Source organism: Somniosus microcephalus, chromosome 1 (assembly GCF_052327205.1).
Source record: "Somniosus microcephalus isolate GS21.2 chromosome 1, FLI_Smic_1.0, whole genome shotgun sequence".
NCBI classification, from domain to species: domain Eukaryota; kingdom Metazoa; phylum Chordata; class Chondrichthyes; order Squaliformes; family Somniosidae; genus Somniosus; species Somniosus microcephalus.
In genome coordinates, this window is record NC_140987.1 from 205230387 (window position 1) to 205302475 (window position 72089).

Consider the following 72089-nt stretch of genomic DNA (forward strand, 5'->3'; position numbering starts at 1 on the left):
TGTCTTATGGCCAAGTGTTTTAAACAGTAATTCTTTTGGATATAAAGAATAGGAATTTCAAAGTCCCTACTACTATTCCCATCCTAGCTGAGAAATGTTGGGTGTCTCTTTTTTAATCGCCATTGACGATCCATCACAGTAAATAGCTTGATGGTATTCTGTAAGCAGTCTCATAAGTATTTGTCTGATTTTCTCCTCCGTATTATCATCCTCCATGATGGAGAGATATTCTATCTTTCCACATTAATTTGAATGGCTTGTAGTTAAGCATAGTTTTATTAATGAGTTGCTCAAGGAGGTCTTTACCTCCCCTTCTGGACAAGTTTAATCAAGCTGTGTTCGGTTGTGGGCAAGGTTGCTAAGGCATAGGGGAATTCAAAAGGTCCTGGCTGGGTGCCAGGCCTCTAATGCTGGGATTTATCATCCTCAAGATGGTGAGGTTCATTTAATGTTTTATTTTTAATTTTTTTAACTGATTGTTATTCCTCCCTCTTGGGGATTTCATGTTTTCCAGATTCCTGATAGGGTTTATTGGACCGTTTACTTTCTTGACGATCCTCCTGTTGAGGTGGACGTTGGTCATGCCGGGAATCTTTTTGATCCCAATTTCAGTTTTCTCAGTACCCTCCCATGGCTCTTTGATAACTTTGATCAGTGTAAAAGCTGTCCCCATAGGGAGTCCACTGTCCTTCACTTTCCTTATGAGGTCTAGCCCCTCGTCTATCCCATCTTTCTGGGGAGAAATCTGTCTCATATTGTGGGTGGGTTGGGGGTGTAAACCTTTTAGAATACCCTCTTGGGGGTCCCGAGCCATGTGTTTGTGTCTGGGCAGGGTGGACTTGAGACTTGGGTCTATATAGTCCTTCTTTCTGAGTACCTTCTACATTTTTTTATCCCTAGTTTCTGATCTCATTAGTTTGGGGTAGACCTAAGAGGTCATAATTTAATTGGATAATGCGATTGACATTATCCCATCTTTGTTGGTTATCTCGATAATCATTTAGAGCACCCTCGCAGGCAAGTTTGAGGGCTTTATTTTGAGATTGATTGGCCAGGCAACCATGAACAATGTCCCAATTATCCTGTGTAAGTACTTTGCCTAATCTGTAGGCAGCTGCCAGCCCTTTAATTGTGGCTGTATTAGTGAGTATTTCCTTGATTGAACCCATTACATGCCCGCCCTGAGTTGCCGTGAGAACATAAGCATATATTTGAACCCAGTTGTTGCACTGGTTTAATGGGGGAATTAAGTCTGAACTTAGTATCATGTGCAGTAGTTGCCTCAGGTTTTGAGCATTCCAATTTTGGCAACAGGTTTCCAACTTATCAAGATTAGTTAGAATCCAGCAGGTTTTTTCCTGGCTGGTGTTTCCTGGTTTAACACACATTGTGTAGATAGAGCTCAGGTTTACTTGACCTAGGGGTGCAATTTGTGGTTGCTGGGGTTGGTTTACTGGACCATTAATCATTGCACCTCCAGCATTTAGATAAGAGTGAGCTAGCGCCTGTCGGCATTGATTATAATGGATTCTAAGCTGTCTATAGTTTTCTCGAAGATTGTTGTCATTTATTTCATCATGAGTTTGCCACCTTAAATGGAATCCATGGCCCCCAGGAGCCTAGGCTGCTCTGGGTCCTGCTATTCAGCCTTGGTTGCCACCACCTTGTTGGGCACCATTCATTAGGCCTCCCAATTGTGCTGGTGTGCACCTTATCATTAAGGAATTTATTGAATTTGGAGTATTCATTTGATTATCGCACAGGCTATTCTGTATCTTCTGGTTCTGGGGATCAACATTAATCATGCCATGAGTTCTAACAGCTCCTTCGGCATCAAAGCCTTCTATTTTAAAAATTATCACTTGGTTTTGTGGAGGTACAGGGATAGGATTTTTCCCCTAATAAAGCAATCGTTTAAATTTTCTAATAAAAGAAATTGGCCAATTCCGAGAGGATTTGCCATTTCTTCAAGACCTAACCTCGGTTACGGTTTAATATTTTATCTCTACCTAACTTCAGTTAGGGTTTAATATTTCATCAGGACCTAACCTCGGTTAGGATTTAATATGAACTTTATAAGAAGCTTCTAGAACTCAATGGTATTTTGAGGAAGTTCGGATTTAAGCTCTACAAGGACTGATCAGATTCTTGTCATCTCTAGAGACTTAGAACCACTGTCAGTAAACACTCTTTCTACACTTAACAATCTACAACATGGATATAGATGTTAATATAAGTATAGGTTCTGTAGCAACTCATTAACACACTCGTTGGGCACCATCTGAAGGGATAATTACAGTCCTAGCCCTTTTGGACTATCCCAGACAAGGCATATTCCCCAGACGTTCACCCTCAACTTAAGTTAGAGATAGCCGAATTCCATAAGATGCTTAAATGGGTCTAAAGGTTCAGGCTATCTCTCCCTAAAGGAACGGAACGACTGAAGATATTACCATCCTCCAGATAGTACTTTTAATAAGTTGAACTAGACTGTAACCTTCCGGATATTACAAGGGTCCGGAATACCCCTCAGAATTCTGCAACTCCTTACAAAAGAGTGTACAGAATTTATGGTTCCGCGAGTTTATGCAGAATTACTCTTTGAGACAATTCTAAAAATATATAGTTTTATTTAAGAGCCGACTTTCAGTTAACATCTGTTGAATCAGTCACAACATTAACAATTCAAAATACAATTAGCTTACATTTCTTATTTCTCAGAGATCCTTATTCTCAAATCTTTACTTCATTACATTTCTTATTTCTTACTTATTTCTAAATCCAGAACATCAACCAAAATCAATCACTTTGACTACCCGAGACTCATAGTTAAAGACTTACAGAGATTCCTCTGAAGAGTTGAGAAACGCTTTGCCCGTTCAGCGTGTTCTGACTTTCTATTAAAAAGGTTTTATCTTTATACCCTTTTGGCAGTGGTTTCTCCTTTGATGTTCTCTGCTGATGTCAGCTAATTGTTTTTATTGATACCTCTTTCGAAGGCTTTTTATCTTACTATCAATTCAACTGCATGCATAATTATTTCTCTACCTTTAAGTGTTTCAAAAACCATCATAAAAACAAGGACAGCAATAGTTTCTGTTTGATGTCTGAAGGTTCTTCATTCAATTCTTAATATTTGCTTTACTGGTTTTTACAGACATTGGCCTAGAAATTCAGTATAGCCACTTTTGGGGCGGTAAAGTCGGGCGGCCGCTAAAGTTTGCGCCTGGCCCAAAGTCGAGCCCCCTTCGCCGATATTCAGTTGCATCGCCCTAAGAGGTTGCTGCTGCGCTAAAACAGGCGATGCACGACTATCATTAGGCGCTAAGCCGGCAGCCCGGGGCGCTAACACCGGAAGTTGGGCGCAGGGCAGGTGCGGCGAGCTGCTGATTGCCGGCAGACACTCTGGCTCCGGTGAGCTCTTAAAGGGGCAGGGTGGATTTGTTTTTATGCAAGGCCGAGACTAGTGTATTTGTGCTTTTGGGGAGGGCTTCTCCCCATCAGTGTGTTACGTGATCTCCTCCTCCTCCTCCTCCTCCTCCTCCTCCTCCTCCTCCTCCTCCAGGAGTGTTGCAAAACGACTGCCTTTTCTATTGCAGGAGTGCCCTTTAATTTGCGCTCCCCGCGGCCCGCCTCAGCTGTGTACCGTTCCACTTCACAGTCGTTCGGGCCGCCAGGCGCACAATGGGGCGGCGCGAGTGAAGTTCCGGTTCCAGGTGCACAAAGGGTGTTGCACGACGAAATGACGTCATGATCTGCGCGTGCAGATGAGCGCGTGCAATGACTTTGCGCCGGCGCTAAATGTCTACTGAAGTTGGGGTGAGGCGCAGATCGCGCTGCACCCGGGCGCTAAGCGCCTAGTGCTCGAGATCTACTCCTCCTAAGGCGCTAACGGCTGGCGCAGCCAACTGAATTTCTAGGCCATTGTGACTCTCCTTACTGCTCCAAGTTCAATACAAGCACAATGCAATTGCTTGGTGTCTCTATTGAAGTCATATTTTCAAAGCCTTCTTGTTGGTATTATATTTACAATATGTAAATCAAAACCACTTTAACTGTGTGTTTACTTGTTTTCTAGCTATCTCAATTGGTTGCATATTTAATCTTATGGTTCCTGTTTTCCAAGTTTAACATAGAACTATTTGACCAGCAGATGTTTCTTTACTTGATGTCATGTTTTCAAAGGCACATGCCTCTTTTAATGTTTATATTTCTGTTTTACATGTTAACTCTTCACACTTTAAACTGGGCATTCTCATTTTGTTCGTTGCAAACCGTAGACCTTAAGGAAGCACCAATGGTTTGCTTCAATCTTTCATTGTTTTAAAATATTTAACTAATTCCCATTTCAAAGCTTGTGTACAACTTTGTTATCAACTGATTTTTTATCTCAGAAGCCTGTATTTCTGTTTGTAGCCTGTGTCTCTGAGGCTTTTGTCTTTTAAACCCAGTATGTCTTTTATTAATAATATCAGTATTCTGTTCATGGTATCGTGTATTTCTCTGAATCACGGCTATTCCTTCACACCCTTTTGAAAGTTACTATTGAATCTGCTTCCACCACTTTTTAAGTTAGTGCATTTTAGATCACAATGCCCTGATATTAATCTGAAGGCAGCTTCCGAGTTGAGTGGTTGGGGGGGGTGGGGGAGTGCGGCGGTGGAATTGCGAAGGCAAAACCCAAAAGTCAAGTCAGCGAGTCGGAATCTGTGATCGCAACTGAATTGAAGCAATAACTTTTGACTTGCACAATAACATACACACCCGCATGGTGTGATCTCAGATCTATTTAAAGGGACGATGTACAATGGAAATTGGAGGAGCCAAGAGGTATTTACAATGAATGCTGCACATCGAGCAAGGACAGCACCCAGATTTAACTATGTATCCCTGGAATTATCGCTGGGTGCTGTCAGGAGGAGGAGGGACATACTTTTCCCCAGCAGTGGGAGGAAGAAACCTGTGGCTGTCACCAAGATGGTGTAGTTGGAGGTAGTTGAGGTGAGCAGCAGGAACATTGTGCCCTGGTCTTGAATGCAGTGCAGGAAGCGGTTTAATGACCTAACCAGGTCAGGAAAAGTGAGCACATTTGCTGATTTGCCTACACTCTGTGGTTTAAGCTCCCACCCCCTTTCACTCTGTCTTGCCATGTGTACTCCATTACATCACTCCTCACACCCACTCAACTTTAAGTAGCACCCAGCCTCCACTTTCTAGGCACTGCATCACCTCTCCATTTACCCATCCACCGTTGCCACTCACCTCAATCCTTATGCAATATAATGCATCTTTCTCATAGTCACCCTCATCAAATGCACTGCATCCATCGGGTGAATATCTGAAGTTCAGTCACTCACAGGTCTGTTTTTTCGCCCCTTGTAGGAAGGGAGAACACAAAATGCAAGGGAGAGGGAGAGGACTAGTGGTGGACCGTCACAACTAGTCCAGCTCACAAATGCAGAAGAGGAAGCCATGGAGACAAATGGCACATCTGCATCTCAATTAATCAGAGATGGAGAGACAGGATACTTGCTGATATCTGGTGACAGAATACAAAGATCTCTGACACACATGCTGACTTTATTTCATCAATGACTGAACTATGAGAAAACTGAATATGGTGTGGGTCAAGATTGTGACTTCCAGCACATGTTGCAGGCAGAAGGCACCTCCCCTTTAAGAAATGCAGACTGCCTTTAAGTTGTGCAGGATAGCTTTTATTGGAGCTAGCCTCACATGAACTTGGGCCCCTGCTGAGCGTTCAGCCACTCAGCAGCATTTTCAGCGCTCGGCTGAATGCTACAATCATGCAAAGTAGCAGGCAGCACAAATTTTATGTGCTGCCTGCAGTCTTCGGGAGCGGGCGTGGGTTCCTATCGCATTGCGATCCCTGCATCCATTTTTGTGGGCTATGGAATTTCTAGGCCAGCTCCTCTAGTCTCCCCACATAACTGAAGTCCTTCATCCCTGACACAATTCTAGTAAATCTCAACTGCACCCTCTCTAAGGCTTTGACATCCTTCCTAAAGTGTGGTGCCCACAATTAGACACAATGGCCTAGAAATTCAGGTCTCCACGGGTGAATACGGGTGGGCCCGATGGAAGTGCCGGTTTCCTGCATGCACTGCGCATGCGCGGGAAACCGGCACTTCCGTTCCTCTGAACGAAGAGGTTCAGAGGTCGAACGCGTGCGCAGGGGAGGCTGCACGTGCACATCGAACTTAGTTTTTTTTTACAGGTTTTCCCGGGAGGATAAGCCTGCAGAATTTACAGATTTAAGAAGCAGGTATAAAGCCTGCTTTTTACAAGGTAAGTGGTGAATTAATTAAAATTAAAACATTTTTCCCACAGGTTTATTATTTCTAAATACTTTAAAGCAAGGTAAGTTTATTTTTAGCCCCATTAAATATAAAATTATTTTTTCAAAAATTTAAATTATTGTTTAAAATAGTTATTTAATGTAATTTATAGTTTATTTAAAAAATGTGATTAAAAAAAATATATATTTGAAGGTTTAGTGCTATTTTGGGGCCGTAGTGTTTATAAGTCTTGACAGCATTTCCTGTCAAGACTTATGAATGGAGCATTCCCTGCTCCGATTGGCTGCCCATGGCCCACATGATCCCAGGGGATGCATCGAACTAACTGCACCCCTGGGATACGCAAGCACTGCTCGCCGGCAGCTGGACCAGGCCCCGGATCAGAATTCCACGGGGCCCTACAGCTCAACGGCCGGCGCACAAGGTAAGTGCAGGTCGGGGGCTTGCACCCACGGGAAGCCCCCGACCCAAATTTCTGGGCCAATATTCTAGCTGAGGCCTAACCAGTGACTCATAAAGGTTTACCATAAATTCTTTTGTACTCTATGGGCTGGATTTTGTCAGTGTGGGTGGGCTGCGGTGTGTCAGGTGGAAATCGTGTCAGGACCCTGACTCCTAAGTGAAGTGTTGAAAAAGTGCGATTTTCCATAATTGGCCAATTGATTTCCTGCATGTGGGAATCAGTGGCTCAATTAGTCTTTTCATACAGAAAGTCGCCTCCGATGATATCATCAATGCTGTTGGATTTAAGGCCAGCAAGCAGCCTTGATTCTTCTGGAGACTGCAAAGGCTCTGCAATTTATATGAAGGAGTTGAATTGTGGAAAATGTCAACGATCAAGCAAAAGTGTGCTCCTCGGTTTGATGAGCCCTCCCTCCAAGCTCTGGTGCACGGAGCCAGCTGTAATAAGGAGGTGCTGTTCCCTTCCTCACGGAGAAAAAAAGCCACCCCAGTAGACAAAAGCTGTGTGGCTACAAATGGCCCAGGTTGTCAACTCCATTTCAATGAGCCGCAGAACCTGGCTGCAATGCAGGAAGAGGTTTCATGACCTTCTCCGCACCGGAAAAGTGAGTATGACTTTCCCATCAGCCTCAATCTGATCCCCATCGCCTCTCCTCACCAGCACTCTGCTTTGCCAACCTCTTCCTCCACATCCCGCTTGACACTTACATACCTGCACCCTTACCCATTCCCTCTCTTTCTATGGTCACATTCACTTAACTATTTGACCATGCGGCCCTCACACTCCCTATCACTGTGTTGCCATGACAACAACTACTTACAACACACAGGGAGGGTCCTTTTTATCCTTCTAAGTATCTATGCTATGCATTCACTACACTCACTCCTTCCATGGCCCATGGAGGTGCTTAGTTGCAAGGGTATTGAAAACATGGTAATTGTTCAGAATAGAATGACATCTCTTGAGGAGCGATGGTCAGCTATTGAGCAAACAAAGCAGGCCATGCAAGTCCTCCGGAGTAGGAATTCCAGTGCAGAAATGGGTCCTTGTGGGCCCCCTGCAGTGCAGCAGGGTGCTATCAAGCCACTTGTTACCTCTGAAGTGGGGCTGACCCATGAGAGGGATGTTGGTGGCAGACAACAAGGAAGTGGGGGCGCCTCTTCAAGTGCACACATGACCATACCACAGCAAAGCCCTCGGTCAGAGCCCCACCAGAGTCCTCACCCAAATGAGATGGGAGTCTCAGCCCCTGCACAGCTGTAGGAGCAGCAGACTGTTGGCGATAAGTGAACAGGACCTCAGGTGGGATGATGTGTGGGCATCAGAGTTCTTGTCACATTACTTTGTCCATTATTTGCCCATCTGGTGGGTGGTTCAACTCGTCTCACTCAGAGTTCTGGCCTCCACTAATACACTGGGACCATACTAAGCTGGGTAAACAGGAATTCAAATTAAAAGAGTCCTTGCTCCCGGCTCCGCAACTTGAGCCACCCCCTGATGTCATATGCCTTATAAGGTGTAGGGATTTTGCAATAATTTTGAGATTTCCTACAGTTCTGAAGATTAATTTTTGATTAAAAGATACCTGGGGTAATATACCTTTAAAATCCAGGGATCAAAATGGCCACCAGACCGCGTGGCAGAAGACAAAAAGGACTTGAAAAGGCAGCTTGTGTTTGTGTGTCTGTGAAAACGGAGAATCAAAGATGGCTGCCCAACCTCGTGTCAGGACACAGACTGTGTACATTTGAAAAGGGAAGATCAAAGATGGCTGCCCGACCTCGTGGCAGAACACAGCCTGTGTAAACTGCCAATCAAAGGCAGTTCAGGGAGTTCCCCTCCCTGCAGAGACAATCGACAGAAACTGTGTTTATTCATTCAAAGAATTAACCACTTGACTGCGGTTTCAGTTTGACCACAGGACAAAGACTTTTGTTTACTCAAGCAATCAAGGAAATTGACATGCTTTATTTCAAACCACTGCAGCTTTATTCGATAGCCCATCACAGATAATGAGGACACATTTCAACTGCAGTTTTATTTAAAAGCCCATCTCAGACAATGAGGACACAATTGAACTGAAAAAAAACCCAATTTAAACGAATGGGTAATTCATCCAAACCCATTCCAGACAATGGGGACAGTTTGGATCCCTTTTGTTTAGTCCAGATACATCCAGATTTGGGCGGGAAGGGTTCGGCCCCAAATGGGGATATAAAAGATAACTTCTCAGAAGCCATCTCCCTCTCTGTGGCCTCGCCCCCGTGCTCTCTACAACGTGGGAGCCTGCCTAAATGAGTGGAACACCAGCAGTTTACTTTTAAAATACTGGGGTGTTTTTACTTCGGGGCAGTGAAGATCAAAGATCATAGGGCACAGAGCAGGCATTCTTCATTGGTGAGCATATATTTTTCTGGCCCATTACAAGGCAACTTAGAATAAGTATAGGGGTGGGAATTAAGTGGGAATTTTGTTAGAACTGTGATTTTAGTCAATTTTCCCTCGTTGTGTCTGTTCTCTCCTCCCCTATTTATGTAACAGTGTTGCACTAGCAGATAAGGCTGTAGTGAACACTGAGAGTAGCTGTATTTAAAAGTGCTGTTTTTAAGTAAAAGCCACTAAGCAAAGGTGCTGTAGTGAGCAAGGTGTTTCTATATCAAAAGTGCTATTAAAAAGGGTGTTGCGCTAAGCAGAGAAATGCTTCAGTGGACACTAAGGGTTCTGTATTAAAGTGCTGTTTTTAAGTAAAAGCCACTAAGCAAAGGAGCTGTAGTGAGCAAGGTGTAGCTGTATTTAAAAGTGCTTATATTTAAATAATAAAGGAGTGTTGCACTAAGCAAAGAGCGCTCTAGTGGACACTAAGTGTACTGCGTTGAGCAAAAGTGCTGTACCAGGCACAAGTGTGCTGTATCGATTATTTTAAGTTGTTTCTTTCTTTTTTTGTTTCAATAAATACTGGTCTGTTTTGCACCCAAACCACGAATCACGTTTTTCTGTCTACATCGCTACCGAATAAGTCCGGCGGTCAGAACCAGGAATAGGGGGGTGCTTTGAAACCGCACGGGGGTCCCTGGAGCAGCTCAGAGGCTTCTGACTGGCCAGAGACAATAACCCCAACCCCGCTGTGTTTAATTCCTACAAAGGGGTGGCCTCACATGGCTGACTGGCAAATCCTGGAAGCGGTGGAGAGCTAGTGCTATCGGGTCTCTATCATTTTCCTGTGAGCTCTGCTTGCATTGCAAGTGGAGTCTGGACTAGACCCTGAGGAATTTTAGGGCTAGTGTTCCAATTTCTAACTGCACTATTTGTGGCAGGCATTCAAACTAGACAAGCCTTCTTCCTGAGTAACTGAGTTTGGATGCATTAAATTGTCTAAAGCAGTGGATTTTTTATTGGACTTTTTTAATGCTAATTATTCTGTGTATGGGCTTTGGAGCATATATTCAATAGTCATGAAACATTAAATACAATGTTCCAGTTTGGCACTAATAGCCTGGAGTGGTCCATTTTCTTGATGTTTTTCACTTAATATGCAATTCTTACTTTAAAAACATGAGCGTTGTGTTATTTTCTCTTGGCTGTTCTCAATATACTTTGGAAGTGAAAATACAAGTCTTAATTTTAAACTTGAAAATCAGCAGTCTGTGCCCGAAGGTTAAAATGACAGGGGTTAGATTGAAGGCACTATTTGATTAACCACTGTTGTCTGTGCTAAGGACTTTAAACTGATAGGAAATAGATTTTTATCTGTATTATAGGATGACTGTTCACTGATAGTGAAGAAAGATAGATTATCTACTCGTAATTCAATCTAAAAGTTACTTATGGAATTGCTAAAACCTTTGTTACAACTGCCAGGTCAACCAACTGGATTTGGAACTTATCCTAAAAGTTTCCAGTGCTCAGGATTGTTAGTTTGTAATGTGAAAAGCTGCTTACAGATACAGATAGAGTCTTATATTCAGACTGTCGGCTACAGGGGACTTTAAGACAATTTCATGATGTTAACTGCAGTTAATGCTGAGCCAATTGTGCTTCATTTTCAGCTTTGCTGGGTTTTAACCAATGTTTGACCCTTACAGGCAATAGGTGTCACCACAGCTAATTGGAAATGGCACGACAAACTTAACAACAAAAGTTTTGCATTATCGAGCAGGAAGTGGAGAAAATGATGAAACGGGATGCAGCCATCATAGAACCAGAAAGGAAGCAAGCCTGGTAGGAGGTTAGTCCACTAAACATATCTCCTACAAGAAGAGAACTTGGTAAAACATCAGGAAGAGATTCAATGATGTGAAGGAGACTGGATTCAACAGTCAAGCCAGAAGAATGTCAATTCCAGACCCGATGACATCCGCAGAGCTGAAGATTGTCAGCCTCTTCGGTTTGCAGAGTCTGGAGTCTAGAGGCTGTGGCAGAGGCCAGTGTTGGAGATGCCACCATTTATGTACCAAAATGCTCCAAGGTACTCGCAGAGGTGTAATCAAAAAATGAACATCAAGTCAAAGAAGGTAATATTAGGAGAGTGTGGTCAAAGAGGTAAGCCTCAAGGGGGATCTTAAATGAGGAGATGGAGGCAGAAAGCAAAGGGGCTTAGGGAGGAAATTTGAGAGTTTGGGGTCAAGTCAGCTGAAAGAATGGCCATCTATGGTGGGGTGAAGGGGGAGAGATGTACAAGTGACTGAAACAAGATTGCACGGGCGGCGGACTCTGTAGGCTAGACCAGATTACTTTAAATTGGAAGAGGTTGAGTGGCAGGGTGAAGTCATGGCAGTGGTGGGTATACAGTGTAGCCCAGCAGAGCAGTGCAGTCCTGATGTCAGAGGAGTCCAGGAAACAAAATGTGAGTTCCAGCTGTTCAAAACAGCAAAGGTAAAAAGAGAAAAAAATGGGGTTGGGGGTTGGGCAATGTTGTCTGTACAGCTGCCATTAACTCGTAGCTTGTGCTTTCAGATTGAACTAAAATATACCCACAATTAGGAATAGGAAGTCTTAAGGGAGATGAGACTCGGAGGAAGGAAGGACAAAGGATGGCAATGCATGACCATGGATAGATTTACAAAGGAGAGGGACTCAGTCAGCAGCTGCCAGCCCAAGAGACACCGTGCGGAGTCTTGGATGCAATGGAAAATGTCAGGTATTTTTTGATATAAAGGTGAAATCCTATGTGTGCAGCTACCATACCACAAGCAGTACATTACGTCCTATCAGTAAACATTTACTAGTTTCTACTGACACAATTATGAAGGTCTTATCACTCACCATGGATGAACCTGGGCCATCTGGAGTGACATTGTGTACTACACACAACACAGTACAAATATTGAACCGGTCAGTACATATACAGTGTTTCAGGCACTTAAACAACCTAACATAATGTAAGATTTGCAAAATTTCTGCATTTCCCCGAAGGCTGTTATTAATAAACGGGACCCTGTGTGGACATTTTAAATCAAAAAGGGTACCCAAGATGGCGTCCATGCCTCGTGGCAGAAAGCCTGTGAGATTTTAAAATGGAATCTGCAACGCAGACAGCTTGTGGAGAAATCGAAACCAAGCTGCAGGCTTCTGTGAAGAGAGACTTTGGGGGAGAAATTCAGTTGGTTGCGCCACCGATTAACGCCTAAAGAGGCCGAGAAGTGGGGCGCTAGCCAATTTCCGGGCGGGCGCAGGGAGCCTAGCGCCTCGCCCTATATTGAGCATGCATCTAGCGCCGACGCAAACTCTTAGCATCCGCTCGCGGGCGCAGGCTGATCATGACGTCATTTCAGTGTGCAACGCCTTTTTGGCGCCCCGGACCGGAAATTGAGTGGCGCCCGCCTCCGTTCCACCTGGCGCTAATAGTGACAGCTCACTGGAACGTTCCCCAGGCACTCTCGGGCTAGGGGGCCGCTCTTTAAAGGGGACTGCACTGTTATCAAAGCGTCAGCCATTTCGAGAGCGCAACTTGTTGGTTGGTTTCACAGAGTTGCAGAGCTGCAGTGGGAGAGCCTTATTGCCATTCAGCCAGCGGTGCCAGAGGACCGTCAGCCCTGTGAACATTACCTTGCTGCTGGTGAGACATTAAACCTTTACCTTGTTTGCTCTTATTATGGGGGATGCTCTGGAGGGGAACATCCTGCTGGTCGACCATGCTGAGAGGGCACAGAGACAGAGGGAGAGAGGGCCAGGAGTGGCCAGACGGGGGAGGGCCAACAGACGTCGCCACTGCAGACCTTACACGGCGAAGGTTTTCAGGCAGCAGTTCTCCTACCACAACATGTCGGAAGAGCAGTGTGTCAGAAGGCTACGATTCCACAAGGAGGTGGTGACTGAGCTGTGCCACCTGCTTCAGGACGATTTGCAGCCGAAGATACGGTGCAGGACCTCTCTGTCGGTGGCCGTAAAGGTTACTGTAGCCCTGAATTTCTTTGCCAGCGGCTCATTTCAGGCAGCAACTGGGGACATTGCTAACATTTCCCAGTTTGCGGTGCATTGCTGCATCCACCAAGTTACAGACGCCCTATATAAGAGGAGGCGGCAATTCATCTCATTCCCTTTGACACCGGAGAAGCAGCGGGAGCGCGCACAGGGCTTCGCGGCAATAGCTGACTTCCCCATGGTGCATGTAATGTATGTAATGTATATATACCTTAAGGGAGAGAACTACTTTTTACAGCTCCTGTATACTGTAGTACCGCCAGTGACCACACCTGTATATAAACCCTGAGCAGTGATCTGTACAATTAGTTCGAGAGTAACCCTCATTCAGTAAACACCTGTTGAATCGTTCCCTGCAGTCTGTTGTCTGATTATTGAAGGACACAACATTAAGGTACACGGATCTAACATTGGCGACGAGGCAGATTCGAACCTACCTGCAACTCTGCATCACCTCCCAGGGATTCTCTCCTGGAGAACAGTGGAAGAAGGTTGAGTCCAGAAGCACGGGCGTCGAACATGGGCAACCGCCCAGTCATCCAGCGGCGATTTGAGAATCACAGGGGAGGCTGTCAAGAGCCAGGCTTGGCTTTCCAGTCACAGTGGTCCAGCGAAACAGGCTGGCAACAGGTACTGCGCAGACCCTTCCCGGACAGCTGTGGGCTAGAGCCCGACCGAGTGGCACAGAAAAAGGCCGAGCAGTGTCGACGGGGGAGAGAGAGAGGGCAGAGCGCACAGGGCGCAGCCAGTGTTCAGGATTGAGCGGCGTCAACGGGGGAGAGAGACGAGAGAGAGCAGAGTGCAGCCGGTGTTCAAGGGCCAAGCAGTGTCAACGGGAGAGAGAGGCGTGCAGGAAAACGTGCGGCGCTGTCATTGCCATGAGGACCGCAGAGAGCGGCATTGGCAGCAGCGCAGGAGCAGCGCACGAAACCCACAGGGTGTCGCCATTTGCCACGCGGACCGCCGAGAGAGGTGTTGGCAGCAGCGCGGGAGACGCCATTTTAAGCCGCAGCGGGGAAGAAAGGAAAGCGCGGGAGACGCCATTTTAAGCCAGTCTAACCACACCCAAAAATGCCGAAGAGTGGCAGTATCACAGCATTCGACAATGAAGTCGAAGATTGGACGACATATATCGAATGCATAGAAGTATACTGCAAGGTGAATGAAGTGCCAGAAGACAAGAAAGCGCTGGTATTGTTGAATTCAATGGATGTAAAAACGTATGGCTTACTACAAAACCTAGTAACCCCAGAGAAGCCAGTAGAAAAGGATTATGAAAACATAGTGTCAATCCTACAGGACCACTTAAACCCCACACCGCTGCTGATAGCAGAAAGATTTAAGTTTCACAAAAGGAATCAGCATAAAGATGAAAGTAATGCTGAGTATTTAACGGAACTGTGCAAGCTATCGAAACACTGCCAGTTTGGAACGGGACTAGCAGATACATTAAGGGACAAGTTTGCGTGTGGGCTTCAAAGTGAAGGAACCCAGAAACGGCTTCTATCAGAAAAGGATCTTACGCTGGACAAGGCTTTCAGTATTGCAGTATCACACGAAGCAGCAGCACGGGGCGCTGCAGAGATACAATGGAGACCGCAAGAATATGGCACAAATGAAATGTCATACGGAACAGTGAAGTGCTTTCGCTGCGGCAGAACAACACACGACCATAATGATTGCTGGTTCAAGGACAAAGTGTGCAGACAGTGTGGAAAAGTAGGACACATAGCAAGAGTCTGCAGGTCGGAAAAGAAAACCAGCAGCAAGAAATCTCCACAGGAGAAGTACAAGAAGGTACATAAGGTGACGGAGAGTAGTTCAGATGAACAGAAGAGTGATACAGACTCCGGAAGCAAGGAGCTGGGTTGTCTGAAACTACATAATGTGATCAAAACGGAGGATCACCAAACTATCTGGGTCGCGCTCAAGATAGCAGGAGTCCAAGTGAAAATGGAATTGGACACAGGATCAGCCCTAACAGTCATAAACTGAAGCGACTACAAGCGGCTATTCTCACATATACCCTTGAGAGATACAAAGATTGTCTTGAAGACATACACGGGGCAAAAAGTCTACCCCAAATGAAAAATAAGGGTGAATGTTATATATAACGGCAAGGAAACACCAAAAATGGACCTTTATGTATTGCCAGATGGAAGACCACCACTACTAGGATGTGAATGGATCCGGAAGATACAGCTAGATTGGCATTCCATACAGGCACTGACTGTGGCTGACAAAAAGGATGACGACGTCACACCTGGGCGACTGTCAAAGATCCTAACTGACGTGAAAGAAGTGTTCCAGCAAGGACTCGGAACACTAAAAGGCAGGACAGCGATGATTAAAATTGAAGAAAACGCAAGCCCAAAATTCTTTACGGCACAGCCTTTAGGGCTGATCCTGTGTCCAATTCCATTTTCACTTGGACTCCTGCTATCTTGAGCGTGACCCAGATAGTTTGGTGATCCGCCCAGCCATCGAAGCAGAGCTGGAGAGTCTGGAATGTTCAGGTGTACTGTCTAAGGTAGACTGGAGCGAGTGGGCTACATCCATTGTTCGCATCTGTGGGGACTTTAAGGTAACAGTGAACCCGTTCCTTCACACCGTACAATATCCACTTCCGCGGATTGAAGATATTTTCGCCTCGCTATCTGGAGGGAAACGTTTCACTAAGATTGATCTGGCCCAGGCGTACCTGCAAATGGAGGTAGAAGAAGCATCAAAAAAATACCTCACAATCAACACCCATAAAGGTCTCTACCAATACAACCGGCTGGTATTTGGGGTAGCATCAACTCCGGCTATTTGGCAAAGGGCAATGGAACAAGTCCTGCAAGGGATCCCAGGGACCCAGTGTTATTTGGATGACATCCTGGTCACGGGTGAAAATGACAGTGATCACCTTGCCAACCTGGAGCAGGTGCTCACTAGATTGCAGGAATATGGGCTCCGAGCTAACCGCCCCAAATGCGAGTTTTTTAGAAAACAGATCTCATATTGTGGCCACGTTATCGATAAAGAGGGGTTACATAAGTCCCCAGAGAAGATTGAGGCAGTAGTCAAGGCTCCAGCACTGGAAAATGTGTCACAACTGAGGTCGTTCCCCGGGCTGGTAAACTACTACCATTCTTGCCAAATTTGTGTACAATACTACACCCACTGAACACCCTACTGCAAACTGGGGTGCCATGGAAGTGGAGTGACGAATGTAGATGAGCTTTCCAGAAGAGCAAAACACTAATCACATCGAAAGAGGTATTGGCCCATTACAACACGGCATTACCAATTAGGTTGGCATGTGATGCATCACCCTACGGCATTGGAGCGGTGCTGTCGCACAAATTCTTGGACGGCTCAGCGAGGCCAAAATCCTTTGCGTCACGATCACTGACCTCAGCCGAGCGTAACTACGCCCAGAATGACTGGGACGCCCTCAGCCTAGCGTGGGGAGTGAAAAAGTTCAATCACTATCTGCACGGGCAGAAGTTCACCTTGCTGATTGACCATGTCACCATCTTTAATCCAAAGAAGGGCGTTCCAGTGATGACTGCGCAACGGCTACAAAGATGGTCCCTTTTTCTAGGGGCGCACCAATATGAAATCGAGTATAATGGCACGAAACAGCATGGAAACGCTGATGGGCTATCACGCCTGCCACTGCCTACTGCGGAGGAAGCACCAGCAGTGGATCCTGTCGAAATATTTCATTCGACTATAATTGAATGCTTGCCGGTAACTAACGCTGGTATAGAGAAGGAGACCCGAAATGACCCAACACTGTCTCGGGTATATGATTTGACGGTGAAGGGATGGCCAGCATATGGCGACTCACTGTTGCCAGCATTCTCATCCAGAAGAGAACAGCTGTCAGTATGCCAGGGGACCTTGATGTGTGGATCCCGAGTGGTAATTCCACCCAAGTTAAGGGAGAGAGTGCTCAATGAGCTTCACAAAGGTCATCTGCGAGGGGTGAAAATGAAAAGCCTTGCTAGGGCTTATGTGTGGTGGCCGGGGATCGATCAGCAAATCGAGGACCTGACAAAGAGCTGCTCAGGATGGCAGAAGGTCCAAAATGCACCCCCACATGCCCCTCTACACCCATGGGAGTGGCCCTCATCTCCATGGCAATGGGTGCATATTGATTTTGCTGGTCCATTCATGGACTCAATGTTTTTAATAGCCGTGGATGCACACTCGAAATGGCCTGAGGTGATCAAAATGTCCTCCACCACCACGGAGAAAACTATTGCAGTCCTACGGACCATTTTTGCCAGGAACGGCTTGCCAGAGCAGATTTGCTCTGATAATGGACCACAGTTTGTGTCCGAAGTGTTTCGAAGATTTATGAAAAAGAATGTGGTAAGGCATCACACATCCGCCCCATATCATTCAGCCACAAATGAATTGGCTGAGAGGTTCGTACAAACCTTTAAAAAAGCAGTAAAGGCCATGTGCGATGATGACATTCCAGTGCAGCATAAGGTGGACAATTCCCTGTTAGCCTACAGAAATGCGACACATGCAGTCACCAACCAGGCCCCGGCCATGATGTTCTTTAACCGAAGGTTGAGATCTCGTCTGGATTTGCTCAGGCCAAATGTACGAAGAGACGTTGAGAGTAAGCAATTACAGCACATCAATGAGAAGCCGACAAGGAGCTTCAATGTAGGGCAACCAGTCTTGGCCCGCGACTACCGAACAGAGAAATGGCAACCAGGAACGATATGCACACGGCAGGGGCCACTAATGTACACAGTGGATGTTGGGGAGAACATTGTGAGATGCCATGCTGACCAGATCCTAGAGTCACAGGAACGAGTCAACCCCATGTCTTGGCCATACGTTCCTCGTGAGGAACCCGACGTACAGGTCGCATCTACCTCAGAAACAATAGCATTGGAAGCTGATGAATCAACTGACGACAGGGTGCTAGAATCGCCTCCACACCAAGAGCGAGACACTCGGGAAAGGCGTTATCCAGAAAGAATCAGGAAGCCTCCCCAGAGACTGAATATATGAATGGACTATTTTCATATAACATTTTATATTAAAAATGTTAATTGTTAAATGAATATTATGGTACTGTTAATCTAAAAGGGGAGGAATTGTAATGTATGTAATGTATATATACCTTAAGGGAGAGAACTACATTTTACAGCTCCTGTATACTGTAGTACCGGCAGTGACCACACCTGTATATAAAACTTGAGTAGTGATCTGTAAAGTTAGTTCTAGAGTAACCCTCATTCAGTAAACCCCTGTTGAATCGTTCCCTGCAGTCTGTTGTCTGATTATTGAAGGACACAACATTAAGATACACGGATCTAACAGTGCAGGGCGCCATTGACTGTACGCACGTGGCTTTGCGCGCGCCTGTACATAACCCCGAGGAGTTCCGCAACCGCAAGGGGTTCTACTCCCTCAATGTACAGCTGGTCTGTGACCACCGGCAGCTGATCCTCGCGGTCAACGCACAATACCCTGGCAGCAGCCACGACGCTTTCATCCTGCGACAGACCTCAGTGGCAGACCTTTTCGAGGCCCCAGCTCACCCACGAGGCTGGCTTCTTGGAGACAAGGGCTATCCTCTGGGCCCCTGGCTTATGACCCCGCTCCGCTCGCCCAGCACCCCGGCAGAGGAGCAGTACAATGCCAGCCATCAGGTGACGTGGAACATTGTGGAGCACACAATCGGTGTGCTCAAGCAGCGGTTCCGCTGTCTCGACCATTCGGGGGGCGCCCTGCAGTACTCGCCGGAGTGAGTCGCCCATGTCGTCGTTGTCTGCTGCATGCTCCACAACCTCGCCATCCAACACACCCAGCCAATGCCAGCTGACCTTGAAGGACCAGCAGAGGAGGAGGAGGCGGAGGAGGAGGAGGAGGAGGAGGAGGAAGACGGGTGGGTTCCAGAAACTGGAAGGGCCGTCCGTCAGAGGCTCATAAGGGGTCGGTTCTAGGCCCCTCTGACGGAATGCTTGGTGTCATTGGGAGAGAACCGTCCGGGTCACCCAAAGCCTATGAAGGCCAGAATGATTGCAAATAGTATAGATGGCCATTGTAAATAAAACCTTTTCTTTATTTTCAAAAATGTGCTTCCTTCCAACATGACAAAGCAATGGCAACCGAAAGCATAACTAACGAAATAACATATAACTGTCTCGCAAACCCGCCAGACTACCCAAAACATAACTAACATTCACAGCAGGTGTATACGGCCTTGAATTCAACAAATAAGATGTCTCAGCAGCTCCCTCTACTCTTTACCCCTTAATGGTGATCTACTTCTCTTACGAGATTGGCCTCTTCCCTCCCTGCAGCTCCTCCATAATTGGACCCCAGTGGCTGCATCAAGGCTGGGGGACGCGTGCTGAGTGTCCGAAAGTGCAGAAGCCCCTGAGGGACGGCGTGGACGACCTCTGGGCTTGGAGGGCCCGGGTGCTGACTGCTCCAACTGTGCATGGGTGGAAGCAGTCTGTCCTGCAGGTGGTGGCAGTTGCAGTGGAGATGTCCCAGTGGTGGCATCAGGAATGCTGACATCCTGAGAGCGGACACCTGCTCCGCACTCAGCCAACACACTGGCACTCTGACGGGGCAACACCGCAGCATGCGGCCAAATCGGCTGGTCCACAGATTGACGGCCTGCTGTGGTGCTGCAAGGGCCCCGGGTAATCCTGCCTGATCCATCGAGGGTGGCAGCAGTCAGTGCTCACGTGGCCTCAATCTGCGTCTGCATAAGTCCAGCGAGTGACTGCGTGGCAGCACTCAGCACTTGCGTGGCAGGTGCCTGTGCTTCGGTGAAGCCCTGGACAGTCCTTTCCAGTGCTTCGCTGAAGGCCGGGACAGTCCTTTCCACTGCTTCGGTGAAGCCCTGGACAGTCCTTTCCAGTGCTGCCCCGAAGCCGTGGACAGTCCTTTCCAGTGATGCCCCGAAGTCCTGGACAGTCCTTTCCAGTGCTGCCCAAAGGCCCTGCGCACTCCTTGCCTGTGCTGCCCCGAAGCCCTGCGCACTCCTTGCCTGTGCTGCCCCGAAGTCTTGGACACTCCTTGCCAGTGTCTCGGCAGATTCAGGCATCCTTGCCACTGCAGCCATCAGCTCAGTGTGCCTGAGCCGAGCCTGGGCGATCATTTCAGTGAGGGACCGCACCTCTTCCGCGCTCTGTGCAGCAGTCATCGTGGCCTGAGGCCTGACTTGCCCTGCGGGGAGTGCCCCCGAGCTTCCCTACCCTCCTTGCGTTGCTGCAGCCCGCTGGTTCCTGGAACTGGTTCCTCTTCAGAGCCAACCCCCACCCCCCGCCCGCTCCCCTCCAGGGAAGTACTATCCCCAGTCTCCAGATGGGCTAAGAACATAAGAACATAAGAACATAAGAAATAGGAGCAGGAGTAGGCCAATCGGCCCCTCGAGCCTGCTCTGCCATTCAATAAGATCATGGCTGATCTGATCCTAACCGCCAATCCACTATCACAGAACCATCTCCTGAATCTAACAGAATTAGACACACGAAATAGGAGCAGGATCAGGCTACACGGCCCCTGGGCCCGCTCCGCTACCCACAGGGCCATGACCGATCCGAACCTAGACTCATGTCCAAATTCCTGCCCACTCCCCGTAACCCTTAATTCCCTTTACTTCGAGGAAACTGTCTATTTCTGTTTTAAATTTATGTAATGATGTAGCTTCTATAGCTTTTTGGGGCAGCATATTCCATGGACCTACCACCCTCTGAGTGAAGTAGTTCCTCCTCATCTCAGTTTTGAAAGAGCAGCCCCTTATTCTAAGACTATGCCCCCTAGTTCTAGTTTCACCCATCATTGGGAACATCCTCCCCGTATCCACCCGATCCAACCCCTTCACAATCTTATATGTTTCAATAAGATCGCCTCTCATTCTTCTGAACTCCAATGAGTAGAGTCCCAATCTACTCAACCTCTCCTTATATGTCCATCCCCTGGCTCGCCTGAGGGTGCCATGGATGTTTCGGCTTCCTCCTACTGGTCGCCTCCAGAGTCAGTGGCATTGGCAGCTTGAGGGCCTGTCTCCCGAGCTGGTGATGCAGCATCTGAATGCAGGGAGGTTGAAGAGTGGCTTTAGCGAAAGGACAGGGTGGCAGCAAGGGATGCAAGATTGCTGCAATGCTATGACATGGGTCCAGAGTGAAAAGCATGCTGGTGGGGGGAACAAGTGGAAGGAGACAGATCAAAAAGGTGATGTCCTTACCATCGCTGTGCACAATGGGGTCGGCAACTCCAGTGATGACAGGTCCAGTCATCCAGCCTCCAACAATCTGGTGAACTCTCTCCTCGAGGTCCGTGAGGGTCTGGAGGCGAGGAGGTCCTCCTCCGGTCCAAAGCTGCTCTTTGCGGTTTCTGGCCAGCTTGGCCTGCAGGAGAAAGGACGGGAAGTGATGAAACATGATGCCCTGAGCTGTCATCTCATGCCCCCTATGGTGGACTAGCCCTTACATGATGCCCTGAGTTGTCATCTCGTGCCCCCCATGGTGGACTAGCCCTTACATGATGCCCTGAGTTTAATGTGCATGTGTGTTCCCAGAAAGGGCCATGGGTGCTTGCTGACAGATGGCCAATGGGACATCGCGCACCCTCTGGCCATAAAGTCAGGTGCAGATGGAGGGATGAAGAAGATTGCCGAAACACCACTCACCCTGACGACCCGAGTGAGGTCGTTGAATTTCTTCCTGCATTGCACAGGTCTCCTGGTCACCATGCTGTTGGAGTTGACCTTTTGAGAAACTTCCCTACTTCCCTCCAAGCTCTGCGGAATTCCTTCTGATTAGGCCTCCTGCCATTGTCGGGGTACAGCACAGCTCGCCGGCGCTCCACTGCGCCCACCAAAGCATCCAATGCCCCATTGGAAAAGCGCTCCTCTCTCTGCCTCACCCTCTCCATCTTCTCAAAGTTTTTAACGCCACAGAATGCCCAGCGCCGATTTTGAGGCCTCCAAGTCGCAGAGTGTGGCTGCTGATCCTTACTGACCCACCCCTTTAAGAGCTGGCCGGCGCCTGAAAGTCTCGTGGTCATCGATTATTGACAGCACCTGCGCTGCGCCAGCCCGCGACGATATTGAGTAGCGCCGCCAATTTAGTGCCTTAGGAGCCCCGTGTAATGCCTGATTTTGCGCCGCAATCACCTTTAGGGGCGCTGCTACCCAATATCGCGTGAGGTGGCGATAAGTTGCGTCTGGCTATAAAATTTGCGCAGCGCCAATTCTACCGCCCCAAGTGGGGCTATACCCAATTTCTAGGCCTTTGTATTTTGGAACCAGACAGGACTCTGAATTATGCATTAGACCGAATTGGAGACAAATCTAAATTCAGTTTAGGCCTATAGTTAAGGCCATCAAGCAGTCTACATATATTACCGGAAACAGATTAACTGAGCCATCGAGGCCGGACAGGCCCATCAAGGAACTTTCAGGACAATACAAGTCAATTATCAGGCCGGTAGATGCGATTACCGGCCATCTAAAACCAGTTAGTATAGATTGCTACCACTATTTAAAATAGCCCGCCAAGATTAAAACAAAGATCTAACCTGATTTGGCGCACAGATAAGGATTTTCGACAAAGGTATAATTGAAGGCCCCCGGGTAACGATGGGAGTTCGGTCGGTGTTTTTGGTGTGTTCTTTGTTGGTTGGTGCGCTGGCGCTGCCGCTCTTCGGCCCCTCGCCCTCATGGCTGCCGCTCTTTCCCCATCCCGCGCTTACCCCCTGGCCTTTGCCCGTGCCCTTTTCCCACTCCATCTGGAACTAGCCCCGGCACCGGGTCGGGCGGACACGGACAATTCAGGCCAGACGAGGCGGGACGTGACGAGGGGAGGAGGGAAGACCACCGGAGGGAAGGCCACCTGAGGAAGACCAGCTGAAGAAGACGAACTGAGGAGACGAACTGAGGGGAGGCTTCGAATTATCGGGCCTTCAGCCTCAGCCGACCTTCGAATATCTGCACACTAACTCAATCTGGCGGCTGTCGACGAAGAATCATCCCTGCAAGGTAAAGTACCCAAACAGAGACTGTAACTTTGGGGTACTCGAACCTGGACAACACCCTTGCAGCACTCGGAGGCCACGTGATGACAGCAGGCTCCAGAGAGCACCAAGAGCGAACTGCGAACCCAACCGCTGTTTTGAGACTAACAAACCTTTTGATTGGTGAGCATGAAGTTCTGACCCCTCATAGCTTAATCTAGTTAGGTATAGGGGGTGGGATAAGGATAAAGGGGATTGTTAAGATAGTTGTTTTCCCTCGATGTGCCGTGTGTTTCCCATTCCCTGTATAAGCATAGTTATTCTTCTTTTGTATTTTTCGCCTGTAGAAGTGTACACTAGTAATTTTTCCATGAGATTGTATCAAGTTTTTCCTCTTCAATAAAATCTTGGTTTTTGTTTACATCCAACCACCTGTCTACTCGAGTTTTCTCTGTACCGCCGCCTTGTACCTAAGTCCAGTGTCTAGAACCCAGTGGCGTGGGAGCGATTCGAACCGCTCACAAAACAGTCAGGGGCATAACTGACTGGGCGTACGTACGCGCCAAACATCACCACACGCCACCCCCTACAATAACATCATCCCAAGAGGACTTCCTGAAACTAATAATACTACTAGTGCATGAAAGCAAACTGAATTAATCTCTGATAAATTACAGGATTAATAGACCTCTGGTGTATATGAAGGAGCTGGTGGGTGAAGAGATCAGGCAGGCATTGCCTTCGGGTATGTTTGGAAACCTGAGTTTAAATGGACAAGCTTATTCAGTAAGTGGGGATGCCACTTACCCCACTTCAGACATGGCAGAGTGGGGACCCCTCTTTCTTTGTCCTTTGGAAGATAATTCAGATCAACAGGAGAAAGCCAAGATTGCACTGCAGATGCCTGACGCCCTCCACCGATACTCCTAAACTACGTTATACAGGTAGCTGAGCTCATACCTGCCCTTGACCAAGGAGCTGTGCCTGTGGAGGTTCCAAACAGAAGCTGTCACAGAATTGTGCCTGTAGTGTATGTACCTTTAAGAGAGAACTACTTTTACAGCTCCTGTATACTGTAGTACCGGCAGTGACCACACCTGTATATAAGCCTTGAGCATGCCTCTGTACTGTTAGTCTTTAGACTACCCTCCTCCAGTAAACACCTGTTGATTGTTAATTTACAGCCTCCGTCTAGTTATTGGAAAACATCATACTTTAAGAATCACGGATTCAACAGTGGCGACGAGGATGGGATGGCCAACACATGGCGACTCACTGTTGCCAGCATTCTCATCCAGAAGAGAACAGCTGTCAGTATGCCAGGGGACAGTGATGTGTGGATCCCGAGTGGTAATTCCACCCAAGTTAAGGGAGAGAGTGCTCAATGAGCTTCATGAAGGCCATCTGGGAGGGGTGAAAATGAAAAGCCTTGCTAGGGCTTATGTGTGGTGGCCGGGGATCGATCAACAAATCGAGGACCTAACAAAGAGCTGCTCAGGATGCCAGAAGGTCCAAAATGCACCACCACATGCCCCTCTACGCCCATGGGAGTGGCCCTCCTCTCCATGGCAACGGGTGCATATTGATTTTGCTGGTCCATTCATGGACTCAATGTTCTTAATAGCAGTGGATGCGCACTCAAAATGGCCTGAGGTGATCAAAATGTCCTCAACCACTACAGAGAAAACGATTGCAGTCCTACCGACCATATTTGCCAGGAACGGCTTGCCAGAGCAGATTTGCTCTGATAACGGACCACAGTTTGTGTCCGAAGAGTTTCGGAAATTTATGAGAAGGAATGGGGTAAGGCATTACACATCCGCACCATATCATCCAGCCACAAATGGATTGGCTGAGAGGTTCGTACAAACCTTTAAAAAGGCGATAAGGGCCATGTGCGATGATGAAATTCCACTGCAGCATCAGGTGGACAATTTCCTGTTAGCCTACAGAAATGCGACACATGCAGTTACCAACCAGACCCCGGCCATGATGTTCTTTAACCGAAGGTTGAGATCGTGTCTGGATTTGCTCAGACCAAATGTGCGAAGAAATGTTGAGGATAAGCAATTCCAGCACATCAATGAAAAGCCAACAAGGAGCTTCAATGTAGGACAACCGGTCTTGGCCCGTGACTACAGAACAGAGAAATGGCAACCCGGAACGATATGCACACGGCAGGGGCCATTAATGTACACAGTGGATGTCGGGGAGAACATTGTGAGATGCCATGTCGACCAGATCCTAGCGTTACAGGAACGAGTCAACCCCATGTCTCGCGTACCTGGGGATGAACCCGACATACTGGTAGCATCTACCTCAGAAACAGTAGCAGTGGAACCTGATGAACTAACTGACGAAAGGGGGGCAAAATCGCCTCTGCACCAAGAACAAGAACCTCAGGAAAGACGCTATCCAGAAAGGATCAGGAAGCCGCCCCAAAGACTGAATCTATAAATGGACTATTTCAGTTTAATGTGCATGTTAAAGTGTTAACTGTTATTTGAATGTTATGGGTACTGTTAATCTAAAAAGGGAGGAATTGTAGTGTATGTACCTTTAAGAGAGAACTACTTTTACAGCTCCTGTATACTGTAGTACCGGCAGTGACCACATCTGTATATAAGCCTTGAGCATGCCTCTGTACTGTTTGTCTTTAGACTACCCTCCTCCAGTAAACACCTGTTGATTGTTAATTTACAGCCTCCGTCTAGTTATTGGAAAACATCATACTTTAAGAATCACGGATTCAACAGTGCCCCCTGCTGGTCCCCCGCTCTGTGCTATCTATGCCTGCGGCTCTCAATCTCACCACTACCCTTAACTTCTATGCTCGGGGGTCATGCCACACAGCTGCTCACAGGTTCTTCAAGCTCGACATAAAACACCTGCTTGCCTGTCAGCTGCTACGGTGCGGTTGAATTTCCGTGGAGGTTTTCCTGATCGTCCACCGTAACTTTGGAGCAAGAGCCACAGAAACACTTGCCCACCACTTTTCCCAGGGTTTTTGCAGCTCATTCGCCAGATTTATGGTGGAAGTTATCGTGCACCTTCATTTCTCCTTTATTTTCTGCTCAGTGTGCAACCCTCCTCCTATAAAGCACCTTGGGGGCATTCTGTTACCTGAAAATTTGTACATAAATTGTAAGTTCTTATTGTTAATTTGTAGGAGGGTGGGTGCTGCAACGTTATTTATTTAGTCAATTTCAGAAAGTTGTCTGTTAAGGAACAGGTTGTGAGAAGGTTTTGTAAGGGGGTTTTGAGCTTGAAAAAAATATAACTGGATGTCACTCTATTACCCTTGTGATGAGGAAGCTTTAAGAGCCAGCTGTCTAACCATTAGAGCTTACTGATCAGATGGAAATAATGCTATTTTCTTTCAGCCTTTTGCTAAAGCAGATTGGCAAATTAAAGTGTCATTATCCACTCTGTGAATAGAATACTTACTTAAAGTGTCAGCGTCCAAAATGTTGTAAGCATACAGGACCGTTCTACATCCTTTCATACCTGTAAATTTCAACATGCAACACACAGACAATGGATAGATATTGATATTTTAACACACATTACAGAATTAATGCAGAATATTAATCATTTTTAAAGTCTGAAATAATGAATATATACAGAGTTGACTGAGAAAACTGTGGATAACCCTGGTCTATTTAATCTTCAGATACTGATGCAATGCCAAAGATCTGAAAGTACTCTGATTTTGGTTCACACTGATAGCAACATATATTCAGCACCAAAATCATTCAGGATTTTAACTGGGGGTGGGTTTCGGATGGGTGGAGGGTGGTGCGAGTGTCAACGCTCACCTGCCGATGGTATCAGTTTGCGACCTGGGCTATTTTAAATTCTGGCCCTCAGTTTCATCCTGTGGCCAGCTGTCCACCTGAAGCAAGCAGCTGGTCAGCTGCCAGAAGGCGAAGATCGGGCGGCCTGGTGACCACCCACTGGCACTCAGTTAATTTGCGGGAGTTGGGGTTTCAACAGAGTCTCACAGGTGGAACAGGGTGGAGCCCAGGGCAGCAGACCCCAGTCTTTCCTTTGGGGCCTAATGGAGCAATCCAGCTCATCCTGAAATTTAAAACTGACCTTTTAGAGCTTCTGCTTCTTCCCCAACAGGTTTCACTGAGGGTGGGCAACCACGACAGGCACCTTGCTTGGTCGACAGTTAAAATGTCATTGGAGTCCTAATAGCATCATAGAACCCTGATCGAGGCACCTCAGGCAGGAGCCTTGGCCACCTAAAAAAAGGGCCCATTTATGGTAGCGGCAGGCGGGAATGGAGCAATAATTTTCAGAGGTTATTTTAATTGCACGGCCACCCAATTCCTGCTGGGCAGGGTGGGTTTAAAGCTCCCCCATTGTGTAGTGCTGCCAAATACAGAATTGGTCCAGGTAAACAGTCCTTAGGGAGACCTACCTAAGCAGGTAATCTGTCATTTCAGCAGCCCTGTTCCAGATCCAGAATGACAGGCAAAACCACCATGGTTTTCCACAACAAAATGACCTGTCAACATCACAAGGCATTGTGAAACCATTTTATCTAGTGTCACTTTCCCCTTAGGAACATAGGAACACGAGTAGGCCATGTAGCCCCTCAAGCCTGTTCCGCCATTTAATGCGAACATGGCTGATCTGCGACCTAACTCCATATACCCGCTTATGCCCCATATCCAATAATAACTTTGGTTAGCAAAAATCTATCAATCTCAGATTTAAAATTAACAATTGACCTAGCATTAATTGCCATTTGCAAAAGAGAGTTCCAAACAGTGGCAACTGTGTTGGACAGAGTGTCAATCAGGAAATAGTTGAGGCTTGTAATAAGGGAACATCTATAATTATGGGGGATTTTAACTATCATATTAATTGGACAAATCAAATTGGGCAGGGCAGCCTTGAGGATGAGTTCATTGAGTGTATTAGGGATGGGTTTCTTGAGCAGTATGTAACTGAACCGACCAGGAGGCAAGCAACCTTAGATCTGGTCCTGTGTAACGAGATGGGATTAATTAAAAATGTCCTAGTAAAGGATCCCCTTGGAATGAGTGACCATAACATGGTTGAATTCCATATTCAATTAGAGGGTGAGAAGGTTGGATCTCAAACAAGCATGCTAAGCTTGAATAAAGGAGACTATGAAGGTATGAGAGCGGAATTGAGTAGAGTGGATTGGGAAAATAGATTAAAGGGTAAGACGATACATGATCAGTGGTGTACATTTAAGGAGTTATTTTACAACTTCCAAAAAAAATATATTCCACTGAGAAGAAAAGGGTGTAAAAGAAAAGACAGCCATCCGTGGCTAAGTAAAGAAATTAAGGATAGTATTCGACTAAAAACAAGGGCATATAAGGTAGCCAAATCTAGTGGGAGGATAGAGGATTGGGAAAACTTTAAAAGACAGCAAAAAATAACAGAAAGATTGATTAAGAAAGGGAAGATAGATTATGAAAGTAAATTAGCAAAAAATATAAAAACAGATAGTAAGAGTTTTTATAGTTATATAAAAAGAAAAAGGATGGCTAAAGTAAATGTTGGTCCCTTAGAGGATGAGACCGGGAAATTAATGGTGGGAAATATGGAGATGGCAAAAACACTGAATGAATATTTTACATCAGTCTTTACAGTAGAAGACACTAAGAATATCCCAACACTGGACAAACAGGGGGCTAAAGGGGGGGAGGAGCTAAACACGATCAAAATCACTAAGGAAATGGTACTCGGTAAAATAATGGGACTCAAGGCGGATAAATCACCTGGACCTGATGGGTCTTGAGGGAAGTGGCGGTAGGGATTGTGGATGCATTGGTAATAATTTCCCAAAACTCCCTCGACTCGGCAAAGGTCCCGGCAGACTGGAAACCTGCTAATGTAACACCCTTATTTAAAAAGGGCAGTAGACAGAAAGCTGGAAACTATAGACCGGTTAGCCTAACATCTGTGGTAGGTAAAATTTTGGAGTCCATTATTAAGGAGACAGTAACAGGACATTTGGATAATCATAATTTAATAGGACAAAGTCAGCATGGTTTTATGAAGGGGAAGTCACGTTTGACAAATTTGCTGGAGTTCTTTGAGGAAGTAACATATAGGGTGGATAAAGGGGAACCAGTGGACGTAGTGTATTTAGACTTCCAAAAGGCATTTAACAAGGTGCCACACAAAAGATTATTGCTTAAGATAAAAAATCACGGGATTGGGGGTAATATTCTGGCATGGATAGAGGATTGGCTATCTAACAGAAGGCAGAGAGTTGGGATAAATGGTTAATTCTCAGACTGGCAATCAGTAACTAGTGGTGTCCCGCAGGGGTCAGTGCTGGGTCCCCAACTCTTTACAATCTATATTAACGATTTGGAGGAGGGGACCGAGTGTAAGATATCAAAGTTTGCAGATGACACTAAGATGGGAGGGAAAGTGAGTGAGGAGGACATAAAAAACCTGCAAGGGGACATATACAGGCTAAGTAAGTGGGCAGAGATTTGTCAGATGGAATACAATACTGGAAAGTGTGAGGTTATGCACTTTGGCAGGAAAAATCATAGAGCAAGTTATTATCTTAAAGGCAAGAAACTGGAAAGTACAGAAGTACAAAGGGATCTGGGGGTCCTGGTGCACGAAACTCAAAAGGTTAGTATGCAGGTGCAGAAAGTGATTAAGAAGGCCAATGGAATGTTGGCTTTCATTGCTAGGGGGATAGAATATAAAAATAGGGAGGTATTGCTTCATTTGTACAAGGTATTGGTGAGACCGCACCTGGAATACTGCGTACAGTTTTGGTGTCCATATTTAAGAAAGGACATACTTGCTCTTGAGTCAGTACAAAGAAGGTTCTCTCGGTTAATCCCGGGGATGAGGGGATGGACATATGAGGAGAGGTTGAGTAGATTGGGACTCTACTCATTGGAGTTCAGAAGAATGAGAGGCGATCTTATTGAAACATATAAGATTGTGAAGGGGTTGGATCGGGTGGATGCGGGGAAGATGTTCCTGATGATGGGTGAAACTAGAACTAGGAGGCATAGTCTTAGAATAAGGGGCTGCTCTTTCAAAACTGAGATGAGGAGGAACTACTTCACTCAGAGGGTGGTAGGTCCATGGAATATGCTGCCCCAAAAAGCTGTAGAAGCTACATCATTACATAAATTTAAAACAGAAATAGACAGTTTCCTAGAAGTAAAGGGAATTAAGGGTTACGGGGAGCGGGCAGGAATTTGGACATGAGTCTAGGTTCGGATCGGTCATGGCCCTGTGGGTAGCGGAGCGGGCCCAGGGGCCGTGTAGCCTGATCCTGCTCCTATTTCGTGTGTCTAATTCTGTTAGATTCAGGAGATGGTTCTGTGATAGTAGATTGGCGGTTAGGATCAGATCAGTCATGATCTTATTGAATGGCGGAGCAGGCTCGAGGGGCCGATTGGCCTACTCCTGCTCCTATTTCTTATGTTCTTATGTTCTTATGTTCTTAAACTTCTACCACCCTTTGTGTGTAGAAATTATACCTAATTTCACTCCTGAAAGAGCTAGCTCTAAATTTTAGACTATGCCCCTTAGTCCTAGAATTCCCCAACAGTGGAAATAGTTTCTCTCTATCTACCCTATCTGTTCCCCATAATATCTTGAAGAATTTGATCAAATCACCCCTTAGCCTTCTAAATTTCAGGGAATAAAACCGTAGTTTGTGTAAGATAGCAAAATACTGCAGATGCTGGAAATCCAAAATAACAACGGAAAATGCTGGAAAAACTCAGCAGGTCAGGCAACATCCGTGGAGAGAAATTAGAGTCAACGTTTCGGGTCTAACCCTTTTTCAAAACTGGAGAGGAAATGAAATAGATCGAAAGGCAGGGCTGGGACAGAACAGAAGAAGTGAAGAGACATTAAGAGGTGTTCAAAACGAGACAAGATGGTGATAGGACTAGTGCAGAAAAAAGACCTTGGCCTCTTGCATTGTTCCACGGAAGCTCAATGTAAACTCGAGGAACAGCACCTCACCTTCCGATTAGGTACTTTGCAGCCTTCCGGACTCAATATCGAGTTCAACAATTTCAGATCATAACCTCGGCCCCTATTACATTTTTACTTATACCTTTTATCCACCCCTTTGTTTTGTTTTTTCCCTTCCCCCCCTTTCCTTTTTTTTCTCTCTCCCACATGGCAGCTGTCTCTCATTCTGCCAGAACATTTCACACCTAATCTGAGCCGTCTTTTGTCTCCACTAATCCTATCAACATCTTGTCTCATTTTGAATACCTCTTAATGCCTCTTCACTTCTTTTGTTCTGTCCCAGCCCTGCCTTTCGATTTATTTCATTTCCTCTCCAGTTTTGAAAAAGGGTTAGACCTGAAACGTCGACTCTAATTTCTCTCCACGGATGTTGCCTGGCCTGCTGAGTTTTTCCAGCATTTTCTGTTGTTATTCCTAGTTTGTGTAATCTCACCATGTAATTTAACCCCTGGTGTCCGGGAGGGAGCTATTGGGTGGCGCCCATTTCGGGACACTAACATCTCCAGGGCGCTAATATTAGCTCACCAAAAAAGTTATCGCCCCTCCGCCGTAAATTCAGTAGTAGTGTCCCAAGCAGGAAAGCACTCCACCTCCTGCTTGGGACGCTGCTACTGAATTTCACGTTGCTACGTGCAGCAGCGCCACGCGTGGCGGCACATAGCACCACGTCATTGCAGGCCTCCTCCCCTGATTAAAAGGGAGGAGCCTAGCACTGCACATAATGGGGCCCTGCTGGACTCAACAGGAGTGCCGGGCTGAGCGATCGCGGCTGGCACCCCGAGAAAAAACTGAAAGGGGGCAGGTGCTGGCAGTCGGCCAAAATAAAAATGGCAGCCCGCCGCTGCAAAAACGTCCCCTGATCCTATCGGACATATCATTCGGTGATAGTTCAGGGGGCGGAAGGGAAGTTTGTGGCTGGGGCGCAAGCGGGGTGCTGCGCACAACGATTACATCATCGGAATGCTATTGGGAGACGTTAGCGGCACGCACCCAGGCACTATGAGATTTGTGCCCCGTTAGTGCCCCCCGGAGACACTAACGAGAGGCATAAATCAACCCAATTTTTCCCCCCAGGTAACATTCTGGTAAACCTACACCACACTCCCTCCAAGGCCAGCATATCCTTCCTAAGATGTGGTGCCCAGAAGTGCTCACAGTACTCCAGGTGTGGTCTAACCAGGCCTTTCTATAGTTGAAGCATAACTTCTACCCCCTTGTAGTCTCGTCCTCTGGATGTAAAGGCCAGCATTCCATTAGCCCTTTTGATTATTTTCTGTACCTGTTCATGACATTTTAATGATCTATGTACCTGGCTCATCAACTCTCTTTCGAACTCCACTGTTTTTAGCTTTTCACCATTTAGAAAGTATCCTGTTGTATCCTTTTTAGCTCCAAAGTGGATGACCTCATAATTGCCTACATTGAAATCCATTTGCCACAGTTTTGCCCATTCATTTAATCGATCGATATCCTATTGTAATTTTATGCTTTAATCTACACTGCTGTAGGAACAGAGGCTCCTAGTGAAAAGACTGAGTTCGACTCAGGCAATCAAAATAACAAACTTTAATGGAACAAAACAGGTTTTAACTGGAAACTGCAGCAATACATCGAATACAGGTCTGCTCTCATTGAAGGCTCCATGAGGACTGATCCTCTGGTCTGAAAGCTGACGTCATGACATCATCTCGTTCTTCCCACCATTGCGGAATCACGTGACTAACGGCATGACGTCATCACGTTGAAACCGCGCTGTAAAGGTAACTAGACATAGTACAGTTAAACAGTGTAATTAAAGGTACAGACACAGGCAGTAACTACATTGCTGTTAAAGGAATTATGTACAACTGCTCTGAGTCCTTTGGTGGCTCCGCCACATGCCCCCCCCCGCCAGAATTGTCTTTAACAGAAAAAGTGAGACGAGGGGGAGGTCTGACAAGTCTGTCTGATCGACTTCGATAACCTGGCAGAGGAAGTTGATGACTGGTGGTCGAGCTGGCAGGCGATTGTGGTTGAGCAGGCGCGGTGAGCGTGGTCGAGTTGGCAGGCGGCTTTGGTTGATCTGGCATGGCGGCTGCGGGCGGTCGTCCACATTTCGGCGGTTGAGCGACGACGACTGGACGGTCCAGGTCCAGGTGAGCTGGCTTCAATCGGTCCACCGAAATGTGATCTGGCTTTCCTCCGATGTCGACCGAAAAGGATTTGTCTCCTGGTTCGATGATGCGGAAAGGACCAGTGTAAGGGGGCTTGAGCAGATCCCGGTGAGCGTTGTGGTGGATAAATACATACTCCGCATCCTTCAGTTCCACTGGCACGTGGGAGTTCTGTAAGCCGTGATTTGATGTAGGCACCGGAGCGAAGCATCTGGCCGCTTCCTGGTGGCTAACGAGTTGCTGGGAGGCGGACCATGGCTCTGTGGGAGAAGGGAGGAAATCCCCTGGTACTCGGAGTGGCTGGCCATAGACGAGTTCAGCTGAGGACGATTGCAGGTCTTCTTAGGGTGCAGTACGAAGACCCAAAAGGACCCATGGAAGTCTGTCCACCCATCCTGCACCTTGAAGACTGGCCCGAAGGGCGGCTTTAAGTGACCTGTGGAATCTCTCGCAAAGGCTGTTCGCCTGTGGATGACAGGCGGTGATGCGATGAAGTTTGGTGCCGAGCCCCTGAGCTACGGCATTCCAAAGCTCCGAGGAAAATTGTGGCCCACGGTCGGAAGAGATGTCCGCCGGTACCCAGAAATGGGCAACCCAACAGGAGATGAAAGCTCTAGCGACGTCTGCCGAAGTGGTGGAAACCAAAGGAATTGCCTCTGGCCACCTAGTGGTGCGGTCCACCATGGTGAGGAGATGAGTATAACCCTGAGAAGGCGAAAGCGGCCCCATAAGGTCCACATGCACGTGGTCGAAATGACACTCCGGAACAGCAAACGTAGCCACTGGAGCTTTAACATGACACTGGACCTTGGCCTTCTGGCAGACTACGCAGGTATTAGCCCAGTCACGGATATCAAGGTGCATACCTTTCCAGACGAATTTCGCCGACATAAGCCGTTGTGAAGCCTTCATCCCAGGGTGCGACAACCCGTGTATGGCATCAAACACCTTCGGGCGCCATGCGACCGGCATGATAGGTCGGGGAACGCTCATGGAGACGTCGCAAAGGAGCATGGCACCTGTGGCCTGGAAAGTGACATCGGTCACTTGGAAACTAGAGGGGGCGGTTCTGTATGATTGGACCTCGGAGTCCGAGCCCTGATCAGCAGCCATGAGGGCGTAGTCGATCCCCAGGTGAACCGCGTGGACCGTCACACGGGAGAGGCAATCCGTCACCAGGTTGTCCTTACCAGACACATGTTTAATGTCCATGGTAAATTCGGAAATAAACGTCAAGTGACATTGTTGACGAGCGGACCACGGTTCGGCGGTCTTGGCCATGGCGAACGTTAGAGGCTTGTGGACGACAAAAGCCGTGAAGGGACGTCCTTCCAATAAGAACCTGAAATGGCGAATGGCTAGGAAAAGGGCCAGTAACTCCCGATCGAAGGTGCTGTATTTTTTTTCATTTTTCCATAGTTGACGGCTGAAAAACGCCAGCGGGTGCCACGTGCCGTTAGCCCACTGCTCTTGCACTGCGCCGATGGCGTAGTCTGACGCGTCCGTGGTAAGGGCGATGGTAGCACCTGGAAGTGGGTGCGCAGCATGGTTGCGTTGGCCAAAGCGCTCTTGGTGTTGAAGAATGCCTGGTCCATCTCGGCTGTCCAGCTGATTGGATCCTTACCGGACTTGCCCTTGAGGGCCCCGTACAAGGGTTGCATAAGCTGAGCCGCCTTAGGGACGAAACAGTGATAGAAGTTAACCATCCCCAGGAACTCTTGCAGGGCCTTGACGGTTGGCGGGCGCGGGAAAGCGGTAACCGCTTCCACCTTCGTCATTAAGGGGACGGTGCCGTCCGATGTTATGCGGTGTCCCAAGAAATCGATCTGCTGCAGGCCGAACTGGCACTTGGCCGGGTTGATGATTAAAGCATGCTGGCTGAGGTGCATAAAGAGGGTACGCAAATGGGAGATGTGCTCTTCCTTGCTAGCACTGGCGATGAGAATGTCGTCAAGGTAGACGAAGATGAAGCTTAGGTCTCGGAGCACGGAGTCCATTAAACGCTGGAACGCCTGTGCCGCGTTCTTCAAGCCAAACAGCATCCGCAGGAACTCAAAGAGGCCAAAAGGGGTGATGACTGCGGTTTTCGGGACGTCTTGCGGGTGCACAGGAACCTGGTGATACCCCCGGACGAGGTCGACTTTAGGAAAGATAGAATTTCCCACCAAATGGGCCGAGAAATCCTGAATATGCGGAATCGGGCACCGATCAGGAGTGGTGGCATCATTCAGGCATCGGTAGTCACCGCATGGCTGCCAGCCGCCGCCCGGTTTCGGAACAATGTGGAGAGGCGAAGACCAGGGGCTATTGGATCGGTGAATGATCCCGAGCCGCTACATCGTGTCGAACTCCGCTTTCGCAGCTGCGAGCTTGCCGGGTTCGAGCCTTCTAGCTCATGGTGGTATGATGTTCAACACCATGCTTCGTGGCCGAGGAGGAGAAAGTGGGCCTTGTCAGCTCCGGAGACTCTCTGAGGAGCCGAATGAAGCCATCCAGAGGAGGGAAAGTGCAGGCAATAGAGCGTGCCACGGTGGTACCGTGGTAGCACGGAATCGAGTGGAAGGTGGCCACGTTGATCAACCGGCGGTGCCGGACATCGACGAGGAGGCTGTTGGCACACAGAAAATCCGCCCCAGGATGGCCTGTGAGACTGTGGCCGTGACGAATTCCCAACAGAAGCGCTGACAGCCGAAACAGACTTGGACCTGCCGCTTTCGGAAAGTTCGAATTGCTGCGCCATTAGCCGCTACGAGGGAAAAACCATGATTCCCAGCCTGCATGTCGAGCTTCGACGCAGGTAGAATGCTGCACTGCGCCCCGGTGTCACAAAGGAAACGTCGACCTGATAGGGAATCGGTGATATAAAGAAGTTTCCCCGTAGATCCGACGGCCATCGCAACCGCGGAGCGCCTGTTAGACCCGGTCCTCCTTCACCAGGAACGCTGCAGGGAGAGCGGCAGCATCATGCTTTCGCGCCAAAACAGGCATGGTAGGAGCACCAGCCCACTGCAGGAGGGGCTGGAACCACATCTGTGGGGGATGGGTGCCTCGTGGCCGCGCAGCACTGCTGGGTTACAGTGAAAATCTTATCGGCTTCAGCAGCAAGCTCGGCGCAGTCTGTAATGTCGGATCTGGCTAGGGCAGCCTGTACCTGCTCCGGCATTTGGTAGAGGAAAAGCTCCTGGAAGAGCAAGCATTCCGGTTCGGCACCCAAGAGTGTGAGCATTTGACTCATGAGCTCGGACGGTTTGGAATCCCCGAGGCCAGGCATCGTGGTGAGCCGGCGAGCGCGCTTTGACTTCGAGAGCCCGAAGACCTGTAGCAACCGTTCCTTTATCGTATCATACTTGCTGTCAGTGGGAGGACTACCGAGGAGGCTGATGATCCGTGAGGCAGTTGCGCTGTCGAAAGCGGAGACCACGTAGTAATAACGGGTCTGATCCACGACGATGTTCCTGATGGTGAACTGGGCTTCAGCCTGGATAAACCAGGCGTCTGGTTGTTGCTCCCAGAACTGTGGCAGTTTCAGAGTCACGGCATTCGCGTCCATGCTGGAGATCTTCCGCAAAAACTGTTCACGAAAGTCGGGGTCACCAATGTAGGAACGGAGGTTCTTGCGAAAAGACTGAGTTCGACTCAGGCAATCAAAATAATGAACTTTAATGGAACAAAACAGGTTTTAACTGGAAACTGCTGGAATACATCGAATACAGGTCTGCTCTCATTGAAGGCTCCACGAGGACTGATCCTCTGGTCTGAAAGCTGACATCATGACGTCATCACGTTCTTCCCGCCATTGGGAATCACGTGACTAACGGCATGATGTCATCACGTTGAAACCGCGCTGTAAAGGTAACTAGGCATAGTACAGTTAAACAGTGTAATTAAAGGTACAGACACAGGCAGTAACTACATTGCTGTTAAAGGAATTATGTACAACCGCTCTGAGTCCTTTGGTGGCTCCGCCACACTGCCTACAATGTCACCTATCTTTGTGTCGTTGGCAAATTTGGATATGTGGCTTTCTATGCCATCATCTAAGTTGTTAATAAATACAGTGAATAGTTGAGGCCCCAACACAGGTCCCTGCGGGAAACCACTAGTCACATCCTGCCCATTATCCCTGCTCTCTGTCTCCTGCTGCTCAGCCGATTTCTTAACCAGGTCAATAATTTGCCCTCAATTCCATGAGCTTCAACCTTAGTTAACAGTCTCTTATGAGGGACCTTATCAAATGCCTTCTGGAAGTCCATATAAATTACATCCATAGACATTCCTCTTCCACTACTTAAGTTACCTCTTCAAAACATTTAATCAGGTTTGTCAGGCATGACCTACCCTTTACAAATCCATGCTGGCTCTCTCTGATCAGCTGAAAATTTTACATAAGAACATAGGAATAGGCCATATGGCCCCTCGAGCCTGCTCTGCCATTCAATAAGATCATGGCTGATCTTCGACTTTCCCGCCCGATCCACATAACCCTTGATTCCTCTGGAATCCAGAAATCTATCTATCTCAGCCTTGAATATACTCAATGATTGAGCATCCACAGCCCTTTGAGGTAGAGAATTCCAAAGATTCACAACCCACTGAGTGAAGAAATTCCTCCTCATCTCAGTCTCACCTTTGTCCAGCCAGGGGAAACAATCTCTCAACATCTACCCTGTCAATCCCCCTCAGAATCTTATGTGTTTCAATGAGATCACCAATGCAGCCTGGTTGCACATTGCACAGGAGGACACAAGCAGGATGTCACCAGGAGGACCAAGCTGCAGTGGCACAAACCTTTCAATTATCTCAGTCGATCACGAAACATTACTGCAAAGCCACACTCAAACTCATCACTTCCCTACCCTACTCCTGCACATCCTTACTCACACCAACTTAACTTGCACCTCCACCCATCCCTCTCTATCTGCATTATCACTTCCCCATCTCACTAGCCACCCCTCACACTCACTCTCATCCTAGTCCAATCATACCAACTAACAACATACAATGGTAGGCACTTGTGTGTTTTAGCCAATGTTCATGTGAAGTTTCTGTTAATGTGCTATCAAACATTGAAACCTTTATTTTGAACACTTTGCATTCTTAGAGAGATTTGTGTGCACCTTTGGAAGTGGCTTAGTGAGTTACAGTGAATGGTGAGACATAACAGTATCCCCCGCAATGGTGATGAGTGTGAAAGGAATGGTTTGGGCATTGTAGGGATACTTTATGGTGTTGCTGTGGGGTGGTGCCAACCATGTGCATCATGTGTCAGCCAGGGTGTACAGCATCAAGTGAAGTAAATGTGGCCATGGAGAGGCCATCCCTGGCCTCCCAGGCAGCAATGCGGTCGAGTGCTGATGCCCTCTGTCCTGTGCAGCATCAGGTGATTGCGGAGAAGGTTGGTGTTGTTGTTGGTGCTGCTAGTGTGCCTGGTGATGCTGGTGTTGAGGCTGATCATGATGGGATTCTGAGGACCAAGGTATGATATTTTCAAGGGCACCAATGCTGATGGAATAGATGGCAGGTGAACTTGATATGACAGAAGCCTTCTGTCAATGGTGAGAGAGGTTGTTCCAATGAGGTGACGCTGGATAGAGAGTTTGCTCCAAACACTTGCAACCTGCATAAAGCTCAATCTGTCTTCCAAATGCAGTAAGCAACAGCTTCTAACCTTGGAAAGTGAACAGCTTTTATAGATGGGAGCTTTTATAGGCCATTTGCAGCTCTCAAGTAATGAGATGATTCCATGGCCACTCAACTCCTGACCTGCTTACCTGACATGATCCTTGAGCAACATAGATCCTGTGGGCGAACTGGTAAACTCTGAAGGTGAGCTCAAAATAGTTCTTAATGGTCTGTTAACAATGTCATAAAGACTTGAATTGTCTCCCCCGCTGCTGTGTCGGGTTTGCTCAGTGATGACAGACCCGACATTTGGGAAAGGTATGTGGCAACGGGTTGACAGCGAGGTCCCGACCCACCACCGATCATGCCCGCTGACCCAGCCCCGCCCTGAAAAATTCCCCCCTTTGTCAATTTACTCATTAACAGATTTGCTGTGGACCATCTCTGTCTCAACACATTGAAGTCGGCCTTACCTAAATCTAGAATCTTAGCTGTTTCATGTTTCTCCCTTTCAAACGCTACGTTGAACTCGATCATGTTACGATCGCTATTGGATAAATGTTCACGCACTGTTAGGCTGTTAACTAAATCTGGCTCATTACTCATTCCAAATCTAACATGGCATGTTCCCTTGTTGGTTCTAGGAAAACTAGCAGAAAACTATCCTGGACACACTTTAGAAATTCACTACCTTTCTGACATGTGCTAGCCTGCTAATCCCAATCTATACAGAAGTTAAAATCCCTGCAAATTTGACCTGTAGACTGGCAACAGTTAGTAAATTCAAAAGTGACCCCAAAATTGTCACACACACATAGCCTGTCCATGCACAGTGGTGCTCTGACATTCAGAGGAAACCAAGGTTACCACGGTTATGGTTTCATATAATTGTGCTACCAGCGAGGACGATCGGGAGGAAAGGTGACCTGGGGGAGGTTAGCAGTGGTGATTGCTGTAGAGGTCATGATAGGAGGGAAGCGGTGGCCAGTAACAGCCACTTAATTTGAATGTGGAGCTGGGACGAGCACTCCAGCTCCTCCCGGCTCCACATTCTGGTTCGAATATTTTGAACACTTAACTTTGTTGGTTGCGGTTCCTTTCAGGACCACCTGTTAGGCCACATGTAGACCAGGTTTTCCTGAATGCCGCTGACCTGCCACCTTATTTGCATATGCAAAGGACCTAATGCCTGTTTCAGGCATGGACCCTGCACGCCAATTCTTTTTGCCTACACCGATATGGTGGGCGGCGCACTTCCAGCTTGTAATGACCATGCACTTCCTGCCCACCATATTGGAGGATTATGAGGCTGTTCAGCAGCTGAAAAACAGGAGTTGTACATGTGAATTTCATGGCCACCATGTTTTCTCAGAAAGATGCAGAAGAGCAAAAGCTTTTGGGGGTGTCAGCAGCCGGTCTCCAGATTTTCTGATGAGTCAGTGGAGGTGCCCCCGGCGGAAGTGAGGGCAAAGGTGACTGACTGATGGGTTATGTCTCCTGTTGCCATGTTGAAGTTGAAAGTCTTATCCAAATGTTTGCCATTCCCACACAAAGAAAATCAAAGTTGTTACTGGACACGGTCATGTAATTTCTTGTGGCTGATCTGGGGAAGCATTGGGAGAGGCCTGGGAGCAAAGTGCAACAGGAAGCACTACAGATGAAACTGCAGGTTCAAAATAAACCATCTTAACCTGAGCAGAAAATCCTAAAACTCAACTGAAAAAAAATAACAGTGAACAGATTCTCGGGGCGAAATTCTTTATTGCCCAGGAACGGGTGCTAACTTCAGAAAAGTTTGAGATTTAGCGATCTCATTGCACGCAAAATTCAGTGTCATCACTCAAAGAAAGGATGAATGAGCTAAATCAAGCACTAATGACCTAGCTCAGTGGTGTTAGACTCAAAGCATTAAGCAACTTCAGGTGCAGCCTAATCGCTAGTCATCATTGCCACAGGCTCTTTCCAGTTCTTAAAGGGGAGGTTCAATCATGCTGCAGAACCTGATGCTCAGCATTGCTGGTTCTGCAGCTGTCTCAGCAAGCAGCAGAAGGCCAAGGAGAAAGAACTGGACCACTGAAGGGGGTGTCATTATGGCAGATCAACGGCCCAGGGAGAGAGCTCGCAGATTCTGTGAACAAGCAGTGGAGGCCTTGGTACTCACTGTGGAGAGATGGAGGGCGGTACTGTACCCGGCAAGTGGCAGGAGGCCCTCGCCGCAAGTCTTCCGCACCATGTGGGCGGAGGTAGCACAGCACGTCTCAGGTAGCACTGTGGCCTCCGGGACGCACACACGGTGCAGGAAGAAATTTAACAACCTCACTCGTGTGGTCAGGGTGAGTGAATGCTTCAACAGATACATACCACCATCTGAACCACAGTCTGAACACACTGCCCAAAGCACCACACCCCCAGCACTCACCAACCAATAATCTCTACTTACCAACACTCACACCCACATCTCACACCTTGTACGCAATGACAGCTATTCAACTATGGCAGGCACATCTCCCAAACATATTGCTCCACACTCACTCACACATTTTCCTTTCTCTTGCAGGCCAAGGTCGCTCACAACAGGAGGGAGCAGGAGCGCACAGGCGGAGGACAAGCCAACACCCAACCACTGTCTGCGTTGGAAAATAGAGTGCTGCAAATCATTGGGCGTCAGGTGGTGGGCGTCGTGGCCACCGGCGACATTGACCCCCTTGGGGACAACAACGGTATGTTCATCCCTACTCCTTCTTCTCACAACCCATTTTTCCCTCACCCCACAAACCTTTCCCACTTTCCAGCTAATCATGCTGTATGCATGCCTTTCTCCCTTCCTGCCCCCCTCCCCTCACCTTAACCTGACTCTTGTGCCTTTATGCTTTCAGATAATGAGCAAGCAGCTGAGCAGCCTGCCCCTGAGGGTACCATAGAGAGCGAGGCGGAAGAGAAGGAAAAAGAAGACATTGCATCACTGCATGTCTCACCTGCAGGCACCAGCTCAGATACTGGCACTACGCATTCTTTAGAGGCTAATAAATAATGGTATCTGCACAGGTTGAGGCACCAGGGATGAGCGGGCTGTAGCAAGGTCGAGGGGAAAGGGAACCTTGGGACTCAGCTCCTCGGAGGGCGAGTTCTGCTACAGAGGACTCAGATGTGGACATCGATGTGAAGTGTTGTGTTCGTGTATAATAAGACACAGACTGCGGAGAACGGTACAACAGGTGTTTACTCAACGTGGCTCACAGTGCAACTGATCTGTACAGATTAATACTCAGGGCTATATACAGGTGTGGTCACTGCCGGTACTGCAGTATACATGAGCTGTAAAAGATAGTTCCCCACTTAGAGGTACATACATTACAATTCCTCCCCTTTTAGATTAACAGTACCATAACACTCATTTAACAATTAAATATCAAACTAATTGCAATTAACACTTTTAACATGCAACATTAGCTGAAATTAGTCTATTTATATATTCAGTTTTTGGGGAGGCTTCCTGATCCTTTCTGGATAGCGCCTTTCCCGAGTGTCTTGCTCTTGGTGCGGAGGTGATTCTGGCCCCCTGTCGTCGGTTGGTTCATCAGCTTCCGATGCCACTGTTTCTGGGGTAGATGCGACCTGTACGTCGGGTTCATCACCAGGTACGTATGGGCGAGGCATGGGGTTGACTTGTTCCTGTGACTCTAGGATCTGGTCAGCATGGCATCTCACGATGCTCTCCCCAACGTCCACTGTGTACATTAGTGGGCCCTGCCTTGTGCATATCGTTCCTGGCTGCCATTTTTCTGTTCGGTAGTCGCGGGCCAAGACTGGTTGCCCTACATTGAAGCTCCTTGTTGGCTTCTCATGGATGTGCTGGAATTGCTTACTCTCAACATCTCTTTGTACGTTTGGTCTGAGCAAATCCAGGCGAGATCTTAACCTTCGGTTAAAGAACATCATGGCTGGGGCCTGGTTGGTGGCTGCATGTGTCGCATTCCGGTAGGCGAACAGGAAATTGTCCACATTGTGCTGCAGCGGAATGCTGTCACTGTACATAGCCTTTATTGCCTTCTTAAAGGTTTGTACGAACCTCTCAGCCAATCCATTTGTGGCTGGATGATACGGGGCGGAGGTGTAATGCCTTACCCCATTCTTTTTCATCACAGGGACGATGGGTATAGCCCACTCACTCCAGTCTACCTTGGACAGTACACCTGAATGTTCCAGACTCTCCAGCTCTGCTTCGACGGCTGGGCGGATCGCATAAGGTACCGGTCTGGCCTTAAAAAATTTTGGGCTTGCGTTTTCTTCAATTTTAATCGTCGCTGTCATGCCTTTTAGTGTTCCGAGTCCTTGCTGGAACACTTCTTTCGCGTCAGTTAGGATCTTTGACAGTCGCCCAGGTGTGACGTCGTCATCCTTTTTGTCAGCCACAGTCAGTGCCTGTATGGAATGCCAATCCAGTTGTATTTTCTGATCCATTCACGTCCCAGTAATGGTGGTCCTCCATCTTGCAATACATACAGGTCTAGTTTTGGTGTTTCCTTACCGTTATATGTAATGGTCACCCTTATTTTTCCTTTGGGGTAGACTTTTTGCCCCGTGTACGTCTTCAAAATAATTTTTGTGTCTCTCAAGGGTATGTGTGAGAATAGGCACTCGTAGTCCCGTCGGTTTATGACTGTTAGGGCTGATCCTGTGTCCAATTCCATCTTTACCTGGACTCCTGCTATCTTGAGAGTGACCCAAATGGTTCGGTGATCCTCTGTTGTGATCACATTATGTAGTTTCAGACAACTCAGTTCCCTGCTTTCGGAGTCGTTATCACTCTTTTGTTCGTCTGAACTATTCTCCGTCATCTTATGTACCTTCTTGCACTTTGCTTTGATAGATTTCTTATTGCTGGTTTTCTTTCCCGACCTGCAGGCTCGTGCTATGTGTCCTACTTTTCCACACTGTCTGCACACTTTGTCTTTGAACCAGCAATCATTCTGGTCGTGTGTTGTTCTGCCGCAGCGATAGCACTTCTCTGTTCCATATGACATTTCGTTTGTGCCATATTCTTGCGGTCTCTGTTGTATCTCTGCAGCGCCCCGTGCTGCTGCTTCATGTGATACCGCAATGCTGAAAGCCTTTTCCAGCTTAAGGTCCTTTTCAGATAAAAGCCGTTTCTGGGTTCCTTCACTTTGAAGCCCACACACAAACTTGTCCCTTAAGGTATCTGCCAGTCCCGCTCCAAACTGGCAGTGTTTCGATAGTTTGCGCAGCTCTGTTAAATAATCAGCATTGCTTTCATCCTTATGCTGGTTCCGTTTGTGAAACTTGAATCTTTCTGCTATCAGCAGCGGTGTGGGGTTTAAATGTTCCTTTAGTATTGTTACTATGTCTTCAAAACTCTTTTCCATTGGCTTCGTTGGGGTTCCTGGATTTTGTAATAAACCATACGTCTTTGCACCCATTAAATTTAACAATACCGACGCTTTCTTGTCATCTGACACCTCATTTGCCTTGCAGTACACCTCTATTCGTTTGACATATGTAGTCCAATCTTCGACTTCATTGTCAAATGCGGTGATACTGCCACTCTTCGGCATTTTGGGTGTGGTTTAAAATGGCGTCTCCCAATGGCTTAAAATGGTGTCTCCCGCGCTTTCCTTCCTCCCCCGCTGCTGCCAACGCCGCTCCTGGCGGTTCTCGTGGCATTGGCGGCGCCCTGTAGGTTTTGCGCACTTCTCCTGCGCTGCTGCCAACGCCGCTCTCGGCGGTCCTCGTGGCAATGGCGGCGCCTCGCGGGTTTCTGCGCGTCTCTCTCTCCCTCTCTCCGACGCTGCTCGGCCCCTGAACACCGGCTGCGCGCTGTGCGCTCTGCCCTCTCTCTCTCTCCCCCATCGACACTGCTCGGCCCTTTGCTGTGCTGCTCGGTCGGGCTCTAGCCCGCCGCTGTCCGGGACGGGTCTGCGCACTACCTGTTGCCAGCCCATTTCGCTGGACCACCTCGACTGGAAAGCCAAGCCTGGCTCTCGACAGCCTCCACCGCAATTCTCGAGTCTCTGCTGGATGACTGGGAGGTTGCCCGTGGTCGATGCCCGAGTCTCTGGCCTTGACCTCCAATCCACTGATCTCCAGGAACGAATCCCCGGGAGGTGATGCAGAGTTGCAGGTAGGTTCAAACTTGCCTCGTCGTCAATGTTGTGTCCGTGTATAATAAGACACAGACTGCGGAGAATGGTACAACAGGTGTTTACTCAACGTGGCTCACAGTGGAACTGATCTGTACAGATTACTACTCAGGGGTTTATACAGGTGTGGTCACTGCTGGTACTGCAGTATACATGAGCTGTAAAAGATAGTTCCCCACTTAAAGGTATATACATTACATGAAGGCCTTTAGAAGAAGGGTGATAGGCATGCACACGGAGATGATAGCTGCAATGGCAAGAGTGCCTCAGAGCCTCTCGGCAATGGTAAGGAGCGTGGAGGAGTCCACCTCCAACATTGCACAGAGCTCTGTGCACACCATGGAGCCCATCATTTGCAGTCTGCAATGGATGGTGGACTCCCAGAGAGACCTTGGTGACTCAGATCTCATGCTGCGTGTGATGGGTAATGTCGCAGCTTCCATTGTAGCACAGGCGGAAGCCATGCAACATCTTAGTGTTGTAATGCAGTCTATGCTTGCTGCCATCGATTCCCAGACTGCTCTCATGCAGTCTCAGCTTGATGCCATGCAAGATCTGACTGTTGCCATCATGTCTGGGTCAGTTAAAGCCCCAGGCGCTAACAGTTAGCAGCGGCGCTACGGGGTGACTGGATTTGGCGTGTGGCACTGGATTTGCCTCGCCCAAGCGCTACTTCATTAGCGCCCTGTTAACGCCCCCACCAGGCGCTAATGGGAGGTGCTAATCAACTGAATGTCTACCCTTCTGACATTCTATGCATAATGTAAATAAGAATTGATCAATGTCCATCGCAAGAGGTTCTATGGGCGGTATGCAGATGGTCTAGTGAGAGGTACACAGTTTATTACCTTACAAAGTGGTATGTGTTTCTGTGGAAAAGCCTGAGTCAAGATGCATTGGCAACCATATTACAGAGACCACTGATTTAATTAATACTGGGAACTAGCTTTAATTCATAGTTAAGACTCTGTTATGACACAAACGCATAATAAAACAAAGACTTCCATTTATATAGCACCTTTCACAATCTCAGGACGTCCCAAAGCCCTTTACAGCCAATGAAGTAGTTTTGAAGTATAGTCACTGTTGTAATGTAGGAACTGCAGCAGCTAATTTTGCGCACAGCAAGCTTCCACAAACAGCAATGTGATAATGATCAGATAATATTTTTAGTGATATTTTTAGTGATAAACATGACTATATATCACAAAATTAGGATATACTGCATTCCCTATCTACTCCAAGATATTTAATGACCATTAGTTGAAATCGTTATTTGAATTCACTTGTTCCAAGTTCCACTGCAAATTTTTCACAAGTTTGTAAACATTTTGGGGGTATTTGTAACTGGATGCACTTGGTGGCAAACTGACGCGATCAGGTCGACTTCACTGGGAAGTAAAATCAGGTGTGGTGTAAAACAGGCAGTCTGATTGTGTCAATTTCCCACCAGGCGAGTTCTGTTCAAATTACCCCCATTACTTCAGTATGATGAGTAATTTACAGCCACAGGAAAATGTCATTATCAATTTAGTTGATTGCTGCTTCCTTGTCAGTCTTAATTTTAGTAATAATAAACATTCTGTAACGGGCAAATGAGCTGTGGTCTTCATTATCATCTGCTTAAGAAGACTAAATCAGAATATTGTAATTATACTTCTTTCTTTGACAGCTGTAAACTAATAAAGATTCCACTGATGATTCTGCAACCTCGTCCTGTAATGCTTAGAGAAAAAGATAATTATGGAGTATTTTTTGATATGGTAGATGTATGTATTAAGGAAGGTTACTCTGTTATTAGGTGGTGCTAATGCTTGTCTATAGATCACCACTACGTGTTCAATTTGTTGTAAAAAAACACTTGTAGGACAAAAACTTGCACATATATTTTGCAGGTATAGTTCTCTTGCATGAAACCCTATCCCCATTTTATTTGGTGAGCAAGGGTGAAATGGTAAGAGCTGCTACACCACTATATCCAGGTGGACACCACATTCAGGAGGCCATTTTGGATGCTGCTACTGAAGGTGCCTGTTTCGTTGCCTGCATAGCAATCTTTTTAGTACTTTGGGGGTTGAGATAACGAGCATTAATACATCTTTCAGGGAAATATTTCTACCATTATGTCAGTTTATGCTTTTGTCTCTGTTGAGCCATCAATATCGCAAGTTTAACAAGAGCCTTATTTTTGGCTGAGTGGTTACCCCAAAGAATCTGGAAAAACAGAGGTGTTTTGCAAAACGTGTGAGAAATCCTGCTTAAAGCCCATGTTGGGAGGATCAAACCATTTTCAGGTTTTGGCCTTATTTAAATGCAGCTGGTGAACAGCCAGCCCCAAACAGGGACTCCAGATCAGCTCATCAGTTCTGGGAGGATGGGATCTCGGCCAGCTCCTATGCCAAGTCATCTGGCAGATAGGGGCCTGGGCAGGGAGCCGGTCCTGGAGGGGGAAAGGGAGGGGGAGCAAGCACGAGTCGGCAGTGAGCCACAATACGTTTGTGGTGCCCGGAGGAGTACTTCTGCTCCTTTACACCCCACAAAAGTAAAAGAAAAAGTTTGGGGCCATTTTGTGGAACAGCCACCAGAGGTCCCATTAAGGGCCACCAGTTAGGCCGCTCACTGCCGAGTACAAATGCCTCCCGCACAAAACAGATGGGTCTGCTGTGCCCATTTACTAGGGTGACCATATTTTCTGAACCAAATCCGGGGACACATGGGGGGAATTTTGCCAGCACTGAGGAGGCGGGTTTGGAGGCAGGGCTGCCGGGACAATGGCAGAATCTGGGGGCGGGTACCCATCCCGCCCCCAACCCGCCTCCGGCCATCTTCCGAGGAGGCGGGTACCCGACCCATGCTGGGAGCTGCCTCCCCGAGGCGGGAAGGGAATTAGTGCCAATTAACTGCCTGTCGAGATGTCCGGTGTGTAGGTGAGTGAAGAGTGCAAGTGTGGAAAGGTAAGTGTGTGAGGTGAGTGTAAAGTGTTTTAATAAGTTTTACTTACCTTTACTTCTTCCTCCAAGCTTCATCCCTTCAGGTCTCGGGAGACCATCATCTCACTGGCAGAGAAAGCAGAATGGCCGCTGAACTGTCAAAAGCTGCAGCTTTCTGCTTTCTGCTCCAGAGAGATCTCTAACTGAGCCTGAGTGGAAGGACTCAACTTAGAAGGCAGATTGTCAGTGTTTGACAGATTCACAGAGCCATCAAATGCTGACATTTCATCTGTCAAAAGCTCTTGACAGATGAAACATCACTCGCTGACATCACCTGTAACCGGTTTTCCCTTAATTGGCCTGCTAAGCCCGCTGGGTACGCTTAACAAGGTCAATCAAGGGAAAATATCGTGGGTTGGCCACAAGTCGATGGAGACGGGACTGAAATGCAACAAGTGGGAGACTCGCCTTCAAAAGCTCTCCATTGAGAAAATCCAGCCCATAGGGTGGGAGCACAGCAAAGTAGCCAGGACAGTGTAGCAAAATTTTTTAGCAACACGTATACAAATGCAAAACAAATGTGCATATAATTACCGTGGATGTGACGTCACCCTATTGAAGCGCATTCAGACACCATTTATAAATAATGCAATAACACTGTGTAAGGGGTTTTAGATCGCAAAGGTTTCTCCCTCTAGAGGCCTCTCTCTCTTGCACAGTAAAACCTTGAGTGGTTCGACCCACTCGCCCCTTAGTTTCTAGACACTGGACTTGGATGCAGGAACTACAATGCAGAGAATACTCGATAGACCAGGTTTAATGGAAACACAATGAAATTTTATTGCATAGAGTAAAACAAATCAAATGCAAGTCAATAACAGGGTACATGGGAGGGAAAAACAAATTCATAATACGTTACTAACTGAGATAGATACAGGCATATTATACTTTACAAAAGTCATCATGAAATGGGGAAACACACGGAACATCGAGGGACAACAACTCACTACACCTTAAATTCCCACCCCCTAAGCCTAGCTAGATCAGATTGTGAGGGGCCAGAAACATGCTCACCAATCCAGTTGGAAAGTATAGAGTTTTGAAACAGGTCTGCGTTTTGATCCTTTCATGCGTCCTGTCTCCACGTGGTCAGCGCTGCAGGCTGCAACACTCTCTCTTCTTCCTCAAGGTGAAGGTCACGGACAGGCTGGGCACTGGCAGGACATCGGCGGGGATGGCGACCACCTGTTTGACCATGGTTGAAGAGGTCTCTTCGCGGAGTCTAGCTGATTACCATTTTCAGCTAGATTTCTTCTGTAGGGCTGCTGTCCTTTGTCTCGTCAATGGCCCGGGGTTTGTCGATGATCTCCCGATGGTTACCCCGGGGCGGGACGCAGACTCGAATCACCTTCTTGGTCTCTGGATCGATGTTCCTCCACAGCTCTCAAAAGGACAAGCTCAAAAGCGTGTCTGGCTGATCGCTCCCGATGGCTACACGGGACTCCAGTTATACTTCTCAAAGAAGCCTTTATCTCCCGCCAACTCTGTAGTGTATGTACCTTTAAGGGGAGTACTACTTTTTACAGCTCCTGTATACTGTAGTACCGGCAGTGACCACACCTGTATATAAACCCTGAGTAGGGATCTGTACAGTTAGTTTTAGAGTAACCCTCATCCAGTAAACACCTGTTGATTATTCCCTGCAGTCTCTTGTCTCATTATTGAAGGAAATACAACATCAAGATACACGGATCTAACAGTGGCGACGAGGCAATTCAAACCTACCTGCAACTCTGCGTCACCTCCCAGGGATTCGCTCCTGGAGAACAGTGAAAGAAGAAGGCCGAGTCCAGAGGAACGGGCGTCGACCATCCAGCAGAGATTTGAGCATAGCAGGGGAGGCTGTAGAGAGCTGGGCTTGGTTCTCCAGTCACGGTGGTCCAGCTAAATGGGCTGGCAGCAGGTACGGCGCAGACCCGGACAGCGGCGGCTAGAGCCGACCGATGGCACAGAAAAGGCCGAGCAGCGTCGATGGGAGAAGAGAGAGGGTAGAGCGCACAGGGCGCAGCCGGTGTTCAGGACCGAGCAGCGTCGATGGGAGAAGAGAGAGGGTAGAGCGCACAGGGCGCAGCCGGTGTTCAGCACCGAGTGGCGTCGACGGGAGAAGAGAGAGGGTAGAGCGTACAGAGCGCAGCCGGTGTTCAAGGGCCGAGCAGCGGCAAAGAGAGAGAGAGGAGGCGCGCAGGAAAACACGCAGAGCACAGCCGGTGTTCAAGGGCCGAGCCGCAGCGGAGAAGAAGGGAGAGCGCGGGAGACACCATTAAGAAGGGAGAGCGCGGGAGACGCCATTTTGAGCTGCAGCGGAGAAGAATGGAGAGCGCGGGAGATGCCATTTTGAGCTGCAGTGGAGAAGAAGGGAGAGCGCGGGAGACGCCATTTTGAGCCAGTCTAACCACACCCAAAAATGCCGAAGAGTGGCAGTATCACAGCGTTCGACAATGAATTCGAAGATTGGACGACATATGTTGAACGCATTGAAGTACACTGCAAGGCGAATGAAGTGCCAGATGACAAGAAAGCGCTGGTATTGTTGAATTCAATGGGTGCAAAAACGTATGGCTTACTACGAAACCTAGTAACCCCAGAGAAGCCAGTAGAAAAGGATTTTGAAAACATAGTGTCAATCCTACGGGACCACTTAAACCCCACACCACTGCTGATAGCAGAAAGATTTAAGTTTCACAAAAGGAACCAGCATAAGGATGAAAGTAATGCTGAGTATTTAACGGAACTGCGCAAGCTATCAAAACACTGCCAGTTTGGAACGGGACTAGCAGATACTTTAAGGGATAAGTTCGTGTGCGGGCTTCAAAGTGAAGGAACACAGAAACGGCTTCTATCAGAAAAGGATCTTACGCTGGACAAGGCTTTCAGCATGGCAGTATCACACGAAGCAGCAGCATGGGGCGCGGCTGAGATACAACGGAGACCACAAGAATATGGCACAAATGAAATGGCATACGGAACAGTGAAGTGCTATCGCTGCGGCAGAACAACACATGACCATAAGGATTGCTGGTTCAAGGACCAAGTGTGCAGGCAGTGTGGAAAAGTAGGACACATAGCAAGAGTCTGCAGGTCGGAAAAGAAAACCAGCAGCAAGAAATCTCCACAGGAGAAGTACAAGAAGGTACATAAGGTGACGGAGAGTAGTTCAGATGATCAGAAAAGGGATACAGACTCCGGAAGCAAGGAGCTGGGTTGTCTGAAACTTCATAATGTGATCAAAACGGAGGATCACCAAACTAACTGGGTCACGCTCAAGATAGCAGGAGTCCAAGTGAAAATGGAATTGGACACAGGATCAGCCCTAACAGTCATAAATCGAAGGGACTACAAGCGGCTATTCTCACATATACCCTTGAGAGATACAGAGATCGTCTTGAAGACGTACACGGGGCAAAAAGTCTACCCCAAAGGAAAAATAAGGGTGAACGTTATATATAACGGCAAGGAAACACCAAAAATGGACCTATATGTATTGCCAGAGGGAGGACCACCACTACTAGGATGTGAATGGATCTGGAAGATACAGCTAGATTGGCTTTCCATACAAGCACTGACTGTAGATGCAAAAAAGGATGACGACGTCACACCTGGACGACTGTCAAAAATGCTAACTGATGCACAAGAAGTGTTCCAGGAGGAACTCGGAACACTAAAAGGCATAACAGCGACGATCAAAATAGAGGAAAATGCAAGCCCAAAGTTTTTTAAGGCCAGACCGGTACCTTATGCGATCCGCCCAGCCGTCGAAGCAGAGCTGGAAGGTTTGGAACGTTCAGGTTTACTCTCCAAAGTGGACTGGAGCGAGTGGGCTACACCCATCGTTCCTGTAATGAAGAGGTCATTGAGTAATACTCCTGGGGAACCAAAGAAGGTTCGCATCTGTGGGGACTTTAAGGTGACAGTGAACCCAGTCCTTCACACGGTACAATATCCGCTTCCGCGGATTGAAGATATTTTCGCCTCGCTATCTGGAGGGAAACGTTTCACTAAGATTGATCTGGCGCAGGCGTACCTGCAAATGGAGGTAGAAGAAGCCTCGAAACAGTACCTCACGATCAACACTCATAAAGGTCTCTACTAATACAACCGGCTGGTGTTTGGGGTAGCATCAGCTCCGGCTATTTGGCAAAGGGCAATGGATCAAGTCCTGCAAGGGATTCCAGGGACCCAGTGTCATTTGGATGACATCCTGGTCACGGGTGAAAATGACAGAGATCACCTCGCCAACCTGGAGCAGGTGCGCACTAGATTGAAGGAATATGGGCTCCGAGCTAATCGCCACAAATGCGAGTTTTTCCAGAAGCAGATCTCGTATTGTGGCCACGTTATTGATGAAGAGGGGTTACATAAGTCCCCTGAAAAGATTGAGGCAGTAGTCAAGGCTCCAGCACTGGAAAGTGTGTCACAACTGAGGTCGTTCCTCAGGCTGGTGAACTACTACCATAAGTTCTTGCCAAATTTGTCTACCGTACGACACCCACTGAACACCCTACTGCAAACGGGGGTACCATGGAAGTGGAATGACGAATGTAAACGAGCTTTCCAGAAGAGCAAAGAATTGATCACATCAAAGGAGGTGTTGGCTCATTTCAACCCAGCACTACCAATTCGGTTGGCACGTGATGCATCACCCTATGGCATTGGAGCGGCGCTGTCGCACAAATTGTCGGACGGCTCAGAGAGGCCAAAAAACCTTTGCATCACGATCACTAACCTCAGCCGAGCGTAACTACACCCAGATTGACAGGGAGGCCCTCAGCCTAGCGTGGGAAGTGAAAAAGTTCAACCACTATCTGCACGGGCAGAAGTTCACCTTGCTGACTGACCAGCAACCACTTGTCTCCATCTTTAATCCAAAGAAGGGCGTTCCGGTGATGACTGCGCAACGGCTACAAAGATGGTCCCTTTCTCTAGGGGCGAACCAATATGAAATCGAGTATAAGGGCACGAAACAGTATGGAAACGCTGATGGGCTATCATGCCTGGCACTGCCTACTGCAGAGGAAGCACCAGCAGTGGACCCTGTCGAAATATTTCATTCGACTATAATTGAACACTTGCCTGTAACTAACGCTGAGATAGAGAAGGAGTCCCAAAATGACCCGACACTGTCTCAGGTATATGACTTGACGGTGAAGGGATGGCCAACACATGGCGACTCACTGTTGCCAGCATTCTCATCCAGAAGAGAACAGCTGTCAGTATGCCAGGGGACCATGATGTGTGGATCCCGAGTGGTAATTCCACCCAAGTTAAGGGAGAGAGTGCTCAATGAGCTTCACGAAGGCCATCTGGGAGGGGTGAAAATGAAAAGCTTTGCTAGGGCTTATGTGTGGTGGCCGGGGATCGATCAGCAAATCGAGGATTTGACAAGGAGCTGCTCAGGGTGCCAGAAGGTCCAAAATGCACCACCACATGCCCCTCTACACCCATGGGAGTGGCCCTCATCTCCACGGCAATGGGTGCATATTGATTTTGCTGGTCCATTCATGGACTCAATGTTTTTAATAGCCGTGGATGCGCACTCGAAATGGCCTGAGGTGATCAAAATGTCCTCCTCCACCACGGAGAATACTACTGCAGTCCTACAGACCATATTTGCCAGGAACAGCTTGCCAGAGCAGATTTGCTCTGATAACGGACCACAGTTTGTGTCCGAGGAGTTTCGAAGATTTATGAAGAGGAATGGGGTAAAGCATTCCATATCCGCCCCGTATCATCCAGCCACAAATGGATTGGCTGAGAGGTTCGTACAAACCTTTAAGAAAGCAGTAACGGCCATGTGCGATGATGACATTCCACTGCAGCACAAGGTGGACAATTTCCTGTTAGCCTTCAGAAATGCGACACATGCAGTCACCAACCAGACCCCGGCCATGATGTTCTTTAACCGAAGGTTGAGATCTCGCATGGATTTGCTCAGACCAAATGTACGAAGAGATGTTGAGAATAAGCAATTCCAGTACATCAATGAGAAGCCGACAAGGAGCTTCAATGTAGGGCAACCAGTCTTGGCCCGCGATTACCGAACAGAGAAATGGCAACCAGGAACGATATGCACACGGCAGGGGCCACTAATGCACTCAGTGGATGTTGGGGAGAACATTGTGAGACGCCATGTTGACCAGATCCTAGAGTCACAGGAACGAGTCAACCCCAGGTCTCGCCCATACGTACCTTGTGATGAACCCGACGTACCGGTAGCATCTACCCCAGAAACAGTAGCATCGGAAGCTGATGAACCAACCGACGACAGGGGGCCCGAAACGCCTCCGCACCAAGAGCAAGACACTCAGGAAAGGCGCTATCCAGAAAGGATCAGGAAGCCTCCCCAAAGGCTGAATTTATAAATAGACTATTTTCAATTAATGTTGCATGTTAAAAGTGTTAATGGTAATTAGTTGATATTTAATTGTTAAATGAATGTTATGGTACTGTTAATCTATAAGGGGAGGAATTGTAGTGTATGTACCTTTAAGGGGAGAACTACTTTTTACAGCTCCTGTATACTGTAGTACCGGCAGTGACCACACCTGTATATAAACCCTGAGTAGGGATCTGTACAGTTAGTTTTAGAGTAACCCTCATCCAGTAAACACCTGTTGATTATTCCCTGCAGTCTCTTGTCTCATTTTTGAAGGAAATGCAACATCAAGATACACGGATCTAACAAAATCAAGGTTAGTCTTTGTTTAACTTTTGGCGGGCTTGTATCACAGCGGGGTAGTTATTTTATTTAAACTGCTTTCGGGATGGCCGGTGATGGCCATCTCTGGTCTGGAATGACCTTGTATTGTTTTGAATGTCTTCTTGATGTCTTTAATGGGTCTTTGATGCTCCCCTTATGAATATAAAACTGTTTCCCTTTGTCTGGGTAAACATTCAGATGGCCTTTATCTACAGGCCGATCTGACTGGATCTGCATCCAATCCATATGTATGTGGTTGTGTCTGGTTTCGTTTTCTCCGAAACGGCCTTCCAGAACTTACTGTGGGCTGAATCCACAAAGGCTGTCTGGGGACTGCAGGAACCATTTTAAAGTGTCCAAAAAGCTAGTCACGGGGTCTGGTGGCCATTTTGTGTGTCCCTTTTCTGGGCTTCTTTTAAAACAGTCTTTTAGAAGTAAAGGCCTTTTCTGCCAAAGGACCCTTATCTGACAATATTAATTTTGCGAATCCTACAACTGTTCAGTCCATTGACCTGAAACTTTGATTATGTCTAACATTATGTTATGCATATATTCCAATGAATATGACTAGTCTATTCAGAGATGAGTTTCATGAACCAGGGACTCTTCTGAGGACATTGTTTGCCCTGTTTAGAATACATTCAGCTAAAGTGAGAGAGAAACTTTTGAATGTTGGGTCTGGGCTAACGCTGGACAATGCTATGGACATAGCTAGATCACACGAGATAGCCCAAGCACATTTGAAAACCATAACAGGCGTCACGAGCAGCTCGAGTGAACAGACAGTGCACGCAGTTAATAGACACACACCAAAGAACACCACCCAGAGAGCGTGTTTCAGAACAGAAAGAACAGAAACAGTCCTAAAAATGAGCGACATGGACATAAAACGCTTCAAAAACTGTGGATATTGTGGAAACAAGATGCATGCAGAAAAGGTGCAATGCCCCGCCAAAGGAAGGCAGTGTGCTACATGTGGTAAATGGAACCACTTTGCTAAAGTTTGCAGGACTGTTTTCGTAAAAACAGTACACACAGTGAGGGACAGCCAAATGCCAGATAGAGAGCCAAATGCAGAGGAACTGTTTATTGATTCTGTGTCACAGAAAAAACAGATTTCAGAGACTGAGCAAGCCTTTGCCGATATTGAGATAGGAAAACAGGGCAAAGAGATTAAGTTTAAACTAGACACTGGATCTCAGGTTAATGTAATTCCTCTGAGTGAGTATCACAGCTTGAAGGATGAGTGTAAGCTACAGCACACCTCATGCAGACTGACCGGCTATGGGGTGAGCAGTTCAATGTAAAAGGCACATGCGTGATGAAATGCAAGTACAAAGAAAGCGACATGATGTTGAACTTTTACATTGTTGACACTCAAGCACCTCCAGTGCTAGGTCTAAAGGCATGTTTAGACATGGACCTCGTCAAGCTAGTGCTATCATTGACAGCACCAGTTGAGAAGCAGACAGTCATGGAGGAGTTTGCTGATGTTTTCAAAGGAATCGGACTATTCCCAGGTGAATGCACTGTTCACCTTGACCCAGCAGCAACCCCTGTGGTTTTCCCACCGAGAAGGATACCTCTTGCTCTACATAGTCGCCTGAAGGAGGAGCTGCAGAGCATGGAGAATACAGAAATCATCGTCCGGCAAACAGAACCGACAGAGTGGGTCAACGCATTAGTAGTGGTTGAGAAACCATGTACAGGCAAGCTCAGAGTCTGTCTCGACCCCAGAGATTTGAACAAGGATATCAAACGCCCTCACTACCCTCTACCAACGCTAGATGACATCACAGCCAAGCTAGTGGGAAAACGTTACTTTAGTGTAATGGATGCACGATCAGGATACTGGAATATCAAGCTCACGGAAGAGTCATCTAAGCTAACAATGTTCAACACACCATTTGGACGCTACCGATTTCTGCGTTTACCATTTGGTCTTATCTCAGCTCAGGATGAATTCCAGCGGAAGATCGCCGAAACCTATGAAGGCCTCGACGGAGTAGTCGCAATCATAGATGACATCCTCATCTATGGCAGGAATAGAGAGGAACATGACAGGAACCTTCGTGCCATGCTACAAAGATCACGGGAGAAAGGTATCTGGCTCAACCCCGAGAAAAGCATAATCAGATCCACTGAGATCAGTTATTTCAGGCATCGCCTCTCAACTGATGGCATTAAGCCGGATCCAGAGAAAATCTCCGCCATCAAGAAGATGGAGCCGCCGAAGAACCGCGCAGAGCTAGAGACAGTACTAGGCATGGTTAACTACTTAGCCAAGTTTGCCCCGAGCCTCTCCGAAATCAACGCACCTATGCGTCAGTTGCTCAAACAATCCAATGAGTTCCTGTGGGACAAGCAACATGACACAACATTTCAGAAAATGAAAGACCTAATCACCAGAGAACCAGGACCAGTTCTTGCCTACTTCGACCCTAACAAAGAGCTCAGACTACAAGTGGATGCGTCAAAGCATGGACTAGGTGCAGTATTACACTGCAGTAGGAGTAAATTGGCACAGCAGGCAGTGGAAACCAGTTTTCTAACCAATCAGCAGGGGTGACTCATTTGGCTGTAAACAAACAAACAGTATAAAAAGACCAGTCCTAGTGTGAGCACGCACTGAGTGCGAGTCATCAAAGAGTGCTGTGAGTTTGGGTAAGTGTGAGTTAGGGTAAGTGGGGTGTTAGGTGCTCTTTTCAAACTTTAACTCTGTGGGTTGTAGTTAATAAGGCCTTTCTGGTGCAGAGTGACTGTTGGTAAACCATTTAACTGGTGTAACTAGAGGGATTGATTTAATTTAAATCCAATTAATTAAAGGGGATACTAGCATCTAAAATCGGGCAGAGGGTGTCCATTACTAACAACAAAAAATTTAATTAATTACATTGAATGGAGTAGGTGATGTGTTACTGTTGCGAGATGTGGGAGCCAGTGAACTCCATTGAGGCTCACGGTGATTACGTCTGTGACAAGTGTCTGCTGCTACAGGAACTCCAGCTCCATGTTGATGAGCTGTAGTCTGAGCTTCAGACACTGCGACACATCAGGGAGGGGGAGAAGTACCTGGACTCTGTGTATCAGGAGGTGGTCACACCTATGAAGTTAATTAATTCAGATGTAGCCCATGGTCAGGGACAGGACGGTGTGACTACGAGTGAGGCAGGTACGGGGATCCAGGAGGTAGTGTTGGAGGAGCCGCAGCCCTTGCTCTTGACCAATAGGTTCGAGGTTCTTACTCCCTGTGGGGACAGGAGCAGGGACTGCAGGGGGGATGAGCAACCTGGCCACAGCACCGTGGAATGGGGGGCCATTCAAGAGGGGGGAGTAAATTGAAGTGTTGTAGTGGTAGGGGATAGTATTATTAGGGGGATAGATAGAGTTCTCTGCAGCCGAGAGCAAGAGTCCCGAAGGCTGTGTTGCCAACCCGGTGCCAAGGTTAAGGACATATCCTCTGGGCTGGAAAGAAACTTGCAGTGGGAGGGGGTGGATCCAGTTGTCGTAGTCCATGTTGGTACAAACGACGTAGATAGGACTAGGAAGCCGGTTCTGTTAAAGGAGTATGAGCAGCTCGGGGTCAAATTAAAAAACAGAACCTCAAGGGTAATAATCTCTGGATTATTACCTGAGCCACGAGCGAATTTGGCTAGGACAATAAAATTAGAGAGTTAAATGCGTGGCTTAAAGACTGTTGTGGGAGAAATGGGTTTTGCTTCCAGGGACACTGGCACCAGTACTGGGGCAGGAGGGAGCTGTTCCGTTAGGATGGGCTTCACTTGGCCAGTGCTGGGACTAGAGTCCTGGCGGATCATATAACTAGGGCTGTAGAGAGGGCTTTAAACTAACTAGTGGGGGGGAGGTTCCTAGAGAGCAAATAATAAAAATGACAACAGAGAAGGTCATAGACTTAGGTAGCAGTGGGGAAATTAAAAACCAGAGCGTGTCAGGAAGGGGCAGAAGGTATGGAGTAAAAGGTAAAGTAATAAAAATGGCAAAAGCAGGAACTAAGTGTCACAAAACATATTTGAAAGTTCTCTATCTGAATGCACGTAGCATTCGTAACAAAATAGACGAGTTAATGGCACAAATAATTACATATGGGTATGATCTTGTGGCCATTACAGAAACATGGCTGCAGGGTGACAATGCCTGGGAATTAAACATACCAGGTTATTTAACGATCAGGAAGGACAGGCAGGAAGGAAGGGGAGGTGGGGTGGCTATGTTAATAAAGGAAGGAATCACTGTAATACAGGGAAATGACATTGGGTCAAAAGATCAGGATAATGAAACAGTTTGGGTGGAGGTAAGGAATAATAAGGGGAAAAAAACACTAGTGGGCGTAGTCTATAGGCCTCCGAACAGTTGCAACTCTGTTGGACGGAGTATCAATCAGGAAATAGTTGAGGCTTGTAACAAGGGAACATCTATAATTATGGGGGATTTTAACTATCATATTAATTGGACAAATCAAATTGGGCAGGGCTGCCTTGAGGATGAGTTAATTGAGTGTATTGGGGATGGGTTTCTTGAGCAGTATGTAACTGAACCGACCAGGGAGCAAGCAACCTTAGATCTGGTCCTGTGTAACGAGACAGGATTAATTAAAAATGTCCTAGTAAAGGATCCCCTTGGAATGAGTGACCATAACATGGTTGAATTCCATGTTCAATTAGAGGGTGAGAAGGTTGGATCTCAAACAAGCATGCTAAGCTTGAATAAAGGAGACAATGAAGGTATGAGAGCAGAATTGAGTAGAGTGGATTGGCAAAATAGATTAAAGGGTAAGACGACACATGATCAGTGGTGTACATTTAAGGATTTATTTTGCAACTTCCAAAAAATATATATTCCACTGACAAGAAAAGGGTGTAAAAGAAAATACAGCCATCCATGGCTAAGTAAAGAAATTAAGGATAGTATTCGACTAAAAATAAGGGCATATAAGGTAGCCAAATCTAGTGGGAGGATAGAGGATTGGGAAAACTTTAAAAGACAGCAAAAAATAACAAAAAGATTGATTAAGAAAGGGAAGATAGATTATGAAAGTAAATTAGCAAAAAATATAAAAACAGAGAGTAAGAGTTTTTATAGTTGTATAAAAAGAAAAAGGGTGGCTAAAGTAAATGTTGGTCCCTTAGAGGATGAGACCGGGAAATTAATGGTGGGCAATATGGAGATGGCAAAAACACTGAATGAATAATTTGTATCAGTCTTTACAGTAGAGGACACGAAGAATATACCAACACTGGACAAACAGGGGGCTAAAGGGGGGGAGGAGCTAAACACGATCAAAATCACTAAGGAAGTGGTAATCGGTAAAATAATGGGACTCAAGGCGGATAAATCACCTGGACCTAATGGCTTACATCCTAGGGTCTTGAGGGAAGTGACGGTAGGGATTGTGGATGCATTGGTAATCATTTTCCAAAACTCCCTGGACTCAGCAAAGGTCCCAGCAGACTGGAAAACTGCTAATGTAACACCCTTATTTAAAAAGGGCAGTAGACAGAAGGCTGGAAACTATAGACCGGTTAGCCTAACATCTGTGGTGGGTAAAACTTTGGAGTCCATTATTAAGGAGACAGTAACAGGACATTTGGATAATCATAATTTAATAGGACAAAGTCAGCATGGTTTTATGAAGGGGAAGTCATGTTTGACAAATTTGCTGGAGTTCTTTGAGGAAGTAACATATAGGGTTGATAAAGGGGAACCAGTGGACGTAGTGTATTTAGACTTCCAAAAGGCATTTGACAAGGTGCCACACAAAAGATTATTGCTTAAGATAAAAAATCATGGGATTGGGGGTAATATTCTGGCATGGATAGAGGATTGGCTATCTAACAGAAGGTAGAGAGTTGGGATAAATGGTTCATTCTCAGACTGGCAATCAGTAACTAGTGGTGTTCCGCAGGGGTCAGTGCTGGGTCCCCAACTCTTTACAAACTATATTAACGATTTGGAGGAGGGGACCATGTGTAACATATCAAAGTTTGCAGATGATACTAAGATGGGAGGGAAAGTAGTGAGTGAGGAGGACATAAAAAACCTGCAAGGGGACATAGACAGGCTAAGTAAGTGGGCAGAGATATGGCAGATGGAATACAATACTGGAAAGTGTGAGGTTATGCACTTTGGCAGGAAAAATCGTAGAGCAATTTATTATCTTAATGGCAAGAAACTGGAAAGTACTGAAGTACAAAGGGATCTGGGGGTCCTGGTGCACGAAACTCAAAAGGTTAGTATGCAGGTGCAGCAAGTGATTAAGAAGGCCAATGGAATGTTGGCTTTCATTGCTAGGGGGATAGAATATAAAAATAGGGAGGTATTGCTTCAGTTGTACAAGGTATTAGTGAGACCGCACCTGGAATACTACATACAGTTTTGGTGTCCATACTTAAGAAAAGACATACTTGCTCTCAAGTCAGTACAAAGAAGGTTCACTCGGTTAATCCCGGGGATGAGGGGATGGACATATGAGGAGAGGTTGAGTAGATTGGGACTCTACTCATTGGAGTTCAGAAGAATGAGAGGCGATCTTATTGAAACATATAAGATTGTGAAGGGGTTGGATCGGGTGGATGTTGGGAGGATGTTCCCGATGATGGGTGAAACTAGATCTAGGGGGCATAGTCTTAGAATAAGGGGCTGCTCTTTCAAAACTGAGATGAGGAGGAACTACTTCACACAGAGGGTGGTAGGTCCATGGAATATGCTGCCCCTAAAAGCTGTAGAAGCTACATCATTACATAAATTTAAAACAGAAATAGACAGTTTCCTAGAAGTAAAGGGAATTAAGGGTTATGGGGAGCGGGCAGGAATTTGGACATGAGTCTAGGTTTGGATCGGACATGGCCCTGTGGGTAGCAGAGCGGGCCCAGGGGCCGTGTAGCCTGATCCTGCTCCTATTTCGTGTGTCTAATTCTGTTAGATTCAGGAGATGGTTCTGTGATAGTAGATTGGCGGTTAGGATCAGATCAGCCATGATCTTATTGAATGGTGGAGCAGGCTTGAGGGGCCGATTGGCCTACTCCTGCTCCTATTTCTTATGTTCGTATGCTCTTATTACTGCAAGAAGGAAAGCCCATCGGCTACGCTTCCAGATCTCTCACAGACAGTGAAATCAAATATGCTGAAATCGAGAAAGAGCTATATGCAATTCTGTTTGGATGTAAGCGTTTCCACCAATATGTCTATGGCCGACAAGTCATTGTGGAATCCGACCACAAGCCCCTCGAGTCAATTATGAGGAAACCACTAGCCGCAGCCCCACCAAGGCTACAGAAAATGATCCTTCAGCTACAGAAGTATGACTTCACACTCATTCACCGTCCAGGCAAAGACATTCCTCTCGCAGACACGCTCTCCAGAAAGTCTCTTAGCTACCAGGACAGCAGCCTCAGTGAAGGCATGGATGTGCAGGTGCACATGGTGTACAACAGCTTACCTGTGAGTGACTCAAAACTGAAGGAGATCTGAGCAGATACAGAGAAAGATGCACAACTCACACTGCTGAGCAAAGTCATACATGATGGATGGCGTGAGGAAAGGAGGAAATGCCCTCAGAGCATATCTGAACTCTGGAACCACAGAGACAAACTGTCACAAGTCAATGGAATCGTCTTCAAAGGGGAGAAAATCATAATTCCTACCAGTCTCAGAGAAGAGATGTTGACAAAAATTCATACTGGACATATGGGCATGGAAAAATGCAAACAAAGAGCACATGACATTATGTTTTGGCCCGGAATGTGCAAACACACTGAGGATATTGTCGGAATATGTTCCATTTGTCTAGAACGCCGCCCATCAAATGTCAAAGAGCCCATGATACCTCAACGTATCCCAGACAGGCCCTGGCAGGTCGTCAGCTGCAAGCATGTGCATGCAAAACGTGTACAGAGACAGCAACACCAAAAGAGATACTATGACAGGTCAGCTAGACTATTGCCGCCGCTGCATAATGGAGAATCCGTCAGAATCCAGGAGCAGTGCTACTGGAAGCCTGCAGTCATCATCCAGCCAGCTGACACTGAGCGATCGTATCACGTCCGCACCCCAGAAGGACAGGTGTACCGCCGCAATCGCAGGCACCTCCTGAACACCAAGGAACAACACCATCATTCCGACGAGAGGTCAAGCCTAGAGTTATCCTTGACTTGTGAACTGCCAAAGGGTGTCGACGGATCTGTACATCGTTATTGAAACGTTGAGATGTTTTCAGTGCTAGTTAAATATTGAGTTTACTTATATGTTGATGCTACTGAGAACATTATGTAGAAGAAATGTTCAAAAGTAATGCATAACATTTTTCTTTTAAAAGAAAGGGGATGTAACATTTGCATATTGATTTATCATTGGCCTGCAGGCATCTGTAAGGAATACCTATTTTATTCACATGTGATCACATGCTGAGTTGTCATTGGCCTGCAGGCATCTGTAAGGACTGCTATTGTTTTGGAGGACCCAGGGTCCTGACTCCATCTTGTCCACACGGTGCTGTACTGCTGTGAGTCAGATCAGACCTGATGCTTCATTAAAAGAGTTTAAACTGTAATACTCCGTTGACCTGCAATTTATTATTTTTGTACAAAGTGTGCGAAACAAGACAGTTAACAGGCAGTTTTTAGCCTAATCCCTATTTTCATTGGTGAAATGTGGGATTCCCGACGGCTCCAAACCATGCCAAGTTAGCGAGGTGGGCCGTCGGGATGAAGGGCTTGGAGGGGTCAAGATGTCCGGTGTTCAGGTGAGTGATGGGCCCATGAGTGCAAAGGTAAGCATGTTTGGTGTGTGTAAAGTATTTAAAGAAGTTTTACTTACATGTACTTACCTTTACAGCCTTCCTTCCTTCAGGTCTCGGGAGTCCCTCATCTCACCGGCTCACAAAGCAGAATGGCCGCGAGCTGTGAAAAGTTCCAGCATTCAGCTTTCTGTTCCAGGGAGTTCTCTAAATCATCCTGAGAGGAAGGAATTAACCTGGAGTACAGATTGCCAGTGTTTGACAGCTTCAAACAGCTGTCAAACGCTGATATTTCATCTGTCAAAAGGTCTCGACAGATGAAATATCAATCTGTGATGTCACCTGTTGCTGTGTGGCCCTTAATTGGCCTGCTGAGCCCGCTGGGTGGGCTCAACAAGGTCAATCAAGTCAAAATCGCGTGGGTTGGCTAGAACTCGATGGAGGCGGGACTACAACCCCGAAAGTTGTAGTCCCACCTCCTACCCACCTCCTCAATGAAAATCCAGCCCATGACCTCATCCGGGGACTGTCCCCGGGAAACGAGTTGTATGGTCATCCTACCATTTACAGACCTGCCAGAAAATTACATCAGGCTGGCCTTAGGCATCCAAGGGACAATCAAGGTTGCCACACGATTTTCCTCTGCTGCTTTCAGGTGAAAAGCAGGCGTGTGACAGTTGCAAATTTGCCTCATATATCTCCATGGTAGAGAATCTACTTAAATTCTAGAGTGTTCAGTTTTATTAAGCATTCTTTGGAGAGATAAGACTGGTAGGTAAGAGCAATCCCACAAAGCGTGTTCTATGAAATTAGCTTCTTCAAATTCTACCTGATCAGCTTTTAGATTTATATTGGTACCAATTTCAAAATTAATTGGAATTAGATTTTTTTTTAATAATGTGCAACATTCACTGTGGATGCTGAGTCAATTGAAATCTCCAAGACTAAGATTGTTAGATTTTTGTTATGTAAGGGTATCAAGGGATATAGAGCTAAGAAAGATAACTGGATTTGAGGTACAGATCAGCCATGATCTAATTAAATGGCAGAACAGGCTCGAGGGGCTGAATGGTCTACTCCTGTTCATAAGAACATAAGAAATAAGAGCAGGAGTAGGCCATACGGCCCCGTGAGCCTGCTCCGCCATTCAATAGGATTCCTATGTAATAGTTGTTTTTCTTGGTCAGTCAGGAGTAGGAAGCATAATTATTTGTGAACCAGGAACTTTGAAGAGATACCTTTCCAATAGGAAAAATGCTTTGGCACTCTACCAGCGATGATGAAGGCATGCAAACACTATTCACAGAATCACAGAAACCCCACAGTGCAGATAGAGGCCATTTCGGCCCATCGAGCCTGCACCGACACATATCCCACCCGATCCCAGTAACCCCTACACCAACACATATCCCACCCTATCCCTGTAACCCCACGTATTTAATCCCCCTAACACTAAGGGTCAATTTATCATAGCCAATCAACCTAACCCGCACATCTTTGGACTGTGGGAGGAAACCGGAGCACCCGGAGAAAACCCACGCAAACACGGGGAGAATGTGCAAACTCCACACAGACAGTCGCCCAAGGCTGGATTCGAACCCGGGTCTCTGGCGCTGTGAGTTTAATTTGTAAAAGTGCAGTCGTACAGTAAATACATTTTTAGCGCGGTTATTATAAACATTCAGATAATTTGACCAAAGCTGTAGACAGACAGGTAACCCTCACCAACTGTTAATGTCATTAAAGTTGCATGAACACGGGTAACTTTATGACTTGTGAAGTAATTTTTTTTTTAGTAACCAGATTGTTCAATATGTGTTAGTAACTTATACAACTATAAATAATAGAAAAAAATTGCTGCTGCCCCCTTCGCAAAGGGTAAACCTTGAACTTGTACTTACTGGTGGGATATAGCTGTGATTTATTGTCTTGGCACATACTTTTTGCAAAATTGCTGAATTTAAAAAATTCACAAAGTACAGTGAACATGCTCATAACTGCAGTGTTGTCTCATGGGCACTGATCTGGAACTATTATTCAATCTCCAACATGGCCCGTCACCATGTTCCCACAGTAAGCAAGTGAGTTAACCACAGCAAATTTTTCATAAAGTACTGATAGTATATGAATGGTGACTTTCATATTACAACAAATTTTAAGGTTTGAAATCTCAAGAGGTGACAATGCCAGCACTGTTTTGTTGCTTGAAAGGGCTAGGGCATGCTGGTTGCTATGAGTATTTGATTGATTGACGAATAACAGACTTTACAAGCACCAAAGTAGTAAAATCATATTTTTAATAAAATGTATCTCCTCTGATACTGTTCTCCATTCTTAGTGACATAAATGACATGATCGTGAGGGATAACATCAGCCACTTCTACTGTTCCTCCAGGATTGTCAAGGTTATGCTGATAATATATTAGAATACACTTTTATGTGACTAGGTGTGAGGGAACACTTAGCATGATAAAGGACTTATTTAGTGTTGAAAGTCAATTAATGCTAATTTATTGAATTAGCAACTAGAAAAAAATAACTGAAGTAGAAAATCTAAATTGTAAATCAAAATGGTTGAATCTAAATTGTAAATCGAAATGGTTGAATCTAAATTGTAAATTGAAATGGTTGCTGTGTAAAAATGTACAGTGATCATCATCATCTAAATTATTTAAAAAGCAGGTTTTATTCTTTACTTAGAGATGTGTTGCTTATTTCAGGCACTTACAGCCCATACTTTTCAAATTATGTAAAAATTTAGATTAAAATTAAATAATCTGCCAAAATCATCAGTTTAACAATTATGGCAAATTAGCATGTTTTAAAACTCCTGACATGTTTAACTATTTAGAATTACATTTAAAATAGTTTCAGCGGCTCTACACATCCATACAAATCCCAATACACAGCCATGTCTGTTTTGGTTAAAAAAAATTAATGTAAGCTACTTCAGAAAAAATATTGCAAAAAGAAAATAATTTGCATGTAAGTATTTCACATTCCGATAGATTTAGCAAATAGCCAAATCCAAATATTATTAAAAATCAGCATATGTTGCTCACAAACATCCGTCACATGAAGTGGAGTTCATTGCAAGACGCAATTGCAGCCTGACTTACAAGGACATCCTAAATCATGTCAAAGTGTCCACAGCCAAGTGTGAAATTATGGTCTGGAGATAATTAGAATGCAAGATTATTCTCATGATTGACACTTTACAGAATCTTCACATCCTATGCCATTGAAAGTATCAAATTACGCCCATGATTTCAATATGTATGCACTGATTAACCTTTCTTTGGCTCCGATTATAATTCCGAGAGGGGATGAGAGCAGGGTGGCGGATTTGTGGACTGGAAGGGCTGGATTTTGCCAGGCCCGATGAGGCGGGAATGGAGGCGTGTGGGGTGTTAAAATTACAAAAAGTGGCGGGCGGGCCCGATCCTGCCTCCATCCCGCCTCCAAGAAATTTTCCCAAATGCATGGTTTCTGATCCCATCTCCGTCCCACCTCCAAGAAGCGGGATAGGCCCTTCAGGCCCTTAACAACCATTAAATTGCCTCTATAATCCCATTTTGAGAGGCCTTTCTCATTTTAACACTTTTCCCATGTGATGCACTACTCCTCTGAAACATGACGGTTAAACCTGGCGGTAGCACAATTGGATTGCTGACTATCAGCTGCAGCTCCATCATTAAACAGGAGATTTGATCAGTCATCATTTGCAGGTGGCAGGACTTTGTTGTCTCAGCTCTGGGGGAACTTTTAGCAGACATAACCATAGCTGTGGAAGTTTGGAGCCTGACACCCATCTCCAGTGTGACCTCCTGGGAAACCCCTCTCGCCACCTTGACTGAGCGCTACCTCAACTGAGGCCTCTACCAGAAACATGGGAAGCATTTAGTTCCTTTCCTCCTGGACATCAGATTCAGACGAAGACCAGCCACGGCAGCAGCAGAATCATGAACAACAGCAGCACCAACAGCAGCAGCAACAACAGGAGCGCCAAGCTGCTGCTCACCCATCTGAAGCTGCACAGGGCAGAAGGCGCCAGCACATGAAAGCCCGTCGGCGCAGGAGATACCCCCCAAACAGTGTCTACAGACAGAGGATCAGCTACCTCAACATGACTGAGCAGCAGTGCCAAAGGAGGCTTAGACTTTCGCGAGAGGTAGTGGGTGACATCTGTGCAATAGTACAGCAAGACCTGGAGCCCAGAGGAGCAGGTGGACGCCCCTTACCAGTGGCTGTCAAAGTCACCACCACAATCAAATTTTTTGCCTCAGGCTCATTCCAGGGACCAGCAGCAGACATCAGTGGCATCTCCCAGGCGGCCGCACACACCTGCATCATGCAGGTAACCGATGCCCTCTTTGCCATCGCGCACAATCACATCCATTTCTCCAAGGATCAAGCAAGTGTCACGGCGCGTGTGGTAGGATTAGCTGATCTGGCAGGCTTTCCAAGGGTGCAGGGCGTCGTTGACTGCACACATATGGCCCTTAAGGCACCCCATTGCAATCCAGGCATTTTTGTCAACCGCAAGGGCTTCCACTCCCTCAACGTGCAGCTGGTGTGTGACCACAAGAAGGAAATTTTGCATGTTTGTGCCAAGTACCCTGGCAGTTGCCATGATTCCTTCATACTGCACCAGTCTAGTGTGCCTCCGCTCTTCAGTCCACCAAACCAACTTAACGGATGGCTACTTGGAGACAAGAGCTATCCCCTGAGGATGTGGCTAATGACGCAGTTGAGGAGCCCATCCAACGAAGCTGAGGAGAGCTACACCTACAGCCACATTTCCACCAGATCCAAAATCGAGCAAACCATCGGCTTGCTGAAGATACGCTTCAGATGCCTGGATAGATCAGGTGGAGCCCTGCAGTACTCAGCAGCCAGGGTCTCCAGAATCATCGTGGTTTGCTGTGCACTTCACAACATGGCACAGCGTCGTGGCTTGCAGATTCCTGATGATCAAGTGGCTCCTCACATATCCTCCTCAGATGAGGAGGAGGAGGAGGAGGAAGAGGCGGTGGAGGAGAGTGAAAATAAACATCTTTCAGAGGCCCAGCAACCAGCGGCAGCATTATGCGAGAACATTGCTGCCCGGGAAGCAAGGAACACACTCATCTTGGCCAGATTTGCTTAGCCTAGCCAATCAAGCACTTTTGCCTCGCAGATTCTTACGAGAGCATCAATAATGGCCAAGAACCAGTGGATTCCTAGCACTCTGACCACCATACTGACAATTGCAAGTAATCCTATGCTCTCAACGTGGAAGTCCCACTAGCGAAATGACACATGCCACAAATGCAACAGTTGCCATCAGAATTTTTATTGACAATAACCAAACGATGGCTTTTCAACATTAAACATCACATTTCACCCAAGTGACTACCCTTGTGACAATTTGTGCAGTATCTTTCTCTTACGCGTGCTCCTACGTGGTGCTTCCCCTGTGGCTTCAGCAGATGTGGAGGCCCCTGGCTCACTTTCTTGCTGCTCCTGTCTCGACACCTTTGGCAGGCGGCCTCTGGGGTTGCAAACCTGAGAGGGCTCGCCAAAAGTCTGCTGCTCCTGCGGTTGTGCAGGGGTTGAGACGCCGATCTCAGTCGGGTGGGGACTCTGGTGGGGCTCTGACCGAGGACTTGGCAGTGGCATGGAAGTGTGAGCGCTTGGAGAAGAGCCCCCACTTCCTTGTTCTCTGCCACCAACATCCCTCTCATGGGTCAGGTCCACCTCAGTGCTTGCAAGTGGCTTGAGAGCACCTTGTTGCACATCAGGAGGGCCATGGGGACCCGTATCTGCACTGGCAGTCCTACTCAGAAGGACATCCATGAAGGCCTGGTTTCTCTGTTCAATAGCTGACCATCCCTCCTCCAGAGATGTCAGTCTATTCTGAACACTCACCATGTTTTCTACACTCTGGCAACTTAGCTCCTCCATGGCTGTAGTCATCCTCTCATCTACTGTGGCCATCCTTTCCACGGAGGTTGCCACCCTTTCAATGGTGCTGCGTTCATGCGCCAATGACTCCACAAAGGCTCTGCTTATGTTCGCAAAGAACTCCTACATTTGCTGCACACTCACAGTGACCCTAGAGACAAATCCTGCCAGAGACTCCTGCACCTGTTCCTGGAGTTCCAGCACCGCTGTTCTTCTGGATGGACCCAGAGGCAAAGGGTCGACACGCAGCTGAGCCGATCTGGGAGACTCCTGCACCCTCTGGCTAGGACTTTCCACTGCTGTCCCTGTCTCCACAATCTGCTGATGCTCACTTGTGAGCTGTGATACACCAGGTGACAACACTACTCTATCTCATGATGGTCGCACCGAGGTGTAAGTGTCTGCGCTGGTGCTGGTTTGGCTGAATTCTGCTGATGCTGCACCCTCAGAGGTTGCAGCTTCCTCTGAGGAGCCTGGAGGCTCAGGCTGTTCCTCCTGGATAGTGGGGACGGGTGCTTGCGATGGTCCTGTGGGGGAGTAAAGGAAAGAGTCAGCAATATGAGGCCAAGGTTACATGCACATTGCATATTGCAGACGATCATAAGTCCATCTGTTAGAACTTCAGAATCATTATCAGCGACTCATGCCATGTCAATGAGAGAGATGAAAAACTATTCTGTCACCAGCTTTCTCTGATGCACCCGTCTGTCCGTCCCCCACTTGTGCATTGTCCTCGAGTCCCACGATCTCCAGGACCCCCTCCTCCTAAGGGTTGTGGTGGGCTACTGAGGGTGGCCCTCCTCCTGTCCTCGCTCTTTCCCTCTTATTGTGAGCTTTCTTTTCCTGCAATGAGGGAGACAAGTGGAGTTTGAGTGAGAATGAAGGAGTGAGTGTAGAGAATCCATAGCATCGATGCTTAGAAGCAGACAAAGATGGAGTGAGTTGGCAAGACCACGGGCCCTCCCTGTGTTTTTAAGTTGTTTTGATAGTATCACAGTAATAGGGAGTGTGAGGGCTGTGCAGTCGAATAGTTAGGTGAATGTGACCATAGAGAGAGAGGGAATGGGTAAGGGTGCAGTGATGTCAGTGTCAAGTGTGATGTGGAGGAAGAGGTTGCTAAAGCTGAGTGCTGGTGAGGAGAGGCAATGGGGATCAGATTGAGGGTGATGGGAAAGTCATACTCATTTTTCCAGTGCGCAGAAGGTCATGAAACCAATTCCTGCACTGAAGCCAGGTTCTGCGGATCAGTGACAACGAGTTGACCTCCTGGGCCACCTGGATCCACACAGCCTTCGTCTGCTGGGGAGGCTTCTTCCTCCCTGAAGAAGGGAAGAGCACCTCCTTATTAGCTCTTGCTCCCTCCACCAAAGCTTGCAGGGCGACGTCATCAAATCTGGGAGCAGACTTATGTCTCCCGCTGCTCGTTCTGCCTACAGGTCCCTCTCACAGCAAAGGCCAAAAGGCTGGCAGTCTGCAGAAGAAGCAAGGCTTCTTGCAGACCTTAAATGCAGCAGCAATTATGACATCATCGGAGGCGAGTTTCAGACTGAAAAAAACTTATTGGGCCATGGGTTCCCACTGGAACTCAATTGGCCAATTAGATGAAAATCGCATTATTCTCCCACATCGATTTGGAATCGGGTGGCTAACATGAAAAGTGGATGGCACAACCCCAGCCCGCCCCATGACAAAATCCAGCCCGAAATCCGGAAGGGTTTCCCACAGGTCCTGCCAAAATTAATGTAAAAGGAGGGTCCGAGGGCTCCCACCAATTTTTCACTGCCAGCCACACAATTTTCAGGTGAGAAATGTGTGGGCATTAGTCAAAAGTTGCCCCCATGATCTTCTGGCAGATGCATTAACATAGCCTGAAATGTTCTCACACAAAATGTATTAGATTTACAGTTTAATATTGCTATCAATATTAATGAGCTATAAATTAGCACAGGCACCCATATAAAATGGGCAATTAGGGTCAGGCACCCTTTCAGCTGACAGGAAGTCAAAGGGAGATCAGTTTATTTGTACTGTATGTGAAAGTGGACTTTAGTTTCTGAGACCTTAATAATTTCTCTATTATTTGAGGGTTGTGTCTCAGATTTTAAGCAGCAAGATTTATCAGGGTCAGCTTTCTGGTATTGATGTCTTGAAATGAGACTCATACTACAATAATGTTACATCTCTACAATGAGCTCCCGGTCTAGATTTAGCCTGCTCTTGGGGGTTCAGCACAGAGTGAAAAATATCACGCAGCCACAGCTCTTGAAGGCTGCTTCATTATTGCAGGCAGAAAACTTAAAATGGTTGGGCAACATTATGAGGAATTTCATTTTCTGATGTTGCTTTTGATGTGCTTCTACAACATATGCAGAAATAAAGTTTGGCCTGCTTTGGGCCCTAGGGCAATGTCACAACCTTTGGGTTTGCATAAGATATTGGCCCTGAATTGACCCGCAAAATATTTCTGAACTTACCTCCTGGCTCCACAGCTATGTAGAGTTCAAGCCCTGGGCCTTCAGGCGTACGTCTGCGTAAAGGCCCCTGGATCCCAGGGACACAGGC